Source organism: Lissotriton helveticus, chromosome 3_1 (assembly GCF_964261635.1).
Source record: "Lissotriton helveticus chromosome 3_1, aLisHel1.1, whole genome shotgun sequence".
NCBI classification, from domain to species: Eukaryota; Metazoa; Chordata; class Amphibia; order Caudata; family Salamandridae; genus Lissotriton; species Lissotriton helveticus.
The window spans coordinates 681667406-681728353 of record NC_136061.1 but is presented as its reverse complement, the minus strand read 5'-3'; the positions used below and the strand labels follow the sequence as shown (position 1 = coordinate 681728353).

General features: G+C 47.7%; 1 pseudogene; it reads right to left on the bottom strand.

Annotated features, from left to right (window-relative positions):
* Nucleotides 1–1024: 1024 nt before the first annotated feature.
* Nucleotides 1025–40741, bottom strand: LOC144823612 (proton-coupled zinc antiporter SLC30A2 pseudogene; annotated as a pseudogene).
* Nucleotides 40742–60948: the final 20207 nt, after the last annotated feature.

Below are 60948 nucleotides of genomic sequence, written 5' to 3'. Positions count from 1 at the left end.
ACAAAAAGCGAAAGCACAAGCCACAACAGTGACACAACAAAAGCACAAGCCGTGCAAGCGGAGGTCGATGCTTGTCGGAATGGGACAGAAAAGAGGCTCTGGCACCAAATTAAAAGCAGCCCCATAAACCGGGTCTGGTAGCTTATTGCACTAAAGCAGCCACTGCAGGGGCCTGTGCTTGACCTCATGGTGGCAGGTTTAAATCCCAGCAGGTCCACTCATCCATTTGAGGTCGATATAATGAATAGCCTTGAGTTGGGTAACAATAAACATCTGTTATTCAGCCCCAGGACACCTTCGGGTAATCATGCGCTTTGCAACTAGACCTGTTATGTTATTAAACATAGGGCAGGCAAATCAAATAGCTAAAAAAAGTGGGCCACATTTGCAAAATAAGTAAAACTTAGACATGTTGTAGGACAGTGTTTTTCAAGGTATGGAAGACTACTTGGCTATTTGTGCTTGCAGCAGGCAATGTGTGGTACTTTCAGAAAAATGTACAATAAAAAGCAGCCCACCAGCCAATAAAATCGGCACACAAATAGCCAAAAACCCACAGACAAGCATTGGCACAGACCATCAACCAATAAAATCGTCACACAAACAGACCACAAAACAGCCATACATAACATCCTGAGTGGCCACACGACACCATGGAACAGTCAAGGCCTCACTGTGGAGAGGCCAGAGCTGGGAAGCCAGAGCTGCCTGTGTCCCTGAAGAGCGCACAGAGGCCGGTGAAAGGCACACTGTGGTCCAGCTCACCTCTGGTTCAGTCAGTACAGGCTCAGAATGGACCAACTTGAGAGGTAGAAGCTTAAATGGGGCATGGCAGGGGAGGTTGGAGACAACTATTGGATGTTATATTGAAGTGAAGGCAGGAGTCAGAAAGCTAGCATCAGTGTAACAACAACCTTTTTTTGTCAAAAGGCCTCCTGCACCTCTATCTGACTTGTTCCCACACACAGCTGTGTTGCACAGGTCCATCAAGCGAGCCTCTTTGCTAAGGGCGAACAGGGAGTCTTCAGTCAGAGGGGTCTCGACATTCAGAGCAGTCTTTCATATCCTCCGAGTAGTTCTCAATGTGGAATCTGGATTGTCGTGGTGTGGAAGTTAAATTTGCTCTCTAACTGGGTGCTGGCTTCTATGAGCAATACCTGGGCATCAGCATCTTCATTGATCGCAATGTGCACCGATGGCACTGGCTACGACACAGTTAGTGCCCAGATGTGCTGGCTGTGCAGCGCCTTCAGTCTCGGGATGCGCAGCAGAGATTCCTTCACAGCACTGAAGTCTACTCTACGCCCCTTGAGTCCCTTCCATCAGTACGAGCAGCACATCCCTCAGTATGGCTAGAATAGTGTGACCCCCAGACCAGGATGGAGAAGACGAGAAACATACAGATGGGATCCACAATTTTATACTCTGGCTTGAAGTAGATAGCGTAAGAAGCGACCAGTACCCCAACGCTCTGCACCAGGTCCCCCACAACATGTATGAAGGCAGCTCGCACACTGGTGCTTTGCTCCTTCTCGTGGTGGTCTTGTGCGAATGTTCATGTGATCCTTCCGTAGGGCCATGACTATGACCATGCCCGGTCTGATGCAGGATAAAAACCCCCATTACGATGTTAACTGTTCATAATGGTGAGGTGATCAGTATATTATTCCCTGCCCACTCTCACCACGTGCTTCCGGTGCCCTCTCCCTGCCCGGCTCCATGCCCATGCAATCGCCCCCTGCACCCTGTCCCCTATTTCTGCTCTCTGCCCTCCCCTGCTCTCACTCCGTGCTTCCGGTACCCCCTGCCTGTCCGGCTCTGTGCCACAGCACCCTGCCTCTGTCCCACTCCCTACTCACTGCATACCCATGGCTAAGGTCCCTGCACCCTGCCCTGCTCACCACTGTCCTCTATCGCTGCACTCCCCCCGTCCCTTGTTCTGCCCAACATGTCTGCCTTTCTGCCACTGCTCCCTGTCCCAACCCCTGCACTCTGTCCTGGCTCCCGGACACGCTCTTTGTTACTGCACCTTGCCCATGCTCCCTGACCCTTCTCTAACCCTACACTGCCCTTATCCTGCCCTCGCTCCTGTCCTGAGCCCGGTTCACCGTCTCTGGCTCTCCCTCACTCTTTCCTTGCCCCCCCTCTCTCCCGGTCTACGCCCTCAGTCTGTCGGTGACATCTCGACAATCTTCTCGTCGAACCCTCTGTCTCTCTCCATCCCCACTGTCTCTCCCCAGCCCCTCTCTCTCCTCCTGCCCCTACTGTCTCCCCCAGGCCCCCTCTCCATCCTGCCTCTCACGGTAGCCCTCTCTTGTCTGCCCCTCACTGTCTCTCTCTGCCCCAACTGTCTCTCCCCAGCCCCTCTCTCTCCTCCTGCCCCTACTGTCTCCCCCAGGCCCCCTCTCCGTCCTGCCTCTCACGGTATCTCTGCGCCTCCACTGTCTCTCCCGAGCCCCTCTCTTGTCTGCCCCTCACTGTCTCTCTCTGCCCCAACTGTCTCTCCCCAGCCCCCCTCTCTCTTGCTCCTCGCAGTCTTTCAGTCCAGCGACCCCTCTCTCTCTCTCACTCTCTTTCCAGAGCCCCAGTCTCTCCCTGGCACCACTGTCTCTCCAGCGACCCCTCTCTGTCTCTCTCCGGCTCCTCTGTCTCTCCCCAGCCCCCCCTCTCTCTTTCTCCCCATTCCCTCTCTCTCTCTTTCTTTCCAGCCACTCTCTTTCTCTCCACACCCTCTCTCTCTTTCTCTCCATCGTCCATCCCCTCTCTCTCTTTCTTTCCAGCCCCTCTCTTAACACCTCCTTCAATCTCGTAGTCACAAAACCAGAGATTATCAGCCCCACTGCCAAGTAAACTAGGACTCCGGTCACCACCCAGATGGCAAGAACTGAGAGCAAAGCCCCCAGCCGTTGGAAGTAGACGAGATCTCCCTGGGACAAATTAAATTCAGAAGAAGAAAGAGGTGCTCAGTGCCGGGGGGGTTCCCTGGGGCTGATCGACCGACTCCTCGCTATAGGGTGCAGACTTTGGGAGGTCAAGAGACGGCGGCCACTCGATCTGAAAACGACTCGATCTGAAAGCGCCTTTTAGGGACTGGATCTCAGGATAGCGCTGAGCCTGCAAAGGGAGCACCCAGTCATACAGAGGAGCTGCTCTGTATTTTCAACGGGATTGAGGCGTAGCATGAACTGAATCCTTACCACTCAACCGATTTTCTATATATTTTTTTGTTACCACATTTAACTGTATAACCCAGACATTATCAACACAATTACAAATTAAGCTAGCCATACAGTGCACGTTCGGAGTCTAATCTTTAAGCACGGCTCCGGGGATTTTCACCTCTTTAGAAACTCGCCCGGAGAGCTGTGGTGAGAGCATCCGATGACCCCCTCTGAACGGCGAGGGATGTAGGCGGCTGTGGAAAGTACTTTAAGCTTTTGTCCAGCGTCTGCACCCCAAGCTTCCTGTGAAGGGCCCCAGGCGTGGGGAGGGAAGGGGTAACTGGACCTGTATTTTCCGGGAATGGCAAGGGTTGAAGGCGAGTTCGAGCAAGGAAGGGGGAGAGGAGAGCTCTAAAAAAACAACTACACCTATTGTGAGCTGCCATAATGCATTAAGTAACAACAGGCGCAAAACACCCATTGGGCTCACGAGGCATCAAGCCCCCCCCTGTCGTGTGTGTCAGCCCGGGCTGACACAGCTTTGCGGGCTGGCGACCGTCTGATTGCAGCCGCACCAGAGTATTTAACAGGTCTTTAAATGACCATTTACATGTAAATTAGGCTTTTGTTACGTTTTCAGCCCTTCTTACAGCCACGCTTAGAATTAGCCCCCCCCGAAATATTTGTCAGCTCCCCCCGAAATTTGCCTCTTGTTGCCCGCCGGAGTAACAATAACTCTTCTGAACTAGCTCACCATCACCAGTGCGGAGCGCAGATACTTACCGATATGCTACTCCACTCCGCCCACGATCAAAAGATCCATTTGAAGACAAACAATTCTGGCAGGGAGTGGACAGCAAACTATCCGACCTACCCCAGGAAGACCTCCTGATCACAGCGGGGGACATGAACAAGACAATGGACCAGGCAACAGACAGACACCCAAATAGACCAAGCCACAACTCCAACAACAACAACAACGCCCTGAAAGACCTATGCGCTAAACAACATCTGGCAGACCCGTGGAGGCTCCAACACCCGACAGCGCGAGAGTACACTTTCTACTCACACCCACATAACTCCTACAGCAGGATCGACTACATACTGATGTCCAACACACACACGCACCTCATAGAGGAAACGGAAATAGCGCCAATCACCGTCTCGGACCACGCGCATATAACACTCACTCTAAGTGGGAAACACAACGAAAGCCCAACGAGGAGGTGGAGGCTGAACGATGACATCCTCCAGAACAGAGAGAACGTTAAAGAAATTGAAGCCACAATCAAAGAATACCTCGAGCACAACGACAATGGCGAAGTAGGGAAAGACACCGTATGGGACGCCCTCAAAGCGACACTAAGGGGGAAACTGATAAACATCAAAGCCAGGATGAACAGAGGAAGGAACAAGAAAATCCTTGAGCTCGAGGAGGAAATAACAGCACTGGAGAGAGGTCACTGCGCAAACATAACGGACAAGAACACGCTCACCCTGCTCACAAAAAAGAAATACGAGCTGAACAGGATCCTAAGCGAAAGAGCGGGATCATGGCTGACGAAGTTCAAGTCAATCAACCTGTGCGCAGCGAACAAAGCAGGGAAGCAGCTGGCGTCCTACTTAAAGGCGAAACAGAGGCAACACACGATAGCAGCAATAACTGATCGAACGAACACATCTCAAACAACTAACAAGGGAATACTGGAGGTTTTCAGACAATTCTACCAAGAACTGTACACTGACGATCAAACCCTGAGCAAGGACGCAGGACGAGATCTACTCAGCAAAATCAATCTGCCGAAACTCATGGAAGCTGAAAGGGAGTCGCTCGAAGCCGACATATCGGAAGAAGAGATTGACATAGCCATATGCCAACTGAAACGAGGCAAAGACCGCTGACGTTTCAGAACCTACAGCTGCTGCATGACCTCCCGAACCAAGAGCTCTATAACTTCCTAAAGATCAAGACAGCAATAACAAAAGCCAGCCTATGCGGAGGAGAGCCGGGAATCATCAAATACCTGCAGCTCCTCAACTCAGCAGGTCACCAAACGGCAAAGATCTATAAGCTCCTGAGCCCGTCCAAGCTGGCGCAGAACAAAAAAGCCACTAATACATGGGAGACGCTCCTGGGCAGGCAACTGAGTGAAACAGAACGAGCGAAAATGTGGAGCTCAGCAACGACAAACAAAATTACCCCACAGCTAGCACAAACAAAATATTGGCTACTCCACAAGGCCTACTGGACGCCATCCAAACTCCACAAGGTCGGAATCGCAGACTCAGACAAATGCTGGAACTGCCAGAAAGAGGAAGGCACCCTCGAGCACCTCATCTTCAACTGCGTGAAAGTCAAGAGGTTCTGGGCACAAATCAACACTTTCTTGAACGACATGCTCAAAACTGATCTGAAAATCAGCTTCGTGAGCCTGGCGACTGAACACCTAACAGCTAATCTAAAAAGTAGAGAAGAGAGAGAACTCCTGGACCTACTCCTCACAGCAGCCCTTAAAATAATCCTAACGAACTGGAAAAACACAGCCAAAGCAAACTTCAAAACATGGATCAATTGGGTCACCTTCCTGAGGGGAGCCGACAACATCACAGGCATCTTCTCAAAAGAACATAAAGCCAAGCTACACATGTGGGACCCGCTCGACGAACACCTGAGGAAGACCCGGTAAAGGACAACAACGAGGGTGCCCCCCCTTCTCTCTTTCTTTTCTTTTTCTTTTCTTCTTTCTTTCCTCTCCCAGTGGAGGGAGAACAAACGCGCACCCACGAATGGACTGTTTATAGACACGACCGCCATCATTGTACGCACACCTGTATATATATATTTTTTGTACGGCCTTCTTTTGTATGCCAATAAAAAATTTTCTAAATAAAGAAAAAAAAAAAAGAAAACGTTAAATTAAAAATAAAGAGTCCATGACACCTTTTCTTTAATCATCAGCCTTTGGGGAGTTCTTTAAAATAAAGAATATTGATTTCTGAAAATAAAAAAAAATAAAAATAAAAAAAAAGATCCATTTAAAGCGCAGTGCCCTCTGAAAAAGGCTGGTGGCGCGATTCCGGATTCTGCCGGACTTCAGTAAGAACATCATGTTCCTCTGCCCGCCCCGCCCCAGCTAAGCTCAGTTCAGCCAATCTGAGCAGCTGGTTTTGGTGAGGGGGAGCAAACGCTAATGACAAAACTAAAAAGACAGTGAAGGGCTAATAAATGCATGCTGCAGCGCAGAACGTTTGCTTAATTGTTAGACGCCTGGCGAGCTACTACCAGGGGGTCGGAGAGCTACTGGTAGCTCGCGATCGACCTGTTGGAGACACCTGTTGTAGAGGTTTCCAGCTTCCTTTAAATTCCACCTTGTGTTATCACCTCTTCAACGGGTCCCGTGTGAGGAAACCTAATATCGTGTGGCCCATGGGGGCGCCGTGTGAGTTGGCAGCTCTGTTCATGCTACTGAAGGTCATTATGTGTTCAGGAGAGCAGGAATCGTGGCCTGCTGAGTTGCCTTTCTGTTGCATGTGTGCTTCATTCACACCCACCAACATTCAAAGCTCAGGTCACCACACACTGCCCACCCAACATGACCCCCATTGCTTCCCTGTTTCAGGCACCCGGCCGCACCACTCTTTGGGTCTTGCTGGACAAGGCTTGTCCACTTTTGCTTCCCACTCTGCAGAGTCTCTATCCCAACTTGCTTTGTTGTTGATGAAGCTGCTGCCTGTTTCACTAGTCACAAAATCCTCTTGGGCACACAACCGCCATCTCCAATCATCAGACCTGCTCTTTTTAGGGCTGTCCCCCCATATATATTCCTGCTAAGGACTGCCATGTACAGCATGGTGATCCTAGACAGAACAAACACAATGTGGCGCCCTCGGTCTGGGAGAAAACTTGTGGCACAGAAGAAGCATTTTTGGGTATTGGTCTTTGAAAAATTAAACAAATGCTGGCCAGTGTATCATGCCACCATGGCATGTGGGCCTGGCTGGGATTATACACTGTCACTGAAAATGGGTGCCCTTACCATGAATATTCCCTAACTGGCATGAAATTGTAAAATGGATGTGATGGTCACAGCTGGACCTCTACCTCTGCTGCACCCACCACTTTGATTAAGGCCCTGATCGTCTATACAATTCCTTCTGCTAGCCAGTGCTTAATTTGAGCCTGTGCCCACCAGCACTAATTTTCCACCAGTACTCATGGGGACCGGCACTTATTTTTTCTCATCCAAAATTTCCCAGCAGCAAAAAAGGGAAAACGCACAAGGGATAACGAGAAAGACTGAACAACTGTCACAAAGGGGGAAAGCAGTAACATGGAAGAGTGAGTTAAAGGGAGTGTCTGGAAGTAAGTTAAAGGAGCATGATGTTGATTCCAGACTATGCAGCCTTTGTGTTCGGAGCGCTGATGCCGGCCACAGGCTTCTGAGCAGATTTGAGCACTTGCACTCACTTATTCTTCAAATATATAAAACATTTTAGCAGAAATAAAAACAACTTTAAAGTAAAGACATTAATCATTAAAACTCTGTGGGCGTGAAGAATGCTGAAAATGTAAAGTGCATCAATAGAAGACAATGGGAAAGTCACAGTGAATGTCAGTCGATGTGGATTAGCAAAAGCTCTGCCCGGAGGCCACTCCTGTACCAAAAAAGAAAAATAGTTACCAGCAACTTGCTATGCCTTATACAGGCGCTTCTAGGAACCCAGGCTATGGATTTCAGAAAGAGCATACTTCCCTACCTTTCTGCTTCAGGGGCACAGTGAAAAGTCCAGTCCCAACTTTGTCAAAGTTACATAGTTCTTCATGGAGGCTCCCAGTGCTCTGTAATTTACAGGAGTTATTCAAACTGATTCCGGGCACAGATTAAAGAGGAAACGCCTGGTTTGCCTAAACTTCTTCACGCCCTTCTTTCAGTTATGGTTGGAGTATTGATACAGTGGAGGGATGGGGGCAGGGGGTGGATGAGTCGACAGGAGGGAGCGTGGATAGACAAGACAAAAAAAAAAAGAAAAAAAACACTTACCTGCATCGCCATATCGCGCTCCACTCTTCTACAGGCACATGCTCCCAGAGTGCACTTCAGCCAATCCTGATGCTGCTGAAAGCAGTGTCAGGATTGGCCTGAGCGCTGAGGATTTGCGCTCCCAGTTAGAGTGGAATTCTGTGCCTGCTCTCATCAACCTGGCAACGCAGCTTGGCCGACCAAACCGTCATGCTCTTTGATAACAGTGCCTGCCACTCCCTCTCAGTGCCTGTCACCCCCTGGCCCCGCCCCCAAGCCTCCCCAGTAAGAGAAAAATAAAACGATAATAAACATGGCTTATTACAACTTTGTTGTTCAAGTTTTGCAGCTGCTGCCGCTGGTGTGGGGCGACTCTACTCCACCATAACAGAGGAGCCGCCACTGCCTTCTTTCATTCTGCGTGCTGGTTCCTTCATCAAAGGTGTCCTCTCCTGCCTGCCCCTCACTTCTTGTGATTGGTTTCCAGAGTCTTGAGCACAAGGAAGGATACCAGGCCTCCTTCTTCTCCCAGTCAAATAGCAGATAAGAAGGAGACTTTCTACCCCCTTCTTATTTGCCCCGTTAGTTGCATGGAACAATGTACATACAGTTTATAGTGAAAGAGTAATTTTTTTTCTGTTAGATTATTTGCTGTCCAAAGGTGTCACGAAATGTACATGTAGAAGAAGGAATTTCCTAGGTTTTGCTCTGTCCAACTTGTATATGAAGCCAGAAAATGTACCTAGTGATGGAGAGCGTGGGATATGGTGAATATGTTAGCCACAGCCCTTTCTGAATAACAACCGAGTGACCAATGACAAGAAAGGCTCTAAGCATGATAGCAGAACCAGTGCCAAATTGGAGCTCTATAAAAGTAACCAAAATAATTTATAATGGTGTTTTCTGATCTATTGATTATGAGCTGGGATATCATATTTTATTATGTATTGTTACTGTTAATTCTGGTGCCGTGAAAGGTCTACAGAATAGAGTCCATATCAACTGTTGTGCTTAAAGGGATTGTCTGGCATGCAAAATAAATATGGAATCTCAAGGGTCATCCACAGCAGATTAGGAAGTCCAGATCGCTTCTTGATTTCTGCAAAAAACTGAAAACCTGGCTATTCAACTAGGAGCCCGATTGTCCACCTACCCAGTGCCTGGATATCCCTTGAGTGATAAGTGCGCTTTACAAATATACATAACATAACACGCAAAACAGAGTGATGGGATGTTAGGCCCCTAGAGGTTTAGGTCTCACTTTGTGATGGTTTCTTTCATCATCAACTGATGTTGTCTCAGCCATTTGGCAATTGATCTGTGTGGAACTCAACTTACTTGAAAAATAAGCAGTAAGATATATTAGTCCTTTGACGACTCGTCTTTGAGACAGAAATATACCCTGGTCGAATTAAATGCGTCAGCTTTCACAGCGAGAACCTTCTTAAAATAAGGAAGGAGTCATTTTAAAGCCTCAGTAAAACAACGTCTTAGGGTGTTGGAAGTAACGTTGGCCTCTTCTGTTCACCGATTTTACTGAAATTCTTTCAAGACTTCAAGGATGAGGTACTGAACTGGAGCTGACACATTACCGGGGCATGGCCGGGTTCTTAAGCAGGCTGACCTTGGTTGAGATGACATGTTGCACTCATCTACTTTTCTTATGAAAATCAGGAAATAGGGGTGCTACAGGGACAACCTTCGAAAAGAACAGCTGTTTAACTTGATACGAACGTAATCAGGGGTAATGTGCATTGTTAGATCAGATTTGTAATTAATAATTGCAATGAATAAATAAAGGCTATTTAGTGATAAGATTGATTTGCAACCACAATAACTTGCTTCACTGTAGATTGTTTTGCTTTCTTCGCTTGGCCAAACTAGCCGCAGACTCCATCTTATATTTCAACCATGACAATGTTCCCATTTCTCCCTGACCACACATGCAGCAAAATATTACCTGAAAACTTTATGGAATATAACACATTGGGGTCGATTCCGATTCGGGAAAAAAAACGTCCGTACGATTTGTATCCGGAGCCCTCTCCGTACGAATCGTACCCGTCCGTCCGAGTCACGAAGTACGATCCGTATTCCGTGAATCCGTCCGAATCGTCACGATCCGTACGTATTACAAGGCTGAAACCGTGAACCGTACGACTCGTACACATACCGTACGACTCGTACACATGCCGTATGACCCGACGAGTATGATCCGGACCGCGGTATGAGGACGCGATTCGTACGATCCACGTCAGGTAAAGGCGAGTCATACGGAAAAGCACACAAACACATACACACCGTACGGTCCGTACCCCCCATGATCGCAGGGGTACGCACCATACCCCTGCGATCATGGGGTGTACGAGCCGTACCCCCATTGTACGATCGGTGTACGAGCCAAATCCCCATTGTACGATGGGTGTACGAGCCGTACCCCATTGTACGATCGGTGTACGAGCCGTACCCCCATTGTACGATGGGTATACGAGCCGTACCCCATGTACGATGGGTGTATGAGCCGTACCCCCATCGTACAATGGGGGTACGGCTTGTACACCCATTGTACAATGGGGGTACGGCTCGTACACCCATCGTACATGGGGTACGGCTCGTACACCCATCGTACAATGGGGTTACGGCTCGTACACCCATCATACAATGGGGGTACGGCTTATACACCCATCGTACAATGGGGGTATGGCTCGTACACCCCATGATCACAGGGGTACGGTGCATACCCCTGTGATCATGGGGGGTACGCACCGTACCCGGGGGGGGTCGTTCCGTACCTGTTTCGGCGCGAACTCTGCTTTTACGGCTGTTTTCAGCTCCCATAGAAAAAGGGTCGTAGGGTGCGTACCCGACACGTATCATACTTGCTGGGTCGTAAAAACCAGCCGCGAACCGTACAGATGTCGCGTACAGCGGGTTCCGAGGGAGAATCGTATGGAGATTAAAGTCGTACGGTGTCTTGTACGACTCGTACGGAGTACGGCTCCTGGTACGAATCGTACTTCGTCGTACGTACAGGGGACATTGCAGGGTACGATTCGTATGGGAAAAACCCTCCGAACGGTTATTCGGAGCGGTTTTTCCTGAATCAGAATCGACCCCATTGTGTAACAATGTTTGCTCTCTTTGAGCGAAAATGTTCTTCCTTCAGGCTCTAGAGGAAGCTTTCCTCTTGAATGTTGCTGTTTCTTCCGTTCTTCCTGCCCACGCTCAGTGGCCTATTCATTTCATAAATCTGACATTATGTTATGTGTAACTAGATTTGTACTGTCAAATCTGACAGTGTTAAGGCAAAATGGGACTAATTACCATTCATCTGGGAGAAGGGATTAGGGTGTTGTTAGGTACTGTTGCATTTAATTCTTTATTGTTATTTGCTGAGCCTATGTAACCTTTTGCTCACCTCATCTTGATTGTATCATATTTACTGTGTGTATTCCTATAAAAGAGGGCTCATTTTGGAGGGGAGCCAGACTTGATCCAATGATTCTTAAAAAATAGACTTACATTAGTCTGCTATACACTATGGACCAGAATAAATTGCAAAGACTGTAATTCTCATGCTGCATTTGTCAGCTTTAATGCCAGGTATATCTGTTACTGGTTAGTGATTCCTGAAATTAAACCAAGCTTTTTCTATATGGAAGCCCGTTTTTGAGCCGCAATTGTTGTCACCGTGAAGGGGGACCGGGACCAGAACTCAGAGTCTCAGGCACCTTCGAGGCCTGCAGCCGCCACCACTGACGCCAGCAAACCGTACCTGGAGGCACTACTTAATCTTCGGCGTTTTTGAGCCATAATTGTTGTCACCGTGACGGAGAGAGCGGGACCAGGACTCAGAGTCCCAGGGTCCTTCGCAGCCTGCAGCCTCCACCACTGATGCCAGCAAACCGCGACTGGAGGCGCTACTTAATCTCCAGCAGGCCCGGGCACTTGGGCATGCCCGGGCCGTGCCTGGCGAAGCCCAGGCCAAAGGCAGGCCCATCTGCGACTGTCAGCGCTTGGGAGAGACTGGACTGGACCAGCCCTCTTTCATCCGTAATTCGTAATTCGTCCGTAATTCGTAATTCGTCATGGATAAATGAAAACTACCCTCTAACTCTGATGGGGGTAAAGCAAAAGCCAAGATCCCTAGAAAATGTGCCTCCATTATTTCAAATTTGACAACAGCTGTTGGGGTGTTAAATGAGGAAATCCATGATGTGGAGGAGCAGCTGGGATTAGAGGGAGGACCTGGAAACGATGACAACCCACAGAACGCCCCGAGTGAGACTGTGCGATCTGAATTACAAGGTGCTATTATTGATACAGACCCTGAGGTGGAAGAGGCTGCTTCTACTGGGGTGCTACAAGACATTTTGACCACTGCTCAAGATCCTGTGGCAGACATTGGTGGAAGGATGGGTGGAGATGTACCCGCTGCCTCGTAGGAGGCCCCAAACAAGAAAAAATTGAGAAAGGGCATAAAACTGTGGTCTAATACTGTTCACCCTCCGTTTGGGGCAGGGAGCAAAGGAGCCTCGGGTTTAGAAGCCTGGGCCAAAGCTCATCTCACTACGGTTGTTGGCAACTCTATCCCAATGCACCTTGAGACTTTTCTTGGGACCCTCAAAGAGGACTTGACTACTTGTATCAAAAATGTTCTAGATGTCATGGTAGTCAAACGGGCTTTTATAGAATCACACTTAAGTAAAATGAGGAAGCATAAATCTGGGTTGAACGAGGATATAGCTCCGAGTAATGTGGCATTGGGTGCTCAAGTTGGTATATGTCATAAACAGGCTGGACCATGCAGGGGGTTCAACTGCCCAACACCCTGGGAAACCTAAACCTGACCACGATAATTTAGCTAACAATAACAATAATGACAACCCTGAACTGGGTGCTCAATCAATTGTTATAAGGTCCCACCCACCGCCTGAACAGTCAAAATGTCTGTTCATTGAGAGCTGAACCCTCCGTTCTCGAACGGGGAGGGAAATAAATGCAGCCTCCACTTACCCCCGGAGGCTACTCCTCTAACAGCTGTGTTAGTAGGGGTTCCTCATCTCAAAGATAATAGTAATGAGACCCCTGATAAATTGATTTGCAAAGTCAAATTCTGGTGCACAAGGTTGTCTGATGGTGGGGGTTAAAGCAGCATCACACATTATTATGGCTAGGTGATTGGGGTGGGTTGATCAGAGTATGAAGACAGTTGATGGGGATTGTGTCATTGTCGACTTTAATTAGGCAAATGTAGCTTGTTTACTTTTGAAAGAGTACGGTAATTGTGGTCCGGGTGAGATTAGAGCTTTTCCCCTGGGTTTTTTTTACCGCCCACCTGTGAGAAACCAAGCTGAGAATTCTACTTCTCTGTTTGCTTATTCCATAGAAAGGACATAAAAAGGGCTAGTCCCAGGCATTTCTACAGAGAGAATCATTTTCTCACTCAGAACCCAAACCCACAACTTATAAGTCTGTTAACAATTGAGGATGCCCCAGGTCTAATACCAACAGGGAATATATTAGAATTGGCTAACAGATTTTCCCCTTTGAGCCAGTTAGATTCCAATGATTGACTATCAAGTCATACCCCTACACTTGATCTGACCTACCCGAATCAGGCAATCCCTTACATGAGTACACCTATAAGGGAAGTAGAAAGAGCAACAGATATCTCGAAAATACTTATCTGAAATACAGCGGGTTAAAGAACAAGTGTGATGACCCCAGGTGGCTTGGCCTGGTGAGGGAATATGCTATACTGGAGTTTCAAGAAACTTGGGAGTCTGAAAACAAATTTTGACTTGATGGCTACACAACTTATATGGAGGCTGCACGACCATCAGATGCAGGCCATTAGAGGGGCAGCTTTTTAACACTGATTTCCTTAAAAGTTAGGGGCAGTCATTGTAAATTGGATACAGGGTCCACCAAATGTTTGGCGGTCAAGATCATTCCTGTACATGCTCCGAAAATACTTGTTCTTAATGTTATCATTCTTTTGAAAAGTTATCTATGAATGATCACTTATGCATCTTGTATCACTTTTTAGACTTATATGGGGAGAAGCAAGTTACCCAGTTTTCGATTATTTTAACATTCATTTGTGTAATAAAAAGTGTCAGATCTTTGTCGAACTTGGTCCACGTTGTAATTTAGAGACTCATTTTGAACATACCACCCAAAGGGGATACTTAGAGGAGTTTGTAGCTGATTTTGGGTTGGCTCACCCAAATACGGCAGAAGATGGTGTGGGTGTTCCCTCCTCTTAGGGCAGGGGTATGTTCTCTACAATCGACTATATATTTATTAACACAACTCTAATTCACCTTGTTTTGGATTATGTTGTGCAATGGTCACATTTTAGTGACCATAATCCTATTCCTATCAGTTTACGAGGTGGTGTTGGAAGACTACAGATGCTGTGGAGATTATGGCCCGATCTCCAATAATAAAAACCAGGGATCAAGGTCGCAGATTGAAATGGGCCAAGGTGGTGCCAGATCTTTTTTAAATGATTTATTAAACATTGTAGGAAATGAGATAGCCATATGTCAAGATAGTACCCATGGGGGAGTGGTGATTACCGCAGATTTTGATAGGATTTGTAATCAGGTAGTTAGTGCTTTCTCCCTACCTAATAAGGATTGTATTCACAAGGAAGAGAGGTGGGTTGATCATAACTGTACAGTTGCCCACCAGAAATTATTATGTGCCCTGAAACAAAACCCCCAGGATAGAATTTTAATAGCTGCAGCAAGGTTAGAGTTCAAGCAGACACTGCATATACGTAAATCGGAAATTAAACAAGGAGCCTGGGATGAATTGCTGTCCATTGACATGATTAAAAATAGTGCAACATTTTTTAATATCAACAAACTTTTTTTCTCTGGCCTTGGAGGTAATACTGTTGACTGTAACATGTCAGCAGAGCTCTGATTTAATCATTTTAAACACATCCATGGTCACCAGCCAGATCAGGCAAATACTGGCCCCATGTGTTTAACTGCAGCATACAGTATACATTTCTCAGAATAAGAATTGGCTGCAGCTATTGCCCAAATTACATGTAATACAGCACCTGGGCCCGATGGGGTCCCTGTTGACGTTTTTAAGGCGGACATTATTTTATGGTCAAAGATATTGGCCAATGTTTTAAATATGGTATGCCAACAGGGTCTGCCAAAATCCTGGTCAAAATCAATCATGGCCCCAGTCTTTAAAAAAGGCGAGAGAGGGGATTCACGGTGCTATAGGCCAATACCGTTAATTGATTCAACGGCTAAAGTTTTGGGCAGAGTGGTTCTCAGTAAATTAGGAGGATGGAATTAATGAATGTAACATCCTGTCAAACCTTCAATACGGCTTTAGGAAAGGCAGAGGCACCTTGGATCAGTGTCTTAACCTTTGTCTCTTAGTAGGGAAATATACAATAGCCAAGAAAGTGATTGTAATTATAAGAGGAGTCAGACAGGGCTGTATCCTGGCTCCTTTGCTATTCACCCCTTATATCAATAATCTAGATTTGGCCCTGTGCGGATACGCTAAGAATATTACTTATGTGGGGAATCAATTGATCCCACCAATACTCTATGCAGACGACGCTGCCTTACTGGCACACACAGCGGTGGGGCTCCAGCACCTGTTGACATTCTTTGCTGGTTTTATGGGCTCACTGGACCTGAATGTAACTTTTTCTAAATCACACATCATAATAATGGAGTGAAGTCAAGAAAACCCAAAACATATTATTGCGATGGAAACACAATAACCAGGGTTACCATATTCCCATATTTAGGTGTTTTATTTGATGACAGGTGCTCATGGGCTCCGCAAGGGAGGGCGAAGAGAAACGCTATGGCAAGATCAACAGGTGCGGTGCTCGATTTTGCACGGAGGCTGGGTGGCAATCCCGTGCAGGAAATGTTAAATATATATAAAGCCAAGAGTATTCCCATTGGGAATTATGGTTCTGAAATATTGGGATATAAAAACTGTACAGAGCTCCAAATCGTGGAAAATAACATTTTTAAGAAGTATGCTCTCAGTCCCCCAATCCATCTCTTCATATATTATTCATCAAGAGGTGGGTGTTGGTTATGTGGCTGACTTGCTCAGAATGTCCCCCTTTCTTAAGTGGATCTCGATCTGGTCTAATCCAGAATTAGTGATAAATCAAAAGATCATACAAGACTGTACCGCACTAGATAGGGCTAGCAGTATACCATGGCTGAGCCATGTGAAAAGCATGGCAAAGCTGTTAGGTCGCCCAGAGGTATTTGAAAATACAGAAATAATAGGCAAAAAAGATCTGGCGTGCGCTAAGACCTCATTTTTACACTTAGCATCTGTAGAAAGAGAGGCTACTGAACTACTGAAGCCTACTGTCCGTTCTCATCAGATTTTAAAACCCTTTTATTTTATGGAGCCTTTTTTGGATACAGTTACCAAGCCTCAGCATAATTTTTTTTTGACGAGTTTGAGATTTAACTATCTGCATTTTTTATTGGCCAAACCCCAGGGCTGGAGAAAGAATGAGGATTTGGGACCCTGCTCTTGCGATAGTTTTTCGAGGCAGGATACCTTGCACTTTGTCTTGTTTGTGACCATTATTTGCATATTCGCAAGCATTTTATTCTCCCAATTTTAAAGGACAAAGGTTTGTTGTAAGCTAGACCGGCCCTAACATATCTGTAGATGCTGAGTAACCCTGGGGAAATTTTTAATATCGCTAGCTTTTTAGTAGCAGCAGTCAGAGCAAGGAAAAAAAGAAAATAACAAGAGAGAAGGCCCACGTGACTTGATTTTTTAATGTATACCTTTCCTACTAAATGTGAAATGTTTTTCTTTCGTCCCATATGCACTTTATATTATATTGCTTGAATTTTTCCGAGAGTTTTTTCATAATTGGTGTATGTTCCCTCTTTTATAATGTGCAATTGGTTTTCTCTCTTACAATGTGCATATTATATCTCACTTCTTGAATTTCTAGAGAAGTATTTATCATGTGTATTTTGATCTGGGATTGTATTTTAACTATGATTGTGTAATATCTGTTTTTTAAGTGATGGGTATTTTAACATGCTTTTATGGTTTTAAGTAAACGAATAAAGTAATTTTGACTAACTATATGGTTTAGTTTGAATTTTAAATGATTTTGAGAATAGCCATATTTTGTCTTCTGTAATGAACTTAAATGATTTAATATACCATAATTGTTTCTAATGTATACCTTGTCTCACAAATACTTATTTAATTGATTACGCTATTTGATTTGCTGACAATCTAATATATGGTGAAGGACATATCCTCATATGTTCTTGAGGACAATATCGCCCCCAATTCTGTGTAAACTCTAAGGGCCAATTCACAAAAGTAATCTGAGACATAATTCTAACTTTACAACTTTCGGTATTCACAAAAGGCATTTAGGAGTAGTAAAGTTAGGAATCCTAATTTTACTACTCCTAAACTGAGACAAAATCCTAACTTTATGACTTTTGGTATTCACAAACGGCATTTAGGAGTAGCAAAGTAAGGAATCCTAACTTTAATACTCCTAAATGCATTTTGTGAATACCGAAAGTGGTAAAGTTAGGATTTTTCTCAGTTTTACCTTACAGTTTTAAGAGTGAGACCAAAATAATGGAAGGAACATTCAGGTCTATGGAGTGCAACCAGAAGGTGCCGAACGGGTGCGGTCCTTCAGTGAAGGCTTGACCTGATGTCAAGCGCCCCCTACTGGGATCCATGTTGAGAAGTCTACTATTACTTCATATCCATAACGGCTTACGGAAATCCTGAACGCTGGATCGGATAAACCATGAGTTTGTTTGTTATACCCCCATAGGTTAGGGTGCGCCTTAGCGTGCGCCATGGTGGGTTGGACCTGAGAAAACTTTGCAAAAAGCACATTGAAGCAGAAACATGTCGACCACTTTTTAACACACTTGATTTTAGATGCGTCTGGTCAATTTAGCCAGGCAGGTTTCATCACAATCACTTGTTTTAACTGTTGCCTGGTTTTCCACCATTAAACTTTTTGGGAATAAACCGAGGCATCTTTTAAACCTCACTATCTTTTCACCATCACATACACAACTCACAAAAAAACAGCTCCGCTGTAACCAGGCGTCGTAGCACACCAGAGAGACACTCTGCCTCTCTGGTGGGGACCCAATGGTGAAGCATGTCACCAACTAGGTTGGTGAGTGATGGTTCTTCTTAAACCACAAGATTTTTTCTGTTTGTTGACTTTACTTTTCCTTTCATTATTTTGGCCTCACTCTTCAGGTGTTTTTTTATATTTATCAGGGGGATCGAGAGTGACTTCTTTAATTTCCCTCTCTCTCTTGTTGTTATACTCTTATGTAGTTCTGACCTGGCACCTTCCTACCACTCCAACAAGCTCAATGACAATTAGACAAGAACAATAAGTTACAATTTGTATTGTCATGATTACATAATACTGGGTAAGTTAGTGGAACTAAGTTCTTGTATTGAGTATGAGACTAAAGGTGGTAATGTAGTTAATTAATGGCTGTTGGTAAAAAGCAGCCCTCTCTTTGGTCATTTCTATTAGGTCTCGTGTCTGAGAGGCAGTATGAGTTCATGAATGTGTGAGGACATGTTTTATATCACTGGGATAATAAGGCGAGTGTCCAGTCCAGAGATAAGAAGGCTCTCTGTCCGCCTTACTTCAAGCACTGAATCCTGTCAGCCTGCATTGCTCGGCTACAAGCCTCACGGAATGTAGATTGGTCTTTTCTCCAACATTCTTTTTCAACCATTACCTGATCTTCTTTAAAGCCTTACTGTTGGAGAGCTTTCAGGTGTGTGGGGTTGATGGATTCTACATCTATGAACATGGAAGGCCGAGAGGTCTTCTTGGATATGTCATGAGACATTATTGTACCCTATCTATGGTCAGCCGTCTCTTTGTTCTTTAATAACCATCTCAGTTGTAGGACAGGCTCAACAATGTTGAAGTTAAGAAGTTTCATAAAGTGCAGATAGTAAGGAATTAATGGTTATTAGTGATGAAGTGTCAGATTTTCACACCATGTTCTAGATTCCTGGCATGAGACTTACAAGCCTCCCCAAATAAACAGCATGTGGCAATTTACCATGGCTGCATTTAAACGCTGTCCACACTGTTCATTGAGTGAGAGGTGTTGGGTAACATTTATCTAAAACAAGCTAATAAATATTCATCTTTTCTATTTTAAAAAGAACATATTTTTGTGATTAAAGGAGCCACAGAACACAACTCACAGTGTTGGTGTAGCAATTACCGGGAAAGATAAGGTATTTCTAAGCTGTCCTATTTATTGTGAACTCCCCTGGAAGGAAGGTAAGAATGGACTACTGAAGGGCAAGTTCCAGGTCCCGGTGCCTCATACTGATACTGATACTGACTCATACTGAGCTGCAATAACAGCACTGATGCTGCCTATAGGCACTGTGCAGCTGAAGTGTGTATGTGTGTACGCGCACATGTGAACACTGCCCTGTATCCATTCGTCTGACACAGATGCCTACATTAGGTTGCCAGATTCCCAGGAGACCTTAGAGTTAGGCATTCCAAGTGCCTTATTTTCAATTTCACCCAACAGCCCCAGATAGGAAGAAGAAATGGATTTTCCTGACCAGGTGAGGAATCATGCTGCATTCTCTTCTCCGTCTACCCATACAGTCATTTCCAGGTCAAATTCAATTGACGTCTCCGTATTTAATTGCATTTTATTTACACACATTTATGTCTAAGTACTGTACAGAGATTAATAAACAAGCTTTAGTGATGGTACATGAAAACAAGCATGTGAAGGATGCAAACAGTGGTGACTCCCCAATCCTTGAGAGAATCCAAGAAAATCCAAAGGAATGGAATGAGATTTGTGGAGGCAAACAAATATTCAAGAAGTAAAAGGATTACTCAGAAAGAGGCATATAGACTTGAAGGGTTAAAGATTTGATTCAGAATGGGGCTTTGCGGGGGGTGGCCGACCGGAGGGAGGCTTGCCCCCCGGGGAATTTGGGGCCCCGGGAGGAAGGGTGGGGGGAAGGATAAGGCTAGGGGACAAGAAGCGAGTTTAGGCTGGTTGGGCTGGTTAGGGGGATTTGGGCTGTCTTTGGGCTCTTTTTGGGCTGGGGGCTATAAGATCGGCCATTTTGGGTCACTGTGCACCATTTCGTGGGACAGTGACCCAGCAGCCGAAGGGCAGGAGAATTGTTGTCTGTAGATCGATATAGTGGTGGTTAGCTAGGTATTTGGATTTTGTGGCAGCTTATAGGACCTGGGCGGGGGTAGCGAACGTCGGGAACTCGCAGGACCTGGTGTGCGCCATGTCGAGCGGCGGAGCAGAGGTTCGGCGGCGGCGGTGCGGACGGTTGGAGAGGCTTGCACTCTGCATGGCGGTGGAGGCACTGGCGGACCCCCGTGTGAGGGAGGCTCTACGCCTCCTGGGGGACGCGGGCAGGCTTGACTTGATCCGGAAGGAGCTGCGGGTAAGACCCCCGCGGCGCGCTGCCGATGGCGCAGTGGCGGCGGTGGCGGCTTGCGAGCCGCTGCGCTCTGGTGTACGGAGGGGGGAGGGGGCGGGGGCGAGTGGAGGAGTGGCGCGCGGTGGCGGCCAGCGGGTGGCTGGAGCGGCGAAGCGGGGAAGGGGGTCGGGGAAGAGGCGCGGAGGTCCGAGGAAGGCACCGCTGCAGTTTGTGGAGGGGGCTGGAAGGGGCGGGTGGAGCCGGGGAGGCGGTCGGGACGCCAGCGGGAGGCGCTGTGGGGGAGAAGGGGACTGCCAAGCGGAGGAGGGTTGGGGGGGTGCCCAGAAGTCGAGAAGGAGTGACAGGCTGGGGGAGTTGGCAGGGGGAGAGGGGGGCCCAGTGCCGGTACAGCATGACGGGGGGGTGCCCGTGGGGGGAAGGGGGGATGCAGGTGTGCCTATATGCTAGGACGGGGGGAATGGATGGGTGGGGGGGAGGGGCCTGGGTTTGGATGGGGAGGGAGGGCCGGGGGGGCAACGGGGAGGAGTCGGGGGCTCGCCGTTGTTGATTGATGAATCAGAGGTGGAGGAGGGGGCGGGGGGGAGAGCGAGCTGGATTTGGGGCCGTCGTCAGAGGGGGAGGGGGACATGGTGGGTCCTAGCAGGCCGGTGTCACCGCGGGGGTTGAGGGGGGGTGCGGGGCAGGCGGGAGACCGGCAGGGGGGGAGGGGGTCGGGGCAGGGGAGAGGAGATGCCACAGGGGTTGGGGGCGGATGGGGGATGGGGAAGGGGGGAGGGAGGGGGTGTTTGGGAGTTTGGAGTCACGGCGAAGGGGGGGCGGCGGGGGGTAGCGGGGTGGGTTGCGGGGTTGCGGGGCTTGTGGGGGTTTGGGGGTGGGCGCGAGGGGCGGCCAGGGTGGCGCGGGGGCTTGAGGTTGGGGGTGGGGGGACGACCGACGCGGCAGGGAGGGCATTCAGTGGCGTGGGGGAGAGGCGCATCGGGATTTTGGGGGGTGAAGGGGGTGACTTTTCCTCGGCATGCTGGACTTCCCCGCTTTTTTCTTGGCAGGAGCAGTTGGCAGGGGGCTCGGGTGAGCAGCATGCGGCTCCAACCCGCCGAGAGGATGGGCCGGCTCTGCCTAGTACGGGCGGTCGCGCTCCAATGAGGGACCATGTACGTGATGGACGCGGATGGCAGGGTCATAGGTCTCCAACGCCCCCCTCCCGATGGGTCGAGCCGTCCGCCGGGGGACGGGGATGGAGTACCACTGTGGCAGGCTATACTGATTACCAAGCGGATTGTGGGAGGAGGGGGAGCGTGGATTTGGGGGCGCTGATGCAGGCGTGCAGGGACAAGGCAGGATTGAGCAGGGTGGCAACGGGAGGGGTCCAGGCAGGGCGATGGGGGGATGGTGATGGAGAGCTGGAGTCAGAGGAGGAGGGGGAGCTGCGGGAGGGGGAGGGGGAAACGAGTAATGCTGTTGGCAGTGTTTTACAGGAACGCCCCCGGCAGACGGTGCCGCGAGTGACGGCCCCCCCCAGCGGAACTGGTGAGGTGGGGGGATCCGGTGCGGACGCCAGCCTTGACGCCAGGTAAGGCCGGTGCACGGTTGGGGAGTGGCTTAGGCGGGCCTCATGGAGGCCAGGCGTCTGGGGGTGCGGATGGCGGATGCCAGGTGTCTGTGGGTATGGATGCTGAGGGAGGGGACGTGGTGAGATTGGTGAAGGGCAGGTATGTGGTGGATGCCGGGGTGGGTACGGAGGCGGCAGGCGACGCGGCGTCGGTGAGCACGGGGACGGGAGAAGCGGGGAAGTCCGGAGGGCCGGCGGCGGCCAGCGTTGGGGCAAAGGAGAGTTGTGAGGTGCCGGTCAGGAAGCTGCCTTATATGGGGGTAGCGAAGCCGTTAGGGGCGCATCTGTCACTGGCGACTAAAGAGAAGATATGGAAAGGGGAGTACGTGGAGATTTTGAAGTTGCTCCACAGGGAATTGATGGCCAAGGAGGGTTCGAAGGAGGAGGAACAGGAGTTGGCCAGGCGACCTAAGGAGCCGGTTACCATTGAGAATTGGTCGGCGACGTTTCTGATATACGCCAGTGTGTACTGCAAAAAGTACCCCGACAGGTCGGTCGCGCTGTTCAAATATATGGATGTGGTGCGGCGGGCGCAAGTGACGTACGGAGGTAATGCGTGGTCGCATTACGACGAGGCGTTTTGGGCGCGCATGGCATCGGATCCGGAGGCCAAGTGGGGAGAGTTGGATGCAGACTTGTATCAGCAGACGATGAGTGGGGCAAAGTTTGGCCGCACCATCTACACGGCCAGGGGTTTGCCGCTGGCGCTGCCCCCCTTTGCAGCCCGCCCCACCCGTGGGGGGGTGGGGTCGGCGGACACCGGGATTTCCCACAGAGTCGGGGCCTGCTGGGACTTTAACAGGGGTTCCTGTCTCAGGCAGGTTTGCCGTTTCCGGCACGAATGCTCCAAGTGCGGGAGGAGGCCCCCGGTGGTGCGCTGCTGGGGTTTGGGGGGAGGCCCCGCACAGTGCCAGCAGCCGGGGGCAGCGCCAGGTGGGGGAGATGGGGCGGCAGAGGGGGGGGAGTGCCCTGGGAAAAGGCTCGTACACCGGTTAGGTTAGACAGACTCGAACCTCTTTTGGCGGCTTAGCCGCAGACAGACGATGCGGCCGTGCTGCGTCGGGGTTTCAGGGAGGGTTTTCGGTTGGGTTACGAGGGTCCGCGGATCGCTCGGTGGGCAGAGAACCTGAAGTCCGTGAACGCGCACAGAGGTATCGTCCGGGAGAAGCTTTTCAAGGAGGTGAAGGAAGGGAGGATGGTGGGGCCTTTCCAGGAGCCGCCATTGCCGGATTTGATCATTTCCCCGATTGGGGTGGTCCCGAAAAAGGAGCCGGGTCAATTTCGGCTAATTCAGCACCTATCGTGGCCGGAGGGCACGTCAGTGAACGACTATATCTCGGCGGAGTTGGCGTTGGTGTCGTATTCGTCCGTGGCCGTCGCGCGGCGGTTGGTAGCGACGGCGGGTCGGGGTGCTCTCATGGCGAAATGTGATGTGAAGTCGGCGTTTCGGTTGTTGCCAGTACACCCGGCGGATCATCAGTTGCTGGGGATCCAGTTTGACGGCTGCATTTTTGTTGATAGAGCGCTTCCCATGGGGTGCTCCGTGTCGTGTGCATTGTTTGAGAGGTTCAGCTCCTTCTTGCAGTGGGCTTTTTCCTGGCGCACTGGCTCTGAGGCGATGATGCATTACCTGGATGACTTCTTCCTGGTGGGTTGGCCCAGTTCGACGGACTGCCAGCAGCGACTGGACAGTTTTACGGACTTGATGGGTTACCTTGGGGTGCCTTTGGCGCCAGAGAAGACTCAAGGTCCCAGCACGGTGCTGTCGTTCCTCGGGATAGAGCTCGACTCAGCTGCCATGGAAGCACGCCTACCGGAGGAAAAGCGAGTTGTAATGATGGACCTGGTGAGGGGCATGTTGGCCAGGCGCAAGGTGATGGTGCGAGAGGTGCAGGTGTTGCTGGGTCATTTGAACTTCGCGTACCGCGTGGTGCGGGCGGGGTGGACCTTTTGTCGTCGACTGGGGTTGGCTTTGTCCGGGTTGTCGTTGCCGCATCACCACGTACGCCTATCGGCGGGCTCGAGAGAAGACCTGAGCATGTGGCTGGCTTTTCTGGGGCGGTTCAATGGGGTGCCAATGGCGCCCCCGGAGGACTGGGAGTGGGACGTTACGATGTCGTCGGACGCGGCGGGGGTCGGAGGTTTCGGTCTGTACTGGGCAGGCAGATGGTGTGCGGAGCAATGGCCGGATCAGTGGCAGGCGGGGGGCAGGAGCATTGCATTCCTGGAGCTGTTCCCTTTGGTGGTGGCTGTGACAGTGTGGGCGCAGAATTTGGCGCACAAGCGTGTTTTGTTCAAGGTGGACAATATGTCGGTGGTGCAGGTGGTGAATCGGCAGTCTGCAAGGGAGCCTCAGGTACTGAAGTTGATGCGCGTTTTCGTCTTGAGGTGTTTGGAACATGATATTTTGTTCCAGGCGCAACATGTGCCGGGAGTGGACAATGACATTGCGGATGCTTTGTCTCGTTCACAGTGGCAGAGGTTCCATGGGCTAGCTACGGAGGCGGCGGCGGTCAAGACACAGGTGCCGGAGGAGCTTTGGTTGGTGGGAGAGCGCGGGTCGTTCAGTTGGTGAAGACATCCCTGGCCGCGTCCACGTCGAGGAATTATGAGCAGGCTTGGCTGGAGTTCCTACGTTTTGGAGCGGTAAGGCAGCGCGGCAAGTGGCGTCGGGAAGAGTAGGTGGTGCAGTTCATGCTTGGTTTGATGGACAAAGGGCTGGCAAGAGTGACGATTGCGCGAAAATTGGCGGGATGGCCTTCATGGGCAAGCTCTGGTGGGGTTATGCACCTTCGGCGGGAGAGTTGGGGGGGCGTCTGCTGGAGGGTTGGGAGCGGGAAAAGGGGGCAAGGGTGCGGCAGAGACTGCCAATTACGGAGGCGATGTTGGTGGTCTTAGTCCGACGCTTACCGGAGGTGTGCAGGGACCAGAGGGAGACGGTGTTGTTCTCCACTCTGATGTCATGGATGTTTTTTGGAGCCTTCCGTGTGTCTGAGCTGGTGGGTTTGAAAGAACGTCCGGGTGTGACATGGGGGGAGGTGGAGTGGCGTGGCCGGGAGGTGGCGGTGCGGCTGCGACGGTCAAAGACGGATCAGCGTGGGGAGGGTACTTGGGTGGTGTTGGGTCCCGGGGGATCGGAGGCGGTGTGTCTGGCGGCATGGGGAAGACGGCTGGCGGACGGACAGGTGCAGGATGGTGAAGAGGTCTTTGGCAGGAGAGAGGTCGGTCGGGTAACGGCTGCCCAGTTGCTGTGGGTCCTGCGGCACGGTCTATGGGTGAGGACCCGAAGGCATTTGAGACGCATTCCTTTCGCATCGGGGCGGCGACGGAGCTGGCGTGTAAGGGTTGGGGGAAGGAGGACATTAAGAGGCTGGGACGCTGGAAATCGGATTGCTATAAGACATACGTCAGGATGCGGGGTGTAGGTGTGGAATAGACTGGACATGTTAGGCACGTTGCTTACATATGTATCTTTGCAGGTGCGGTGGCGGGGCCTACTGCGACAGCGATGAGCATATACGTGGTGGGCCATTCCTTTGTTAAGAGAGCGGAGAGGGCCGAATGGGAGAAACACAGGACCCTCAATTTGGAATTGGACGTGCAGTTGTTTAGGTGTCATTGGAGGGGAAAAGGGGGCATGCGTTGGCACGAGTTGGTGCCGGTTTTGAACAAGGTTGTGCAGGGGGGGTTTGTCCGGATGTGGTAGTCATCCATTTGGGTGAAAATGATTTGGTACAATGTAAAGGACTGGCCCTGGTGAAACAAATGAAGAGGGATTTGCTGGAGATTAGGAAAAAGTGGGCGGGATGTTACGTTATTTGGTCCGAATTCATCCCTGGGAGGTGCTGGAGAGGGGCGGAGAGGCCAGGGGCCATTGACAGGACTCGGAGGAAGATTAACAGGGAGATGCGGGCCTTTTGCGAGAAGGAAGGTTTGGGTAGAATGGAGCACCCGGAGCTGAGATATGGGGCGACATACTTTTTCTTGGAAGATGGGGTGCATTTATCGAGATATGGGATGGAGCTCTATGTTGTACAGCTGAAGGAGGCAGTATATCGGGCAGTGGGGGTGCGCAGGTATCCAAAGGTGCAGGGGCCCTAGGGGGGTTGAAAGCCGTATGAGGCTTTCGAGTGGCGCTTTTTCCTAGTTAGAGGGGGGGTAGGATAGGAGGAATGAGTTGTCCTGGATAGAGGGGGAGGGAGTGTACATAGGGCAGGTGTTTAAACAGTTGGGGCAGGCGTTTTGGTACTTGGTACTTTGTTTATGTTGTTGACGGGGGAACTGTTTAGGGGTGGGGGTGGAGGTGTTGGTCAGGTATGTGTATATTTAGTTAGGCCTAGTTTTGTACGGCAAAGGCCAAGGATGGGGTATGTTTTCAGGATGCACCTGTTTCCCAATAAAGCGGCCTTTATCACACCTTATATTGTCTCCAGTCGGTTCTTCCCCCCCGTCTCCCGATGGGCCCCAATGGGGCTTTGCGGGGGGTGGCTGACTGGAGGGAGGCTCGCCCCCCCCACGCGGGGAATTTGGGGCCCCGGGAGGAAGGGTGGGGGGAAGGATTAGGCTAGGGGACAGGAAGCGAGTTTGGGCTGGTTGGGCTGGTTAGGGGGATTTGGGCTGTCTTTGGGCTCTTTTTGGCCTGGGGGCTATAAGATCGGCCATTTTGGGTCACTGTGCACCATTTCGTGGGACAGTGACCCAGCAGCCGAAGGGCAGGAGAATTGTTGTCCCGCCCGCCCTCCCTTAGGACTTGTAGTGGGGAGGGTCTTTGGAAAGGGGGGTCTCTTCATGGGTCCTGGGGGTTTTTGTTGGCGGAAGGGGTTTTGTTGGGAGCAGGTGCTTTCTTTGGTTAGGTTGGCTGGAGTTGATGTCGCTGGGAGCAGGTGTTGGAAAGTTGTTATCAGAGGGGCGCTTTTTCCTAGTTAGAGGGGGGTAGGATAGGAGGAATGAGTTGTCCTGGATAGAGGGGGAGGGAGTGTACATAGGGCAGGTGTTTAAACAGTTGGGGCAGGCGTTTTGGTACTTGGTACTTATTTTTATGTTGTTGACGGGGGAACTGTTTAGGGGTGGGGTGGGGGTGTTGGTCAGGTATGTGTATATTTAGTTAGGCCTAGTTTTGTACAGCAAAGGCCAAGGATGGGGTATGTTTTCAGGATGCACCTGTTTCCCAATAAAGCGGCCTTTATCACACCTTATATTGTCTCCAGTCGGTTCTCCCCCCCCCCCCCCGTCTCCCGATGGGCCCCAAAGGAGCATATGGAAGATGTGAGAGAAAGTATCCTAAACTGAAAGGCACAGGATGTAGGGCAAGAAGGAACACAGAGCTGATCAAGAAAATACCTCTAGGAGAATCCCATGCACTCTCAGACAGACCTTCTGCTTTTAAGTGTAAATGTGAGCCTTTCCAGAGATAGTATAGCAAATGTGTTGTGATTGGTAAACCTTAACCTTGACATGTGGAAGCTGCTGAACCTATTACTGACCATGTGAGAGCTAACAGTGTCATGTGGGTTTTGGGTAGTGTCCTCAAAGGAATCAACGGGGGTAGCAAGAACCAAAAGGGGCTCACTCAGCTTCCTGTTGAAATACCGAAAATATCAAGGGGCATGAAGCCACACCATTCTTGGGCTCGGAATATCTTAGGAAATTGTATTGTGACCCTCAATAGCTAGTTTCCATCAGCTGTATGTAATCTCCACTGATTAACTAATAGCCAATAGGTTCATCATCGGGTCTTACCTCCACCAGGAGGAAGAGTTATGGTGGGATTTGTGAACAGTGAGGTGAAATCAAATGACCTTCTATCCCAGAGTGGTGCTATTTATTAAAATTAGGATGGGGTAAGGTAAAAAAAAATATTGAGATGTGTTCGGCATGGGTCATGTATCCTTCATATCTTGACCATATTGAAAGATGTACAGTCTGATTGTGCTGGTGCACCTATAGCTCCAGCACTATCTTCAGAAGGTGTTTCCTCATTTGGATGGAGCGTGGCCCCACGTAAATGAAGGAACACTTTGATGCTGCAACCATGCTGTATTATGGATGCAGGCGCAGCGGCAAAGATGCCATTAGTAGGTGTACTGACTGTGCACCACAAAAAGGTGGTGCACATTCAGTGCACCCCCTGAAAAGAGCCCTCTGGAGGGGTTAAAGAGGGTCCCATAGACCCCTCAGGTATCCCCTGGAGGTGGCAGCAGTCACTCACAACAGCCACCAGAAGGGATATTTCTGTCCTCCTTTGAAGTCCAGGCATGTGCTGCCTGCACAGTGAACGGCGGCTTCAAGCAGCCACTCTGTTTTTCGTTACTGAGCTGCCCCGAAGTCAGCCGTTAGTTTGAATCTACCCTGGATGCAACACATTTATGGTAATAGTTTGTACTGCCTTAGTCTGCGAAAGGTGTCCACGGTATTGGTCATTTTGTGATGAGGATTCCTTGGCAAAGTAAGAAATACTGTATTACTGTGGTAATCTCAGCTACTCGCATTCAGGTTCCCTTAGTAATTCCCCATTTTTGTCCATTTCTCACATACAAAATTTCCAGATTTCATTGGTGAAATGTCTGTTAGAAAAAACGGAAACCCCACAGTAGTTGTAATTCCCAATCCAGCAGGAAGTTTGAAAGCTTCCAGTCTTCAAAGGGATTTGCTCTTAAACATAGGCTTACAGCCCACTGCCGAAAGCTATACCAATTGTTAAAGGCCCTGAACCAGATGTATAGGACTGAGACACAGGTGAGATCCTATAACGAACATTAGAATGTTCTAAATTAAAAAGGGAAAAACATGAAGACAAACATTGGAATGTTAGAACTCCGGGCTCATAAGTGCCGGGCTCTCGTCAGGAGGCAGCTTGCACTAGCCCATTTTTCCTGTTAGTGCCGCCTAAACACAACCAACTACTAATCATGAAAGTGGGGAGAAGAAGTGACGTAATGGCCAGAACTGCCGACTTCAGAGCTGGAGAACCAGGTTTGAGACTCGGATTCTCAGCGTCAGCTCATCCTGTGACTCTGGGCAAATCATTTAATCTCCATGTAAATTAATGTGTCCTAAACTGGTGCTCATGTAAAGAGCCAGTGTTGATGATTAAGTGCTGGTGTTGAGCGCTGGAATCCACAGGCTCAAATTAAGCACTGTCCGGGCTTATACTAGCCATTATAAGCCCAGAGCTACTCTATTGCCGTCAATGGCGCTCTCAACATTCCAATGTTCTAATTCATATTATTATTTTAGGAAAATATTTTCTTTCTGTTCCCTTAACATCCAGCAGTGACATATACAGACAGCAAATAAAAATGCTTCTGGAGAGAGTGTTCAAGACTAATTTCACAGGTATCAGAATTGCAAGCTCTTCGATAATTATCACATTCCCACAGTTTTCCCCTGGTAGACTCAGGAAGGTTACACATGCGCAAATTGATCAGGGAACAAGCCCATAACTAAGGCAAAGAATGTGGAATTCGGTGTGCTAATGCTCAGTTGAAAACTCGAAATGGGAGGTATTTACTACATGTGGTAAATAAATAAATCTGGCCCCGGGGGCTAATGGCATTTACAAAGAGAGCCTTTGCCTAGTGTTAGTCACTTTTGAGTCGTCAGAGTGAAAAGGTTACCTGAAAGGTGAAGTTCACATACTTTGAAAGAAGTGGGACATATTTTTTCTGCGCCAGGTGCTAAAAAAAAAAGTACATGCTTCTGATTATAAGCCAATCGTAACGGTAAGCCCTAATGGTGACACCCCCAGACACTGGAAATAGCTGTCACAAGGTTGATTTTCACAAGGCCTCGTTTCACTTTTCTCATCATCAACGCCTACTCATCCAACATGCTTAGTACTTACTGTTGCTTGAAAAGCTAGGACTGGCTAAAAGCCACTCTCCTGACACGGAAACAGTTGACAGCTATGCATGTCAGAAAACTAGAGCTCTGTACCATACATTAAAATGTGGGTCTGTTTTTTCCTATGTGACAATATAAAAAGTAATTTAGCCCATGATACTAGTTCTTAGAACTGTGGTATTGCGCGCTATTCTCTTTGTCTGTAAGTTTACCGGAGTGGCGCGCGGAGTGCACGCGCAGTTCATGAATCAAGCGGCAGGAGCTCAGCTGGGCCGGCGCGAGGCTGCGCTCCCTCAGGAGGCTGCGCACATTACAGAGCTCCTCGCCCGTGTCTCTGGCGCGGGTTAAATGAAGAGTCCCATTAGGATGCAGCGGGGACGTCACGGCGCCTCCAGATGAAGGAGCCGTTCTGCTTTGAATGTCACTACCGAGGAACCGGCAGCGAGCCTCGAACGGGTGACACTGCCGCTTGTGGTAATATTTTACTGTCATTGTTAAAAACTACAAAAAATGATGACTTACAGAAAGGCTCGCAGTTTAGGAATAATATATAACACTAATAAGGTCTCTGTCAGGTTTCAGTAGATAGAGGCATCTGCCTGTGTTTTTTTTCTTTTTTTTATCGTTTGAAAAACAATGAGGTGTCTTTCTGCGCTTGTGGTTGTGGGGAACTTGGTTAACATGGGTCGTCAGTGATCAGGGCCTTGCGGGTTCACCAGCCACGGCAAACCCCAGGAAGTGGCATGGGGCGAATTTACAGGGTGCATATTTCCAAAATATATTGAGGGGCCTTTGAAAGTCCCTTTAGCTGTTTATTTGCTCAGACATAAGTGGGCTGATTTTACGCCGACTCAGCATTAATTAGATTGAACGGCCTTGAGATTCCTAATATTTGTGGCATAACCACTTAAACCATATGTGTGCCTTGAACCGAAGGTATCAGACGCGTTGAATGAGCATCAGTTGCATTACAGAAGGACACATTCATTCTTTTTTTTTCTTTTTTTTTAGCCACGGGGAGATTAAATGATTTGCCCAGAATCAGAGGATGCTTGAGCCTCCCGCTATACTCCAACCTGGTTGCCCAGCCCCAAAGTCGGCCTCTCTGACCGTTAAGCCACATCCACTCCAGTGACGCTCTGGTCTTCTGACTGAGGCCAATAATTTGAATTACATTGGCTAGGTACACCAGATGTTGAGTGCAGAAGCAACACATGAGGGAGATAGCAAGAAAATGCCTTACCTCCTCGTTAGTCTTCCTCGCCACATGACTAACAAAGTGAGCTTCAGCTCCACACCAGAACCCTCCAAAGCAAAAAAAGTCAGCCTCCCATTCCTCCCATCCCTTCCCAATATGGCCGACCCATACACTCCATGACCACTATAAGAGGCGGGCCGGCCCACCCCAACCCCCTTTTTTTTAAAATTCTGCGCACGTCTCTCCTGATGCATCAGGTAAGCGGTGCCTACAGTAGCGGGTACATGGGTCTCGGGTGGAGGTCCTGCTCTAGCGGACCCTAGGATCTTGGTCTCTTTTTTCCCCCTTTTCCCCTGGTTTTGAGCCGGTTAGGCTCTGCTCTAGCGGGCGAGGGTTTCCTGGGGGGGGGTGGCCGGGGTGCTGTTTGGGATGGGGACCGGCGCTGCTTGCCTCCTCTGTTTTCATTGTGTGCCTGCTTGGTCAGGCCGGGGGTTCGGGCGTCCCCGGCCTGACCAAGCAGGCCGGGGGGTGTGGTGGGGTGTGCGTTCTTCCCTTTTTGTTGCGGGTCACTTTTGGTGATCTCGTTGGTCCTTCTATGGCAGGTCCTGTTCATCGGGTTTCGCTTGTCCCCCCGTTAGCTCCGGTTGGGGTTGTCTGCCTTGGTGGGGCCTTCCTCAAGTCATGTTTTGGGTCTTGTTGACTGGTGGTGTTTCGCCCCTGTCTGTCCTTTACTGCTCCTCCCCTTCCTGTTGGTCTCGGTTCCTCTGGCCCTTCCTTAGTTCTTTTTGCCCCAGGCCCTTTCCGCTCTATCTCCTGGTGCGGCTAGGTGCCTCCTTCACCCGGTGTTAACACTGTTTGCCTTCCTGGAGGGCATGCTTGGGTTCCCGATCTGTACTGGGTCGTTGGGTTTCCCTGTGGGCGATTTTCCCATCTGGCTTCTGTTTGCCATTCCTTGGCTTCTCTGGGGTTTTCCCCTGCCTTGCTGGGGCTTGTTGGTGGCCATTCTGGTGGGTTTGTCCCCTGCCTCGTGCTCCGGGGTGTGTGCGGGGTTCGCCCCTGTTGGCTTTTGGCACATTGGTTCTGTCCTTGCCTGGGTAATTTTTGGCTCCGGCCGTTCTAGCCCTGGATGCTCATGTTCTCATCGGCTCTCATTTGGTGTTTTGTGGTTCGGGCCTCTTTTGTGCCTAGTTGGGGGTTCTCCTGGGTTCGTCTTGTACTGTCTGCTTCCTTTGGGTCCCCAGGGTTGGCTCTTCGGCCTTCTCATCCGGGCTCCCGGCTTTGCACTTTCCTGGGGTCCTTTTTCTTCTGGGATTCTGGGCTTGTTTGGCCTGGCCAGGGTTTTTGTTCTTTTAGTGGTGCTTGCCTGGGTGCGTCTCTATTGGCGTCTGCTTCTGCGGTGGTTGACTTGGGCCCTGTTGCTCATTGGTCCTTGTTTTGCCTATGGGGCGTGGGTTTTGTGTGCTGCCCCTGCTTTCTCTTTCCCTTGCTGGTTTTTGTTTCCAGCAGTGCTGTGGGGTGTCCGGGGGTGCTGGGACTCCCTGTTCTCTCCTTCCTGGTGGGGCCCTGCGCTTCTGGTGTGGATTGTGTCCTTGTCCCTGGTTTTGGGATCCCGGAACCTGTTGGCTCTGGTGTTTCCCTGGGAGTCTTGACGTGGCTCAGGCTCGTTTTCGCCCTGCCCTTCTGTCCTTCTCGCCTTTGGTGTGTTTCTGCCTGTGTTTTTTTTCTCCCTGTGCTCTCATGTTCCAGTCGGTTCTTCGTTGTCAGGCTGGGCTGGGCTGGGCCTGGTTTTTGGCTGGGTGTCTGGCCGCCTGGGTGCTCGCTTTGGCGGCTCGCTTCCTTCTTGTGGTTTATTCCTGGGACGGTTTGCTTGGTCCCTGTGCGGGGCGGTCTCGGGCCACCGCGCCGCTTCTCCCTTCCGACATGGGTGGACCTGTGGGTTTTATGTTTTTTGCTTTTGCCCGGTTAGGTTCCCTCCGGGTCTTTTTGGTGTCATTTCCGGCGCCTTCCTGGGTTCATTTTGCCTTGTGCCTACCTGGGTTCTCTCCTTGGAGTCGCTGTCCCTTTCGGGGGTCCTTTGTGTGTCTGGGGTATATCCCCCTTCTGATTCTCTACTGCACCGTTTTCCATTCTTGCAGCTCTTTCCAGAATGTTGGATTACGTCTGGTGCCGCTGCCCCGTTCTTCTGGTTCGGCTCTCTCGCGTGTGGTGGTCACCCTTGCGGTGTTGCTGTATTTGTCGGACTGCGTCTATCTTTCTACTGTGGCTTTTTTTGTTGGGTCGCTGTGGTGGGGATGCCCTCTGTTCATTTGGTTCCTTTCTTTGGACATTTGCTCCCCTCTCGCTTTTTGGCTGTCCGTTGGGCTGTCCTGGTGTGTTTGATCCGGCTTACACTTTTCTGTTCTGGGCCCTGGTTGCTGTTGCCTTTGGCTCCGTGCGGTCTGGACCCGTGCCTGTCTCTGCCCTCCTTCGGCTTTTGCTTGGGGCGGTTTTCCTGGCGGCGCTTGGTGTCTCTGGGGTCTGGGTTTTCGGCCTTCCCGGTGTCTTTCAGTCCCTGGCTGGTTCTTCCTGCTCGTGGTTGCCACTCTCGTGGGTGGTCCTTCCACTCATGCTGGTCTGTTGGGTTTTCCCTCTTTCGTGGGTGTCCCCTTCTGGTCTGTTGGTTTCTTGTGAATTTCCATGAAGCCACTTGGCTTTGGTATGTGCTCACTTTGTTAGTCATGTGGCGAGGAAGACTAACGAGGAGATAATGCCCGATTACTTACCGGTAATCTTTATTACTCCGAGTTAGTCTTCCTCGCCACATGAGTTCCCATCCATCCCTCCCTCCCTGTCTGGCTATCGGCTTCATGTTTGGGCTTGGTAGTTTCAGGCTTTGGGGTTGGGCTGGCTCGCCTCTTATAGTGGTCATGGAGTGTATGGGTCAGCCATATTGGGAAGGGATGGGAGGAATGGGAGGCTGGCTTTTTTTGCTTTGGAGGGTTCTGGTGTGGAGCTGAAGCTCACTTTGTTAGTCATGTGGCGAGGAAGACTAACTCAGAGTAATGAAGATTACCGGTAAGTAATCGGGCATGCACTCTCATGGAGTGCTAAATGAAAATTAGTTCCCAGAATGTAAATAGTGGAAGAATACAACTTATTTGGTCAAAATGATGGTAAATAAGTGAATAAAACAAACAAGCTTTTGGCTATGACTAATAAGATATTAATCCTAAATGGACCGATGAGTATAGATTTTGACTCCCTCACGCAATTCTAATTCATTTTGTTAAATGTTTTAAATTACAAAAGGAGCGTAACATCATTTAATCCCACATATTATGTGTTGAACATGAATAGAAATCAGCATTAAGGTGAGTTTGTTGAATTATTTTAGCAAGAGATACAATGGATGAATGCACTAATGAGTTGACCACCTTATGGTTTTCTTTGTGGGATTTACACTTAACAGAATCCATGGTCTGGAGAATTTAGAAGATCATTTTCATGAAAATGTAAAACAAGCTTTAAAAAAACTATTTTGAGGCGAGTTAGCGTAAATTTGATAATTTTTAAAGGATTGCTGGGTGAGAAGCTTTTCTAAGCATAACAATTATAAGACATACCCACTCTCAAAATGAGGAAGAATAAGGTTATCTCTAAGAATTAGAAGGAATCTGTCAGATTGGAGTGCAGGTAAATTAACTTTTCAAAATGAATTTTATAAAATATCCCTACTTTCAAGATGGTGAAGAATATTGATATAATGAAACAATATCAATTATAAGGAGATTAGGAGATGATATTAACTCTGCACAGACAATATGTTGAGTTCAGGTTTTATGAGTAAATGATTAGAAACACTGACTAAAAATCTTTACTGTACACCAATATAATATGGTCAACTTGAATGAATTAGTAGATGCAAATTAGAGAGTTTTGTAAAGATTGTGATTGATATGAATGGACTTCCTGGTACTCTAGTTCAAGACCACTTATTCAATTTGGAAATTGAAAATGTCACACACAATAACATCTGAAATGTTGTTACTTAATTGCATATGATCACGTAGATCTAAAAGGGAGAGGAATGAAATGAGCATTAAGGAAGGATATGATCCGAACGTGTGATATTTTTAAGGGAAAAGCGTGAATGCACATAACTAGTAATCCCAGTGAAATAAGGAAATATGTGTGCCCACTACGTATTAATAGCTTTTGAAAAAGGTTTTGACAATGTGAGATAGACTCTATCTATCAACTTGAAATTATATATATATATATATTTGGGAATAAGATCTGCCAGAAGGGCATATATTTTCAATGACTAAAAACCTTGATGTAGTGCAGTATTGATTGATGTTCATGTTAATTGGTACATTTCTGAGAAAGGGTTTCTAACCATGAAACACATGGCTGGATATGAACATACGGAGCAATCAAACTGTTGTAGTTGTAATGTTTTTTTCAAATCACAAAGTTGATCTGTTTAAAGCAGTGATGAGGAATTATTGATGGAAACGGAATGAATATGTGCCTTCAGTTTTGTGCGGGGAAAACAGCAGGGTCCATGCAATGTTCTGTCCCAGAGGATAAGTGGGTAATCTACCTTGAGGAGATTTACGGCAATTGGCCAAGGAGGGAGGCAATAGTACCATCTAGTTGGCCAGGAGTGAGGGGTGAAGTATTGGAGCAGTTCTCCCAAGGTCACATTAAAATCGTGATAGCCAACTTAAACTTAACACGAGCTGCTGGCCCAGACAATCTACCCGCCATTATCATAAAAACAAATATAGATTGGTGGGCGGATTTGTTCGCAAAGACATTCTTAAGAATACTAAAAACAGGAACGTTACCAGATAGCTGGAAAAGGGCTATTATTAGACCCATACATAAAAAAGGTGACGTAAATTCCCCTAAAAACTATCGCCTGATAAATCTCTTGGACATTGGGGGAAAAGTCTTCTCTAAAATCATTCTGGGTTTGTTAAAAGATTGGGCTGAAGATAATGATATAGTACCTCCCGAACAGGTGGGTTTTAAAGAAGGTCATTCAACAGTGGATCATTGCTTTGCCCTCTGGGCGGTAGCGCGGAAGTCTATAGAGCAAAGGGGTAATCTGTTTTGCTGCTTTGTAGACTTCCGCGCGGCATTCGATCTTGTAAGCAGGGAACAGCTATGGTCTACCTTGAAAGGCTATAAGTTACACGCAGACCTGTTAGCCCTTATCCAGGCCTTGCATACAGACAACTGGGCCCAGGTAGTCCTGGACGAGGATGGTGGATTATCTGGCAAGATCCAGATTGGAAATGGCCTGAGGCAGGGGTGCGTATTAGCCCCGTTGCTATTTTCTTTGTTTATAGCGGACCTACCTCGGAATCTAAAAGAGGTTAGAGGGGCTAGCCCAAAGCTAGGGGGTAACCATATATCCTGTCTGCTTTATGCAGACGATCTGGTGATCATGGACCAGACGGAGATAGGCCTGCAGACGAAACTAGATATGTCCCATAAATACTGCTTAAATAAAAAACTGGTAGTAAATATGGAAAAGACCAAAATCCTATGTTTTGGCAAAAGTAAGACCCGTTTCACTTGGTATTTAGGTATGGAACAACTTGAGAAGGTAACGGAATATAGATATTTGGGAGTATGGTTCACTAGTAACTTGAAATGGACCACCCATCTGGAAGCGTTATAAATTAGGGAAACAGCCTCTATAAAGGGCTTAAAAAGGTTTAATAGCTTCTACGGAGACTCGTCAGATGGGCCGGCTATAAAGGCCTACCTGGCAATGGTCCCCGCGCAATTCCTATATGGATCAGAGGTTCTCCTCCTTAGTGGGAAAAAAGGTTGGGATAAAGAGGAGGGTATGATCCTAAAAAGCTTGTTCTCGTTGCCGAAATCAGCAATGGTACAAGCAGCAAGATTGGAGATGGGAGTCACTTCCTGGGCAATTACATCCAGGATGGCACTAATACGGTTCTTGCAGCGTCTGGAGACAGGGGAACCTTCCAGAAAAATATCACAGTAGTGTAGAGAGGAAATTGCCTCCAGCGAGTTATCGTGGGCTAAAGAAACAAGACTCTCACTAAAGGAAGCTTATGGGAAGCTCGGAATAGAACTAGATACCCAGTTAGGACACACCAATATAGGCAAAAAAGAACTACGGTCATTGGGAGCGGATGTGTCCCGCATATGCGATCAAGAGTAGCTCTGGCAAAAAATATCGGTGTCCCATATGATCCAAGTATGGATTTCAGAAGACCATTCCTACCCTTACTTGAATAGGTTGCCGAATCAGCACTTAAGAAGAGAGGTTTTAAAACTGAGAATGGGCATAAACCCCTGTTAAGTAAATGCCAGGGTTAAAAATTACATGATAAATAGTAATGGCAATTGCACATGTACGTTAGGTACCTCCTGTGATATTATTCATATTTTATTAGGTTGTAGGATGACCCTTGATATACGTAAGGAGATTTTAGGCCCGCTATTCAAAAATTACAGGATTATGAATAGAAAGCAAGCTGCAGATCTCCTGGTGGGGATGGTAAATCAGGACATAGCCTGCGCTTTGGGGAAATACATGAGCCGAGTTAGGGGGTTTCTCCAGAGTACAGAGGTATAGGCGTATGGTAACGAGATTGCACTTTAATGTATGCATTGTGTTTGGAAGGCCTGGTCACATATGTTTTCTCATGTTCACCCTTGTGATTTTAACATCCTAGGAGGATACTGTTTAATAACAAAGCTATTGGGGTTATCCTCCCGGAAAGGACTGAATTGCAATTTTATAAATTTTACATATTTTGTGTTTTTATAAAGTTTTATAAATGTATTGTGTATACTTTTATGGTTGTAACAACCCAAATAAAGTTTTAATGACTGACTGACTGACTGATTAAATAATGAACGGCGGTATCTCCAAAACATATATTGTTGATATAAAGTAGCTGAGAAGATAGATCACCAGTTGGGTGGCTGAGTTAAGGAGGGTAGAATCAGGAATATTACTCTACTACAATCGTGCTTATATCACAATTTTATATTTTCCATACCAGTGTGGTTCTGCAGTAACCCCCAGCTCACAGTGGGGATTAAGTTAGTGGCACAAGAGCGCCACCTGCAATCTCCCTCTGATCTCTAGAATTCCAGGAGAGGGAATTAATCGCTGCCAGCAAGAGCACATGCTTTAGTATGTGTTGCTTCACTGCTTAGGTGTTAGAGCAGAGGAAAAACGAAAATTGTTTTTCTCTGGAATCTGGAAACAGCTTTTCGAAAACAATGTTCTAGGTAATGACTAGTTTTCAACGAGCACAGCTGGTTAAAAGTGGCTAACTCGGGGACTGTTGAACCTCAGTGTTGGATTTGGTGATGCTAAACAGCACATTTTCCAAATTGCACTTGCAAGAGTTGAATCAGTCTTGTGTGCTCTGCTTTGTTGAAGCAGAAATAATGCTGCACGTGCCATGACGTTCCTTCCTCTAACCATCCATATTACTGCCCATGGTGAGAAGACCACGGTGAGAGACTTCCAGTGTTTAGATTTCCCATCAGGTGTCATATTCAATGTACTAATGTCTTTGTTGGCCTGTTAACGCTGGCACTTAATTAGTAGTGCATTAAATATTTTCATGAACCTGACAATCAGTTGTGATCGTCCATCCCATAGAAGTCTCTGCGGCACAACTCTAGTTATATGTGATAATATCAGGGGTGGCTTCTCCGCAATGGTGGAGAAGTGTATTCCCACTGGCACAGATCCAGCAGCTGGAGAATAAAATTATATTCTATCATTGTTTCATTTTTCAACAGCTGGCTCAGCCACCGTGTGTAGAGAGTGGTGGGACTGTGCCATTGCATTGAAGGGGGTGTAGGAGTGGTGCACATGTGTGTGTTGACGGGCTGTCTTATGCCAGTCAAACACACATGTACACTTAGGGTTCTCCGACACGGCTGTATTGAACAGCCGGGTTAGAGAAACAGCACAGATTCAATGTGCCTAAGCAATCGTCCTTTCAGCCCGCTTAGGCCAATCCCTGCGCTGCTATCATTGCATGAGAGCAGTGCGTGGATTGTACATGGAGTCTGTGATCCTGTCCCAGACCAGGATAAAGAACGTGGCACGGCGCGATGTGGGAGATAGTCGGCAGCTTCAGCTAAGTCTGCCTTTTATTTTTTTTTAATTAATAAACCCCCATCCACCTCCTTCTCCGGTTCATCCCAGCATCCCTTCCACCCACCTCACCACCTTTTGCATTTGGCGACCGCCACTGGTGATAATAGCATCACCCCTCCCCTTTCAAGGATTGCTAATACAGATTTATTGCTGAGATAGTCAAACAGCAAAAACACGTGAGGTCCTATTCACAAAGGCATTTCAACTGTAAACATCAGTTTATTGCTGAAAATATTTCATTTATTCCTGCCAGTAGTTCATAAAATGATTCTTGGTAGGCATAAATGCATCACTAATGTAGATTTCTTCCCACAAGCACAGTCAAATTGCAGCAGTAAATTCCATGACGAGTGGGAACTGGGCATTACAAGGTGTTGTTTACCTTGTAAGTTTATGAACGCCCACAAAACATATGTTTGTGAGTAATCACAAACTGAAATGTCACCACAGCACCCCCCATCCCCCTACCCCTGAAAATGGTTGTATTGGTAAAACTCCTTTTCTAGGGTGGGAAGTTGAATGGCTCGCACACAAATTTACTGAAAGTGTAGGGAAAGTGCTTTTTCCACATAGAAAACTGATATTCCTGAGAAGAAAAACAGAAAAGCTTTGGCAAAGAAAATGGATCTGGCTGTAGTGTGCAATCACAAATGTAGTTTACATGCTTTGCTTGCACAAAGGCTGCATATAAAATTAAAGCCCGACACACTGGCTTTGACAGTGCCGGGATAAAAGTATCAAAAAGGATTACTTCCTGCAAAGAATGAATATTGGGGGGGCGTGGCTAATATGGCAGCTAGATAGGAAATGGATTCCTGTCCCTTCGGCGCCGCCACACTTTAGCTTTGCAATATCGCCCGATCTGAATCCCATCTACAGATCCCCACGAGCAGATGGTTTCAAGGGGCTGAAAAGATCGCAGCATCTCGCTTCTTTCCTGCTGCCGACGGCCCTTTTGTGGACTTTTCTGCGGTGGCCTGGTGGGCCCAGGGCACGCCGTGATTGCACTGGTATACCGGTTACAGCTGCTCGGAGGCTCACTGGCGGGCATTGCGTGGAGGCACGCCGCACCAGCGAGCTTCTTCTTATGAGATTGGTGCCTGGTGTAATAGCGAGGCGACTGGCGGCTTCGCAGAGGTGAGAAGCCTGGTGGCGGCGCCATCTTAGAGCCTGCCGCGATCGCCTGGTCTGGTCATTGATGGAGCCCGCGCTATAGGTGATGCGGGCCTGGCGGCTTGACGAGTCAGCCATCGCTCGGCTCCCCGTGCAGCAAATCGGAAAAGAAACAGGAATTACAGTGGGCTGTGACGGGCCCAGTGGTAACTGCCAGAGTCCCTAGCAGCGTCGAGACGACCTGGAGGTGAGGAGCAGGGCCCAGGAGTGCGAGCTGTGGCATAGAGGACTGATTTCAGGCCACGGATCAGCGGCCAGCGCTATCTGACAGCTGCAGCAGCCCGCAACCCAGCGCCCCACAAAAGGTAAGGGATATTTACAATGCACCCAGCGATGGCCCTGGGGTTTCAACGTGCACCTGTGGATCTGTCCGCCAACGCTGTGGGGGTGCCCCCACCCAGGGAACTGCTTAGAGGGCCAACGGGGCTCAGGTGCGGTCTAGGGAGACGCGGCTGGATGGGGCCTCATCATGGCCCATGAGGGGGGGCGCGCCGCATCATTGTGCTTCCCCGATGAGGATGGCGCTTAGGATAGCAACAAAGAGACCTGCAACATCATGGCGGTGAAGGCCTGGAATCGGCGCCATTTTAGGATCCGCCATGATCACCTGGGTACCTGACAGAGCCTGTGCATAAGGAGAGGTAAGCCTAGGGGGTTGGCGTGACTGTCACCGCTCAGCTTCCCGGGGTGCAGGACAAAGAGGTACTGCAGGCTGCAACAGGACCCTGTGGGGGTTATTGGACTCCATAGAAGCAACAGGAAACTTAGAGGTGAGGTGTGGGGCCCGGGAGCGCGAGCTGCTGCATGAGGGTCTGGCTTCGCTCTGCGGCTTAGCAGAACATGTACTCTGTAAACTGCAACCGCCCTCTATCCCGGTTCCCCGCAAAGAGAGAGGGACCCTTCCTTTGTGACCAACGGCGACTCTGGTGGATTTAGCGGACTTCCGTGGGTCCAAAGCTGAAGGAGTACCCCCCCCCCCCCCAGGAACCTGCCCAAGTGGCAGATAGGGCCCAGGTGTGATGCAGGAGGACTCAGCTGGGCAGGGCCTTGTTGTGACCCCTGATTGGTGTGGCACCAAAGTCCCCTTTGAAAGCAATTGAGGAGACAGTAAGTGTGAAGCGTTGCAGCACTTCCTGGGGGTGAACGATCTAGCAAAGAGCCATATCTGTCCAGGACCGGGTCTGTGTCCTAGCGGCCTCTGTGGGACGTACTGAGCTCGGTGGTGGCACTAGTCGGTCTGTGGTTTGGCGGACGGTGTGGGGGTGGGCGGTATCTTCTAGTCCGCCTTTGACGGGAATGAAGCGTGCACTGACATTGCCTACAATAAGGAGTGATAGCTGAAACTGGCCCGCGCGCCAGAGTGGTGGCCTGAGTGCAGGACCTGGCCGCTGATGGTGGACATGGGAACCTTGAACACAGCTCAGGGGATCTGGGGCTAACCTGCAGTCCAGGGTGGTGAGTGATATTGAAAGAGCAGTGGTCCTGAAGGCCTATCATGGTGACGGCGAGTGCTCGAAGAGAGAAATCACTGAGACAGCTCCTCCAGAAATCGGCAGGTCCATCGAACCCCCAACCTGAGCTGAAGGCAAGTCACATGGATGGCAATGACTCCCCTGTGACCAAAGCTTTCATGGTCAAACTCTTTTCAGCTATAAAGGAGGATATTCAAGAGCATCGCTCGCAGCTAACTGCTGACCTTCGGGAGGTCCATTGCGACGTCGGTGGCATCGTCTAGAGAGTAGCAACCAGGCCCGGACTGGCCATAGTGGGCACCCGGCAATCCCCCGGTGCGCCGCTAGGGTGGGGGCTGGTTTTGGGTCCTGGGGGCCGTTTTTGTTACAGGGCCGTTTTTGAAGCATACCTGCAAAATCGGCCCTGTAACAAAATCGGCGGAAAACCGGCACCGGCAAAGAGCTCGTTCGCACCCCCAGGGGGCCGCCTGAGCACTTTGCCAGGGCCGGTTTTGATTCTCGTTCCGGCCCTGGTAGCAACTCTAGAGGAACATGACCTAGGCCAGGAGGAAGACCTCCACCAACTGCAGCAAGAGATGCTACGCCTCCCTGAGCAAAATATCGATCTGCAGGTCCATGCTGAAGATCTGGAGAATCGTTCCAGACGGAACAATATACGGATTAGAGCGGTCCAGTGGAAAGAAGAAGGTGACGACCTCCGGGCCTACGCCAGCACCTTATTTCACCAGATCTTTGGGGACAAGGAGGGTTCAGACATTCAAATGGATCGATCCCACCGGGTGGGCCTTCCGTGTGGAGCTAAAGCTACTCCTCCGGACATCCTTGCCTGTGTCCATGACTTTCAGTTAAAAGAACGCATTCTTCGGAGGGCACGTGATCAACTTCCAGTGCAGTTTCGTGGACACCAACCTGCTCTCTTCCAGGACCTGCCGGCCCCACACTTGTCAAGCGCAGGGCGTTCAAGGCTGTAACCAACTACCTCCATGAAAAGAATATCCCTACTCGTGGGGCCACCCGTTCCGTCTTATCTTCAAACATATGGGCAGGCTTCTCCAGCTCAGGTTCTTGGAGGAAGCGCTGGATATCCTGGGACTCGAAAGAGGCCCATCTACGGAAAGGGAAGATGGACCGAAGACTAGATGGCGACAACGCTCCACGGAGTGGCAGCGGGTTGGGAAGCCATCTTCAAGCCCAAACCCCGACCCGGCTACAAGCAAGCAAGAGAGAGAAGCAGTTCTTACATCGATGTCGCAGGTTACAGAGCACCCAGACACCCCTTGATCCTCCTGTCACATGGCATTCATTTGGGTTCTATTATGTGCGACGGAGGGGCGGGAGGGACCGAGTGTGTACCAAGACCACCTTCCTCCTGGCGCCAGAGTGGTAGGGGACTATCCATTACAGTTTTGACTATTTCCTTACCACCTGGACTCTAACCACTTAGACAAACTTTTGTCTTGCTTGCTAGATTACACTTCTTCTTTTCAATCGTTAGTTGTTTGTTCTTAGTGGGGATGGGGTTTATTTGTTTTTTTTGGGGGAGTCCGTATCAGTTCTTAGGTGGGAAGGGCAGGGGATAGGGCCCCTCATACTGTCCCTGGTTGCGCAGGCTCTGCGTAGACTCCTGAGCGTACTCAGCTCTAAAGTCCCCCCGACACTCCAATGGGCAGAGATCTGAAAGTGATTAGTTTGAATGTGCGAGGTCTGAACAATCCAGTGAAACGCTCCGCAGTGCACTCCCTCCTAGAAAACCCCACTAGTGATATATGCTTACTCCAAGAAACACACCATCTCTCTAAAGACATCAAGTACATGCGTGATAAGCAATACCCACAACAATTCTGGTCCTCTGGGCCGCCCAAAAAGAATGGAGTAGTGGTGCTGTTCAGTGCATGAAGTCAATGTAAAGTTATTTCAACAATTGCAGAGGTCAAGGGTCGCCTGCTGGCCATTAGAGTACAATGGGGAGACTCGCACCTTACATTAGGTACTTTATATGCCCCTAATGAAAAACAAGTCCCTTTTCTCTGCGCCGCGTTGGCAGAGGTGCTTGCCTCCCCTGATGCTGAGATCTTGGTTGGGGGCGACTTCAACTTAGTGATGGATTCGGACTTGGACAGATCAGGGCAGAGGCCGCATCAAACCGGGGCGCGCACGCTGGCAGGGAGGGAATGGCTGGAGGAATGTGGTCTGCAAGATGTTTGGCCCATGCACCACCCAAATGAGTGCGACTATACATACTTTTCCGCAGCGCATAAGACATACACGCGACTTGATCACTTTTAAGCTTCCTCTTCCCTTATGGCCAGACTACACTTGGCGAAGACTGCGCCCCACTCTCTCTCTGATCATGCACTCAATTCGGTGCTTTTGCCTGCGCAGCGCTGGCGTTCGGCCCCTCCGGGCTGGAGACTGCGAGAGTCTCTCCTTCACTCTGAAGAGGTAGTCAAGAGGGTACGTGATACTATAGTGCAACACTTCCAAGACAATGATGTGGGGACCACCCCTCTTGCTGCGGTTTGGGAGGCGGTGAAGTTGGTGACGCGCAGAGAATTTATCACGATTGCAGCATCGTATTCAGCCCTAAGTAGGGAGATGCACGTGGAACTAGAGAGAGAGGTGGGAGAACTAGAGGCGCTTCACAAGCGTACAGGTGCTCCAAGAGTGTGGCAGGAATTAGAAAATCGGTGACGAATGCTGAAGCACCTAGATTTAGAAAGGGCGGAACACGCCCTCCTGTGGCTGCAACACAAATTTTACCTAAGCAGTGATAAATGTGGGAAACTGCTAGTGCACAGATTGCAGGCACAGACGCAGATGTCCATAATTCAATCTGTACAGGACCAGGATGGGACAGAACACTCCACAGACGATCAAATTGTAGACACTTTCCGCAACTTTTATCACCTCCTTTACGCAGATCGAGATGCCCCTTTGCGTGATCCTAATGCATATTTGAGTACCTGCGACATATCCCCTATACCTCAACATACCTCCAATAGTTTAGACTCCGCAATACGCGTAGAAGAGGTGATTTCAGCCATTTGCCCATTAAAGATATCTAAGTCGCCTGGACCGTATGGCTTCCCGGCCGTTGTCTATAAAACATTTTGCATGGAGCTGGCTCCCTTTTTAACGCGGCTTTTCAACTCTTTCCTCGATACCGGGAAAGTAACACCATCGATGTCGGAAGCATCCATTTTGGTCATTTGGAAGCCTGGTAAAGATCCCAGGGATTGCGGGTCCTACCTACCCATTTCACTCCTTAACATTGACGCAAAGCTGTTCGCTGGCACCTTGGCGGCACGCCTTAACCCTCTTATGGCCGACATAGTAGACCCAGATCAATCTGGTTTCATTTCTACGAGGCAAGGGGGAGACATATCTAAAATACTGCTTCACCTCGTTGATCTGGTACATCGCTCGCGGACACAGGCCTTCTTGCTTTCCATCGACGCGGAGAAGGCTTTCAACCGTGTCAATTGGGGTTACTTGTTCACAGTGCTGCACAGGTATGGCTTTGGAGACAACTATATTCATTAGATTCAGTGCCTATACACTACCCCCAAGGCCTCTGTGTGGGTAAATGGTTGCAAATCGAATCTCTTCCCTATTGCACGGGGAACACGGCAGGCCTGCCCGCTTTCTCCGCTCTTATTTGCGCTCTATATGGAGCCGTTTGCATTAGCATGTATACCGACGATGTGATCCTCTCTGACCAGCGAACTTACTGCCTTTGGGAATGCTGTGTGGTTTAAGGTCAATTTTACAAAATCACAAATACTTAACATTTTGATTCCTACAAATGAGGCGCTGGACTTGTGGCAGGATTTTGCATTCCACTGGGCGCATACAGATATTACCTATTTAGGCCTTAAGTTGGTTGCGACCATCGACATGACAGTCTCCCTCAACTACTCTTTATTAGTGGAGCAAATGACCAAAGCACTGGAGGCTTGGTCACGGCTCAAACTGCCTGGTTCGGGAGAATAGACGCTGTAAAAATTACGGGGCTGCCACGCATCCTTTACATCTTCCAGATGTTACCGCTATCTCCACCATCCGGCGCATTTATGACACTGCAATCCTTCATTATGACATTTATATGGGAGGGCAAGAAGCCGCACATCCCATTAACACACATTACTTCCCCGAAAGTCCAAGGTGGGTTAGGGCTCCTGTTGATAAACATGCACTATCAGACAGCATGTTTGTGCTACCTTGTTGAGTGGAATAAGCCCCTTTCCATTAAACGCTTGAATTTTATGAACCAATCTGTGACGGGTAGGAACATCTGGCAGGAATTGTAACTTCCGCGCAAACACAGGGCTTGGGGTCTGTATTCGTCACCCATCACTTCGCCGACGCTTAGGGTCTGGGATAGGCTAGCAGTACTGAAAGGCTGGACAACATTCCCCTCGCCTATGTCCTCCATAGTGGACAATCCCGATTTCCCTCCGGGACAAGCGTCCCTGGTATTTCACCGCTGGAGGGAGGAGGTGTGCAAAAGAGTGGGCTCCTTTTTTGACATTGACGGGCTAATCCCCTTTGCCCAACTGCATAAAGACTACAACTTACTCTCTTCTGACTCATTTTGCTACCAACAAGTCGCACACTGGGTCACACAGGCCGCTGATTTTACTCAGATGTCCCGTCCCCTTACTGGGTTTGAAAAAATGGTTGGTGTGCAAAAAGTATGACGGTAGACTGATATCTGAGCTCTAGTCTATGATTATTACACGCCCAAAGGGGCAGCGTACAAAAGCGCAAGTGTGGTGGGAGACTGAGCTGGGGAGGCCCTTATCTTCCAAGTAATGGGACCATATACTATATAGAGCACATCACACGGCATACAGCACAGCGGGGGCAGAATCCGCCTATAAAATGGTCACATACTGGTATTACACACCGGCATGGGTAAACTGTTGGGACAAGAGTAAGACAGATCTTGCTGGCGGGGGTGTGGCTCAACGGGCGCTCTAGTTCACTTGCTTTGGCACTGCCCGAAACTGGTGCGCTACTGGAAAGAGGTCCTTGATGACATCGATGGTGCATTTCAGATCACACTTCCGTCTCTCCCATCCTCAATCATTCCCTTTGAAGTCGTTGAGGGGTAGACAGATTGCAATGACGTTGCTCGCGGCGTTACAGGTCATCCTGACGCGCTGGGGGAAGCCGTCTGTACCTGAGACACTCGATTGGATCCACGTCTTTGGCAACTCTTAGCCATGGAGCGACTTTCACTCAGTGTAGAAGGGAAGGGCAAGGAGTTTACAAAATTATGGGCCTCTTACATACAGATTCTCACCAAAGACATGAGGGAAGTGACTTGCCCTAAATACCTGCAAATTCTCCAGCTCATACCTCTAGAACCTCCCGGTCCATCTAAAGATAGAAAGGTTAAGTAAGGCCTCGATATCTCAATCAGTAGGCCTCAGGTCCTGACTACAAACGTTGGAACTGATGCGGAGGAAGGTGGGTAAGGGTGGGATGGGGAATTTCATTGTTTTGTTCGTTCTCCTTCTAAAATGTGGTTGTCTCAGATAGTTAATTTTTTTTGGAACCTTTGATTAAAACTTATCTCGAGGTGGACCTCCAGGTTGTAGACCTGAATGCTGTGTATTTCTGCATACGTTAGGCTCTGCCGGCACCCTGATGTAGGAAGTATTGCTGAATTTGTATACTTTGAATACTACTCAATAAAAATTATTGATTATAAAGAATAATATTGGAGCTAAAGAAGTAAATGGGACCAACTGTGTTGATTGAGTATACGTTTGCAATGTAAAATAATCCTTGCATTCAAATGGAAGCACTTCCTGGAAAGTGGTAACGGTACACCAAATAGCCAAGAGCATGGGATGAGAAAGAAATGCTTCTCTTGACTGAGTCGAAGCCCTATGAGCTCTATGTGCATCTTAAAGAACTGGTAACAGCTGAGCTGTCAAGCCAAATTTAAAAATGTACATTTGACTAGATTGCCCCCGTTCCCTTGTGTAGAAATCTACAATATATAGATTTCTACACAGCAGGAACGGGAGTGCATGAAATGTGACACATGACATTCTCAGAAGTTCATATGGAATATTTCCAAGAATACTAGGAGTATTTGTACCACAACTAAAGCAGCCATCAGTATATGATTCTCATTGGCTCATTTATGCAGCCTGTTATTTTGGTTTATTTATTGCTTATATAACACAAGTATACCTAGGTTTCTTGGTACTGTAGATGGTAATACATCAGGTACTTAAGCTAATTAAGACTATACTTGTATGAATTAAGATTGGCTAGCAAAGGTCAATTTCTTTAAAATTATCAACAATGAGATGAATGAGTGCAGGTACACTGAAAGTTTCCTCCAGCCACTGACAAAGTCATTTTGCCCAAAGTTCTGCATGAATGACATAACACAAGCCTGTCAAGAAAACTGCTCAGGCGCTCTTACTAGATATCTAAAAGCAACTCTAGGTGCTCTGTCATGGTCCTGTACTGAACGTGGCATTCTGGTTGTATTAGAGCTTGTTCATCATAATTTGACACTAGAAACAACGCTCAACCCAAACGCTCTCATCACGCCCAAAAATGGCTTCCACCGATATGATCGGTGGCTGGGATTTAATGGTAACCTGAGTGCTCCCCATGCTCTGTTCTGACAGACGCACATGGCCACATCTTCACTTTGTGACATCTGCCTTGCAAGCCATGTGTAACATTCTTCCGGGCCTTGATACACACTCATTCACTAGATTCTGTTTGACACCAACATTACAATGATTTCATATGCTCATGTACCATAAATTACATATATGGGAGGGGCGGGGGGTAGGGGAGTTAGATAAAGTGACAATATATATGGCCTGCACAAATTGAACACAAGAAACTGGCAGTGTCCTCACCTAAAAAATGCTTGAAACTCTATACGGAGTGGGTATATAAAAATTCCTTGCTGTAGGGAAATTACATTAACTTGTTAACAACTCTGACCATTCTACTCTGTACCAAAGTGACTTTAAAATGAGGCACTGAAATTCAAATATCTGGGTTTCTAGAGGCATGAGACCTACGCAATGGTACAGTTTCCCTCTGTTTGGGCAGCAAATTGAGGATTTTGGAGCACAAAGGAAGCCTGCCCTAGGTAGGCTCACTTCCCTTTCAAGCCCAGATATCAGAGGATCTGCTACCTGTCCAATATCCTCATAGAGAAATTAACCAGTAAGGAGATGTCTGTATATCATATTTCCTCCTAACGCTAAGAAAAAATACTGTGTAATTATATATAGATTATCAGAAGAAGTCGCACTCCAGTCTCTGGTACCCAAGGCAAACCCCAAGTGGTGGATCTGTGGGTCTTAGCCACTCTTTGGGCCCTGTGTGGAATATTTCCCGTTGAGTTTGGCAATTTTTAAAGATCCATTGATTACAGATTGTCTTTTCATCACACCCAGGATCCATGGCTCAGGACATCTATGTTTAATATTAGCAACTTATCTGTTTCCTGCAATGGAAACCGCTTTTTGGACTCATCCAGTTATTTTCTCCTTTTAAAGGTACCAGTCTCTTTTTTACAGCAGACCTACCCCTCCAGACAACAGCTCCTCCATACACTCATAACCTTCCACCACCAGCGGAGAGTGCTCCTTTTAAACGGGGCCCGATGATGCCTCCTCTCGTTTATGTGCTCTCTATAGAGGGTAGGACTCTCTCACAGAAAGGCCAAGACTATTGGAAATCCAGTGTTTGTTGCTCTTAAACTCCGGAAAACACGATGGAGTGGCTCTGGGTGAAATAAAAACTGGAATGTTGCATCTTTTGAAGCAAGCACCTTCTATAAGGCAGCCCCGTGACCAGAAGTAAAGGTGAACGGAAGAGTCCTCTGAGGGGTTTTCTGGGAGATGACTAGTCAGACAGCCCGACAAATAGATTCATCCATTTTCTGTAAGTTGTCTCCATCTTGTAACAGAGAATGAGGAGCAAAAAGAGTACCAAACAAAAGGGTTTAGATTATTAAAAAAAATACAATCTTACACTCCTCATAAATTACCAACCATTTTCTTCCTATCTCCTTAGCCTTCGGAAAAGTTGTCCTACTCAAGGTCAGAATCCAGTGGCGGACAGTAATTTTGACTGGGAGGGGGCCACAGATGCACACACATACCCATGCATTCGCAAATGTTTGCACACACTCCCAGCATTCACAACATTCCCAACATTCCCTCACATCAAATTCATACATCTATACACACGCACACAAGCACCATAAATTCTAAGACAGAAAATGTACCCGTCCTGCAACTCTGTGGGAGGAACGTCTTGGAGGTCCCAGGAGGGTTGAGACTGCTGCCATCCCTCATTGGCTGACCTTATGTCATCCTATGAGGGAAGACTGCAGTCCCTCACTCCTCACAGAGTGGAATGGGTTCAGTGAGAGTTGCTGGCTCCACTCCACTCTGTGACGAGGTGTCACTGATTGACACTAGGTTCTGGCCATCTCAGGGCTTAAAACTCAAGTGCCCAGGTCAGAAACATTGTGTAGCGTTCACCCTCATCACACGGGGGAGGGCTTCAAGGCACTTTTACCAGTCTTAGGAGGTCACACCCACAGAGCAGAGAATCCTCAGTCTGGCAAAGTTCAGCTTAGGCAGTCAGGAGCCTGTCCTTTTAGCTCTTGTGTAGCTTCTGCCTCCCTGACCTGAACAAGAGGAGTATCTGTCGGGCCAACCTTTGCTCAGCCTGACAGACACTCTTTTTCTCCAGAAAAAGGTGGGGAGTGTGTTGCCCCTTCGCCCATATGGATGGGCCACGGCTGTCAGAAACTAAGTGCCAAGGTATCATCTAGTACACGGTGCAGGTAGTTCATTGAAACCGGGACATCAATATTCAATTCTATGCCAAGCAGTAGAAATACAACAATGTTATTAGTCTCAATCTCCTAGTCTCCATTTCTCTTTCCCAGTATCTATTTTTGTACCCCCTTGTTTCGGTGCCCATGTTTTGCCTTTTCCTGCCTATACCCTGTCTTCTTGTCCCAGTGTCTTTGTCCATTTCTTCTGGCTACTATGCAGTTTTCTGTGTCTCCCTGCCTTATTGTCTTGGTTTCCCAGTGTCCATGTTTGTAGTTACCAATCCCACTGTCAGTGTACACCTCTCAATGGTGCGGTTGTGGTTTGTCACTGCGGCTATCTTCTTCCCTCCTTGTCTCAGTGTATGTCATTGTCACATAGACTCATCCCAGTGTCTCTCTTCGTGTTATCCTGTTTCAGTGTCCATTTCTGCTTTTACGAATCCATGGATCATGCTGTGTTAAACATTACATCTATTGTCTAGAGTTTGTAAAGTTTTAACTAAAGAGTTATTTTAACTGTTGTGATAATTGTACAGTACAACACAGTTTCAGACGGGACAAGGCTGAAAGGAGGTGGTGTAGCTTTGAAGCAGAGAAAATCATTTCCATCAAAGGAAAATAATATAGAAATGCAAATGTTTGAATTTCTATCCTTAGGATTTCTAATTTGTTTAAATATGCTGTACTTGAAATGGAGATAGGGAAATTAAAATCTTCAGGCCAAATGTTCTAATTATTTTAACAATCACATACATTACAATTTCGTGTTTGCGACTGTTGAAATGCTTTTTTAAATGTACTAATCCCATTTTAGGAGTTGGTAAATGAAAATAGGATTGCAGGTGCATATCAAATTGCAATCCAGAAGGGGCGTCTTGTAGATGTCACTTTCAAATATCAATTCGGTATGCTATGTATCAATATTTTGGGACCGAAATCTGGTCACAAAACATTGAAAAATTACGACATCAAAGTTGGAGTGGTAATGAATTCACCTTTGTGAATTAGAAAAATGTGGAGAATTGGGCAGTGTTCCAGTTTACTTTATTAAAATGCGATCACAAATATGGTAGTCTGCTGACCCTACAGGCCACTATCGCCGTGATGGCCTCCAATCATATGAGTCACAATTTGTGACTTACCTCATTAATATACTCGCGAAAGGTTGAATTACAACCCAGTATGATTCAGAATTTGATGGACTGATCTATTAGTGCATAGTATATTAATAAAACTCTTTACTGGTAAAATACTGATGGCGGTTTGCAAACAATATTTTGCTTGTACGTCTGGACCAAAAGCTTCTACTTATACACCATGAGCATCATTTACAAGGCCATTGCACCACTGGTGAGTAACTCTTTTTGCCGCACCTGGACCATAGTGTGCCTGGCCATATTTACAAGGCCAAGTAAAGTCACCCTGTGTGACTTTTCATGGCCTTGTAAATATGGGCCCCTTTCACGCAATACTCTGCGTCAAGGTGGGTAGGTGTTCCCATGCAACAGCCATGGTACCTGACATTCCCAGATTTACTAAGTTTTGTAAAGCTGGGAATGCATCAGAATCCTACACCTCCAGGGAAGGGATGTATGACGTTACAACGCATACTTTTACATCGCATGCCTTTACAACGCGGTATTTACAACGAATACCTTTACAATGCATAGTGCTTTGGGGCGCTGGATAGTGAATAGTTTAATTTACTATTCCAACTCCAGTCCCCGTGGACACTAGGGAAGGTGTTGGACAGTAAATTAAACTTATTCCCTATCCTAGAGCGCCCCCCAGCGCAATGCGTTGTAATGGTTTGCGTTGTAAATGTTGCGCCGTAAAGGCACTGCGTGGTAAAAGTTGCATTGTAAAGGATGTTTCCCTCCAGGGAAGGCACAGGAGTGGAGCCACAAGGACAAATACTTTTATTTCTCCTCGTTTTTTCCTCTTTCTATGCGTGCTGCATTCTGCATTACGCATAGAAAGCGGAACTGCCGTCAATTAATGTTTTTGTGTAGGAAGATGCCCCTTCCTGCACAAAAACAATCATCCCCACAAGGCAGACACCCTTGCAACATGACACAAGGGTTCCTGCACTGTGCATGGCGCAGGTTATAGCTTACGGATGCATTGTAATACGATGCATCCCTGTGCTTTTAACATGACACAGCTCGGCGCAACAAAATTGCTTGCGCTGCCGCACTGTGTAATTTTTTTTTAAATGAGGACCCAAGTGCTTACTCACAAAGCACAATTAGCCCATGGGCTGTGGTATGAAATCATTCCTTAAGAAGAAGTACTTTTTTTATAGCAATTGCTCTTTTTAATACCCTATAATCAAGGTAAACAATATTTAAAATAAATAGAAAAATACCAGTAACATTTTGCAAATAATATTTTAATTTATAGTGGAAAAGGATCTGCAATTAAATCATATATTTTACTTCAAAATATATAAGGAGTGACATCCTCTGGAGTCTGAGAGATGATAAAGATGAAAAACTGTCTGTGTCACTTGATGCAGGGAAAGCCTTTGCCCGAGTAGAATGGCAATATCTATTTAATGCAATGAGGATTGTTGGGCTTGGTTAACACTTTGTCTGAAAAGTTGCCTGGCTCTATACAGTACTGAAGGCATTAGTATATTCTGGAAGCCCCCTGTGTCCTTCTTTCAAAGTGACAAGGGAACATCCCTGTCCCTGTTGGTGTTCCCTATGGCCCTGCAACCATTGCCATTCTATTATGAAACATGGGAAAACACACAGTATTGCTAAGCCTGCAGGGAAGTGTAAGATTCTGTTGTATGCTGATGACATTCTATCGACCCTATCCAAGCCGTAAGAGCCCCACCCTGCAAAATTACACTGATGTTGAAGTTTTCAGTGTTCTCCAGATATAACGTAACTTGGGGAAATGAGAGGTCTACCACATACAAGGCTGACCCTCCAAGCCTCCCTAGGTGCCTCACCCTTTCAGTCACACTTGGGAATACTTCTTACAGGGTCTAGAAAACATGATTAGGAATAATCTGCCCCCATTGTTGCACAGCTCGCTTGCTGACCTTCAGAGATTAGATAAATTGCAGTTCTCCATTTGAGTGTGGACTCGGATTATTAAAATGAATATTGCTACCAAGTTTAACTATGTGTTTGCTATGGTGCCTGATAACTTGCGTTTATTGGAGTGTAAACTTCAGCAATTCATCTGGGAAGGTTACAAAATTAGATTAAAGTTTGATAGGAACCACACTACGGAAAATGGGGAGTTTGAGGATCTCTCAAATGGAGACATATTGGATTGCCCATCAACTGAGTCGTATAAAGTATAATAATCCATTTTGGGTGCTTTTTGAATGGATAATCTTTAATACAGTTGTTAGTTCAGCAACATTTTAATTGAAGGGTCCAGAGTTCCAGCCACAAATAAACCTATTACATACTCTTTGGCATACATATGGTGAAAGGCTCATAGGAAACTAGGTGCGAATAGCAAATAGCATAAGATCGCTCTACTTGGTGCAATAACAGTCTTCTGCATAAGCAACTCTCCAATGAAATAACCTCTTTGGATGAGAAGGGGCATAAGTGCATTAGGGGATAATCTTCTGGATGTACCATTAAGACCTTAGCATATTTATGCTATAAATATAATTTAACGGGCTCGCAATTGTGGAGGTATCTCCAACTACAACAGTAGTTTTTAAAGGAAAATGTTCATTTTATTTGGAGGAGTTCCTTAGAAGACTGATTGTATAACGAGATGTTGCAATGTTAGCTTCACCCTTTAAATCTCTGGGATGCTTGGCGTTTGTATGACTTATTAGAGGGAAGGAATGTTCTTCGTGTTCATTCCATACACAAGAAGGTTATTTTGACTTTTGTTTTTTTTACTGTCATTTGCATACAATACTGGAACATTGGTGATATAATAAACCATTAGGACACGAAAAAATATGCAAAGAATTCTATTAGTATTTCACCATTTGCAGATATAATTGTGTACTGATAGTGGCATATAAAGCCTTTGAAAGATCTTCAGGCACACTTGGTACTCTTGCTTACACATATAAACTCTTAATTTTCCCCTCTTCTCTTAATGATCTCCTGGATAAAATATAAAATTCTTAAAGAGTCACTAGATTCAAATACCTAATCCCCGTAAAATGTCATAGTAAAAAGCATTTGAAAATTCTGAAATAATGGAGGAGCTAGAGAGCCGGAGTGCAAAATGGCCGCACTGTAGTGAGGCTCTTGCAGTTTGGGACAATAACCTGGCAACATTGGCATAAATGGAATCACACATTGCACTACCCTCTATTCATCAGTTTGAGTACACGACCTGCAACAACAATTGCCATAAATTAACTGCGGAGACTGGCCTTGATCACAGACCGATCGCTGACTCTCTGCGAACAGACGATGCAAGATGGCGGCTCCTGAGGAGCCCTTTGCAGGGTGGGCTCCCGGTGCCGGGTCAGATCTAAGGTACAACACCATGCTGGCACTACACTACTATAGACAAGTGATGGACACTGATTGCGGTTGGAGGAGGTGGGTACAGGTGGTGTAGTGAGCTGTCGGGGGTCACTGGCAGAGGTGCATGGAGCAGATAGGGCAATCGGGACCTGCGATGGGCTTTGATCACGGCTTGGCATGCCTGACTGGGTAAGAAACGTCGCGATGTTTTGGAATATCTGCCACGATTCGGACCCACTCTACTGTAGCGACAATCGATGGTCAAGATAGATCCCCGTGGCACTTTGGTTGTGGGGTTGTCTGTTGCGAGGGACAACCCTTGTCTTCTTGCTGCTCACCACCCACCATGGCCAGAGAGACCTGCTGGTGTTCCCCTACCAAACGGCGAGACACTGGAGCGACGTAAGGGGTAAGGAGGGATCTCATATCCAACAGCAGCCAAGTATGAGTGAAGGGAGGACCAGCAGCTGCCCAGCAGCATGAACATTTGTAATCGCACGCGCAGTGTGCTACCCTTATGCCCCACTCAATAATAAATAATGACCCATACTGCGTCACACCAAAAGGGTAAGCCCAATGCAACTTTCACTGCACAAACAGGCACCAGAGAAGGCAGACCACGCACTGTGAATCTCCTGTGGCCTGTAGAGATACAGATACCTGGGCCTGCACATGCCTAACCCGCAGTTGGGGGTAAGGCTGGGCCATGTCACTGCCCATGCTAGATTGCTCAATAGAACATAGAAGATACTCAAGCCCCATTGTATGACAGAAGGACTGGCAAAAGCTGCGAGGAAGATACCCCACCAGATCAGTGATGCAGACAACAAAGGTGCAATTAAAGGACACTGATCTGCAGACATGGAGAGACCACTGTGTCTGCTTTATTACCACCAACTCCATGCATGCACCTGACAGTGTGGCTGAGCATCCTGCCCGAGACCGCTTTGACCCACCATGCACTACTCACAGCTACAAAATGGGGAAAGCGAATGCAAGCCAAACCCAACTATCATTGAACACGAAGCGCATGCCCAGGAGTTAGGGGTGCAGCGAGGTTACTTAAGACCAGCCTGTGACTTGAGAAGACAGTGAGGATGATATACGTGCCCTACTATCATCCAAAAAATGAACACTCTTAATACTCACATAGACATAATAATGCGCAAACTCAACCATCATGATGACTAACTGAAAGAATCAGAGCCTAGAATCTCCCAATCAGAAGACGGCTTCAAGTAACATAATGATACTATTCATACAATGGAAAAAGTCACTTCAAGTGACTGGGCCAAAGATGCTGAAACAATCTCCACATCCTAAGGGTACCAGAACTGGCCAAGACATGAAAAACTCAAGACTATGTAAAGCACGTGTTGACTACTCGGTTTGGAATTGAGGCATTCTCAAAATTATTAATAGTGGTAATAGTTCACAGGACCCTCGCATCAAGCTCCCCCCGATGCACCCCTGCAACATTCATCATTATAACATGCCTATTTAACATTTACCACCAGGATACAGAGCTCCTACTGGCTAGGGAGCATTGTGAATTGATATTCGATGGAAATCACATATCCCTCTTCCTAGACTTCATGATTACCATCCAAGAGGCATGTCGGAAACATGCTCATATTAAACTGCAGCTGATGATGGAAACATACCATATGCAATGCCTACCTAGCGGGGCTCAAGAACACACTCACGTGGAAGCAAAATGTATTCCAAAACCTGCAGCCAAGTTCCTCATATAAAATAACAGAAGGAGCACTGAGACACTGGAGCAAACTAGAAAATTACCAATCCGGTTCATTTGGTGCAACTCAGGCGGAACCGTGCCCCACAGTGATTACACATTACTACTGCATTCCTCCCACCCTGAGAATGGTTAGCCCCTGGAGGTACGTTCTGCAACACACAAATTCAGACAGGTCCTGCCCTATGGATCCCCAGGTAGAAACACCCAACTCATGTTATTGTTAAAAAACTAGGCTACTTCACATAATCCCCTGACCCACCTAGAGAGAGTTGGAGACACTGCAGGCCCACTGGCCCCTTCCTATGAGTCACACCCCAAGACTTACTTATATATGGGTTACAGAGCAAGTTACACTCATATGTGTTTGATATGGTTACTATTTAGGAACAGAAATTAACTGGTGCTGTTTTCAACCAAGCTGGCAGAAAGGGATGTTGGAGGCCAGTTCACAGGCTCAAGATACTGCCCAATACAAATGCATATGGTAGCCATGCCACCCACTCAAACTCATGCCTTCTACTGGAGAATATTGGGCCACCCTCTACTCACTACAGCACGCAATACAGACCTACAGACCCTATGAATAAGGTCAGGGCAACACTAGACTGTATCACGTAGAATATGGGAGGCATCAATAACTACCGAAAGACCCAACAGGTCCTTGCATTCCTGGGTAGGCATCGCATTCATGTAGCCTTGTTCCTTGAAACTCACCTGAATCTAAGGGTGCCACTCCAGTTTGATAACTGCTGAGCAGAACAAAGATTGGCCTCCTCACACTCCAGATACACCAGAATGGGCATCATTCTGACAATAAGAATGTTCATTTCTTCCTCCAAGGATCGAAGGTTGATAATCTGGGCAGATATGCCCTACTACGGGACTACCTGGAACCCACAGGCATCATATTCTACCACCGCTATGGCCCAAATGTGAAAATCCCAACTTCTATACTGCTCTCTGGGACATGATCATCAAGACATTGGCAATATTTAAATAGGGTGGTGATTTTAACTGAACGCTTAGTGGGGATCTTGATAGGTATCCACCTGCCATTGGATCCTGATCAAACACTCTGCATATGGAATAAAAGACAAAATGCACAAGAACAAGCTCCTGGATGCATGGAAATCTAGGAATCCCTGTGAAAAGGAAGAAACAATCTACTCCTATGTCCACAATATGTTGTTGAGACTAGATCTGAGGCTTATCACATGTGATGTACACCGATTGATGGCTGAGGTGAGGCACCTCACCCGCACCCTTACTGACCACTCGCCCATCCTGTTGAAACTTCACCTGCCAGTGGCCCTACCATTTGGAGGACAATGGTGGCTCTACCCAGAACAACTGATCTACCGGCTGTTTGATGAGTAGGTGTGTGAGGGCATTTGAGGAATACTTCAGACCTAGTTTGGGAATGGTGTGGGATGCATATAAGGCAACACCGAGAGGGCTGTGCATTGCCAAACAGTACACTCATACAGCACCTTACACAGGAAGGGGAAATTAAAACCAAGGAAGATAAATTGGGTGGGTCCTAGACCCCATCAGCGCAAGCACAGATCGACATTTGCTTTCAGAATACAGTGAAGTAGCTGAGAGGAAATGCAGGTTCAGGGCAACATACGCTAGAGTACGTTCATATGGTGAAGGCAAAAGACAAGGAAAATAATTATATCTCTTGTTGAAGAGCCCAGGAGCCAATAAATGATATCCTAGAAATTGAGGATACAGCTGGGATGCGCCACAAAGCCACCATCCACATCCTAGCAACATTTACCACCAGCTATACCACTCTACTCCTCACAACACACTGTCCTCCCCACAGAAAAAGCAAACTACCTAAAAGACACAGTGTTGTTATTGCTGACAGATGGCCAAAGGGTGTTTCTTATACAACCATTTGAATTTGATGAAATCCAAACCGCTTTCATGGGTATGCAGTCCGTAAGACCACCAGAGGGGAATGACTTCCCGGTCAAATTCTATAAAGCATATTTAGGCATACTGGGCTCACACCTGCTAGACATATAAGAAGAAGCCCACATACAAAAATATTATCCCGATCGATGCGTGCAACAACCATAATCACTTTAATGAAACCTTTCAAGGGTCCTCATAAATGTGAGTTCTCTCACTCGCTCTAACTAATCAACTGTGGTGCTAAAATACTAGCCACGCTTGATTTACACTGATAAATGACCTGGATCTCACTACAGCTGCCGTGGCTGTCTTCCTAAACACCACAAAAATATTTGACTCTCTATAGTGGCATTATCTATTCCCAGTCCTTGCACGAATGGGGATGGTTAGCATGCATCTTCCTTGACTGGATCAGGCTTTTGAACTTGGCCCTAACAGCTCACCTACTAATCAATAGCATTAATTACCCTCCCATACAGATAACCCGAAGCACCTGTCAAGGATGCCCAACATCCCCGATATTATTTGCTTTGGCTCTTGATCTGTTGGTGAAAAAATTCCAGCAATGCAGTATGGACCATGCGCTACGACATTGCAGTCAACACATACTCATTTCTCTATACACTGACAATACTTCGGGACCCGGCCTCTCATCTTAAGTAAGTACTGAGGAAATACAGTCAGTATGGGTAAATTTCTGGTATACAGTTACACTTGGTGGAATCCCAGATTTTGTAGCTTATAACGCCGACACCAAAATTCACACCAGAATACCCACTGGAATGCTGTGACAATACCATAAATACCTTGGCATGCACATCGATCGCGATACGCAAAAAGTAATTAGAGCGAACTATGAAGTAGCTCTAACCCAGATCATTGATCAGATCACTTGATAGATTATCACTATCGGTGGTGAGGCGTATAAGCTTCATGCAAATCATCATATTGCCCAGTCTGCTATATCAATTCATCAATATCCCCCTCCCACCAAACAAAACAGTCTTCCAGATGCTAAAACCCAACTAATATGCTCTGACATGACTAATGGCTACAGATGCTGTTTGACCTTCATCAGCGATTTTGCGGATTGAGTCCAATGCAAGAGGTAGCGCTGATTCAGTGCCAAAGGAAGGTCTAAAACCAGACTGTCTCGTGGGGGAGATACATTTTCTCCACAAATTGCATTAATTGCTGATTGACACATTTATCAGCGATTTTGGCAAAGTAGGGTAGAGGGAGATGAGTCTTAAATTCTCAGGCAGTAGTGGGTCTAGGTTCGGCTTTTTAAGTAGAGGGATAACCATGGCATGTTTCCAATCTTTCGGAACCAGGCCAGAGCGAAACGACAGGTTGAGCAACTCGTTAGCACGTGTGCAATGGCAGCTCTTCCCTTTTCCAGAATCAATGGGGATGCAAGGTATAAAGGAGATCCAGATTTAACTTTAGCATTAGGCCGCAAGGGTCAGTCACTAACATAGGTTTCAGATTAGGAAGCTTACCCTGAGCATCGAGTAGCGTACAGTTAGAATAAGATATTTTAAGCCCTGGCACTTATTTAGTTACAAATTAGGCACTGCATTCCTTGGGCTTGTAGAACTCAGGGGTTTACCATGGCTACGTCCCCTAGACACATTCTTGTATCTGAGGAGCAAAGCGCACTGTTGACCGGGGCTTTCCTGCCGACCTAAAGCCTCTTCCAGCTCTAGACAAGCTCTTTGATCACACTTCTATACAACTGCTAATTCCCCTTTTAAATTGAGCGAAAATAGGTGTCACGCCGATTATGAGCAGTCAGTAAGGATGAGGTGGGA